At 43.3% G+C, this 59,203-nt stretch overlaps 2 protein-coding genes across 2 annotated transcripts; both read left to right on the top strand.

Moving 5' to 3' along the window:
- The first annotated feature begins 19,747 nt into the window (after positions 1-19,747).
- On the top strand, positions 19,748-23,817 carry LOC146569322 (uncharacterized). Its single transcript, XM_085281358.1, has 2 exons — positions 19,748-20,796; positions 23,763-23,817. Exons 1-2 carry the CDS (start codon positions 19,748-19,750, stop codon positions 23,815-23,817), a joined length of 1,104 nt encoding a protein of 367 aa, XP_085137484.1.
- A 4,585-nt stretch (positions 23,818-28,402) lies between these two features.
- On the top strand, positions 28,403-51,142 carry kcng4a (potassium voltage-gated channel, subfamily G, member 4a). Its single transcript, XM_085281510.1, has 4 exons — positions 28,403-28,722; positions 30,643-31,245; positions 31,350-31,991; positions 49,567-51,142. Exons 2-4 carry the CDS (start codon positions 31,138-31,140, stop codon positions 50,440-50,442), a joined length of 1,626 nt encoding a protein of 541 aa, XP_085137636.1. The 5' UTR covers positions 28,403-28,722; positions 30,643-31,137; the 3' UTR covers positions 50,443-51,142.
- The last annotated feature ends 8,061 nt before the right edge of the window (positions 51,143-59,203 follow it).

A 59,203-nucleotide genomic window follows, 5' to 3' on the forward strand; every position in this document is an offset into this window, starting at 1 on the left:
CTTTATTGTCCCTGATGGGAAATTGATTCGCAGTATGTCAAAACAAACAACAAACATACAACCAACACATCACGTACACTCATTAAAAAAATTCTATAATATAATATAAGCCTGATAAAACAACCTAGATATTCCATCGAAAAAAGTGCAATGTGCGATGGCAACAACACTTACAATTTAGTGTTGTTAATTAAGATAATAGCACTAGGTACAAACGACAATTTGTGTCGCTTTGTCTTCACTGCAGTCATTTTATAACGACGACCTGATGGAAGCAGTTGAAAATCGTTAGAGAGAGGATGATCTGAGCACAACAGGACAGAAGTTGCCTTCCTCAGCACCTGCCTGTTATAAAAGTCCACAAGCTGGACCTGAGACCTCCCTGAAATCTTGCCCGCCACTTTAACCAGATTGTTAAGTCTGGTCTTATTATCCATGGACATACTACCGTACCAAGCAATGATACAGAAAGTTAAAACAGATTCAATAAAACTTTTATAAAAGAGAGTCATCATTTCAGATGAAACATTAAAACCTCTCAACCTCCTTAAAAAGTACAGTCTTTGTTGGGCCTTTTTCACTGTAGCAGCAAGATGTGACTCAAAGGACAGAGAGGCACACTTATCTTTACTGGTAAATTATACTGGGTTTTTACAAAAGCTGGGAAAACGGAGTAACTACTGCTCTGCTGAGTGGTCTTTCAATCTGAGCTGGTTGAGCCACAGGAAAGTGAAATAAACCAGAATTATCCTTCACGCTTAGTTAACGTTGTATAGAAATTTCACCAGTGGCAAAAAGAATTTATCATTATTTGCCATATTTCAGATATAAACATGAATATCTGGCAGTGGCAGAGTTTATGAAACTGTAATAGATTGAATGATTTTCTGCCCTTAATATAAAGAAGGACTCATACTGGAACCACTTGTTAACTAAATTTATTGATAAAATTATTGTTTCTCTATTTGGACGGACTTCAAAGGCTGTGTGAAGTTTTTAAACTTTTCAAAAATTTATTAACATCAATACAAAATAGAAATTATATTAAATTCAGTTATCACAATAAAAAAAGAACGTATTTCTATATTTTACATTTGTGCACACAGTTTGGTATACAGCGCTGTCACAAACCTTTTCCCTCCTTGCTGATTTCTTTTTTCAGTATTTTTTTTTTAGTCGTATTTTGAATTTTTATTTTCTTTTTTGCATATTTGTCACGCTGTTTCAGATCAAAACTAACTCGTGTAAATATGAAATAGAGTTGTTGAAATATAATTTTATTTATTAGGATCTACCTCAGCTCAGTGTTCATGGTTCAACAATAAGGACAACAGTGGGCTAAAATGGCATCCATGTGAGAGTCCCAAGGCAAAAACCACTGCTGACCAAAAAGTGCACAAAGACTCATCTGACATGTGCAAAACAAACAAAAAAAACCAAAACCCAAAACATCTTAATGATCCCCAAGACTTTTGGGAAAATATTCTGTGGACTAAGAAGACCAAAGATGAAGGAGGGAGGCTGGTTTCATGTTTTCATCTGGCATAAAACTAATGCAGAACACCACACCAACAGTCAGACACGGCGGTGGTAGGGTGATGGTTTGGGGCTTCTTTCCGGTTCAGAATCCGGGTGGCCATGAAATTTGCTCTCTCAACTGCACTCAAGATATGAAGCAGAACAATGACCGTAACTCACCAGCAAGTCCACCTCTGAATGTCTTTAAAAACCAAAATCTGTCATGTTGAGGCTGTGTGCAGGCAGGAACGCTGGACCCAGAGTGCAGACTCCGGAGACAAAAACAGCTTTAATGCTGAACTCAAAGTAACAAACTCAAAATACAATGAATAAACTCAGGCAGCAGAACACACAGCAAGAATGAGGGTAGATCGCAACACAGACAGATGAAAACACAGGGCTTAAGTACACAAAGGGAGCAATCAGTGAATGCGAGACAGGAGGGAAACACAGCAGGGACAAATCAGGCCTAGCGAGACAGGGGAAGCAAAACAGGAAACATAACACAGAGACGCTGACTTGACGAGGGGAGACAGCAACTATGGATCACAGACAGAAAACCAGAAGACTAAAACTGTAACAAAACCCACACAAAGAACCTCCACTTAGAATAATCCAATAACCTATAAAACAAAGAAAGCTAGAATCTAAAGAAATAAACTAAATCAAAGAACCAAAAACACAAAACACTGGGTCGACGCCCCAGGCACCCTAACAAGATGATGGTTTTGGAGTGGTCCACTAAATGCCTAGACTGATTGAAATTCTTTGGTGTGATGTTAAACAGGCCGTTTGTGCTCTTAAAGCAATTCTGCAAAGACGATTTGGCCAAAATTCCTCCACAGCAACGTGAAAAGCTTGTTGCCTGTTATCACAAAACACTGATTTGAGCTTATCAGTTTTAAACAGACTGATTCACATAAAGCATTTTTGTACTCAGTCACTCAAAGTGCTTTATTCAACATGCCTCATTCACAGGTTGATGTTTTCTATCTGACATTCGCCGTCCAATGAAAACATCAGAAAGCAATGTAAGGTTCAGTATCTTTGTCCAAGGATGTGTTACCATGCAGACTGGAGCAGCCAGGAATCAAACCACCAACCTGTCAGTGAGCAGATGACCTGCTCCACCTATTGTTATTTTGATTACTGACGATTCTTTTGTTGTCACGCAGGGTCGGGACTGTTTGGATCACCTTTTTGCCTTCATAATGAAATAAAACATTTTCTTTACCTGGGTTATCAATATCTAACATTGAAGGGGATGATCTGAAACATGTAAGACAAATATGCAAAAAATAGGAACTCAGGGACACAGCACTGTATATGCTGATAAGTATGTAGGAGATCAGGTCTTTTTACTTTTGTTCTTTCGCTGTATTTTTGGTTTAGTTTGTTATTTTTGCCTCATTTTAGACATTTATTGAATGTAGACAGCTTATCATGATGAGTGACAAATGTTGGGGCAGAAGCTTCTGAGTGGGAGGAGGGCAGGATTATATATAGTATAGACATAAATATGTATATATGTATATAATTCCCTCTTCAAAGTGAAAAGTTGTGAATCACACGCTGAAAGGAACTCCGCTGGCATTTGAACATGACGTTCAGCCAGCTTGTTTATTTCTTCATATAATATCCACAGAGAAAAATAAAAAGTCCACTGATTAAACTAGAGCAACATGATGCATTATTCTGCATTTGCATCTTTTGATTGTCTATGCGAACAATCAGAAACTGCAGATGTAAACCAGAAGGTTACAAATGAGCCAATTACTGCATCCTATAAAATTGAAGATATTGTTTACTTTGGAAAAGGAACAAGACCTCGTTTGTTTTGTAAATAAGGATAAAAGGAATAGAAATTATAGACATTTGTTGAAAAAATACCAGGACATCATTAAAAGTTGTTAAAATTCTCTTTTTCCTCTTCTTCTTTTCTTGCTTTCTGACTCTCGTTGTGAACAGTAGGTTCTCTGCTGAACCATCGAGTTTGCCCGTGGCACCGAGTTGCCTTCTTTGGAGTCTTGTGGCAGAACAGCTGCCTCCCTAGAATAGCTCTGCCCATCCATATGTTGATGCACTGTGCAGCATTTTTGTACCATTCAACAGTGAACAATAATCATAGGTTAATTATAATTAAATATGCCCTTGCTTGATGTGTGCACAGTGTAATTTGAGTAAATGAGAACAAAAGCAGTGAGTAAAAGGAAACCTGGAAAGACTGATTAAAGGAGCGTGAGCGACCTCGTGTACATTTGAGGGGACTGTTTTATCACTCGAGCTCTTCTTCTCACACATGCATGCACAGCTGTTTTCCTCATAAACTCTGCAGGCATTGAACATTGTTTCCTTGATGAGTTCCAGTGCCAGAGTTTGAAAGAGCAAACTTCAAACAGGCAAAATTACACGTATTGTTCCCACGCTCAAAAGCTGCTGTCATGCATGCAAAAAGAGGACGATCCCATTCTTACTCCCAGGGTGTCAAATGGTGACAGGTGTTGTGCATCAGGTTATGCAAATAGTAAGATAGGTCTACACATCTGAACTCTTGGTCAGGACCCTGATCTATGATGCTGGAGTCAACTTAGGACAAAGAACGAACACTTCACAAAGGCACTCAAAGAAAGCCAAAAGAAAGGCAAAACTCGGATCAATCGTTTCCACTCTCCTGTTTCCTGTCAAGGCTTTCTGTTTGGACCATTAATCGCAATCAATTTTAAAACAGGACTATATGTAAGGTATGATACATTATTGATGGCTGGGCCTCAAAACAAACATTTCACTCAAGCAGAAACCCACTGAGCTGAATGAGTTTTTGAATTATATTGATTGTTGTCCCAATTGGTGTTGAAGCTGCAGTTGATCGTACTGTTTGGTTGAAAGAGTCACAAAGAAAGGTGAGAGACGACTGAGAGGAAGACGTCTTTATTTTTCACCACCTTTGACTTGTGTTGTTATTCTGTTTGCGGCTGACGTGTCTGCCTCTGCCTGTTCCACTCTGCTCTTCTTAGATTAACTAGTGTTTCAGTTTCAGCTCAGAGCTAGAGTCATGAATGTATTGATGAGGACACGTGTGCATGTCCTTTTACTGGTGAACACACGCAAACACACTCTGAAGTCTCAAGGCCTCAGAAACTCACAAAGCGATCTGGTTTCATCAGGAATTTAGTGACTGCTGACTGAAGCGTCCCACAAATCTCAAATCCACAAACACAAGGTGTGCTTGGAAATATTGTGAGGCCTGATTCAAAGGTAGTTGTCCCCCTTAACGTCGTCATCTTGTGCACCTCTGGATCACCTTTACCTCTGTAAGCCTTTTTCACCACTTTCATGTGAACGTCTGCTGTTAAACCACCAACCTTACAGAGATCAATCTTGATGTCCTCACGGCTCAGGAAAGCGTAGAAGTAATGGGATGCGACCAAGAGCGAGGTCCTTGATTCCTTCAACATTCCCCACAGTCAGACTGTCAGTGCTTAAAGGAGGCAGACTTCCATCATGTATGTGTTTTGCATTTTTGATGGGCTCGGCTTAGCACCTTTGCACAAAGCTTAGCTTTAAAACTGTAAATCTTTACGTAAATTTCAGTTTAATTTATAACTTTAGAAACTTGTTTCTTACTGGGTTTTGCTGATACTGGTGCGTAATAATCAGCAGGTTAATAAGCAGCACTGTCCCAGGTATAATGTGGAACCTGAACAGTCGATAACATTATGGGAAGCACTCTCTCGTACTGGGAGAGTGGATCTCGTCAAAGAGAGAGGCCATTAAGATTACATTTCCTGTTGATCTTATCAAAGGATAAAAACAGAGGAACTATATTTTCACAACTCAGGGCACGTTATACCACAAAGCAAAGTGAAATAATAATGGCGACAAAACACACTGACTGCTTGTTAACCTTTATATTCCAATTCAATTCAGTTTTATTTATACAGCTCCAAATCACAACAACAGTCGCTTCAACGTGACGATAATTAAGGCATCTAAATTATTTTAGTTTTAGTCGATCATATGTACCAAATATCATTGTCGTAGCAGACGAAACCTAAAACTGACTAAATATAAAGTGTAAAAGACTGTTATGTTTTTACCAGTGACAGTTGCTCCACATAGCAAAGTTTCTTATTTTTCTATACAGCGCATCGTTTTTTATCCTCATGCATTAGTTTTTATTTAGATATCGTCTTTTTTTTAGGACGGAAGGAAAACAGTGAAAATGGCTGTTGTTGTTGTATAATTATAATGTGTTTTGAATAAAAGCTGCATTATAATATACAGAACTAGAGTGAAAGTCAATGTCGACAGGTCACGTGTTGGAGATCTTGTCAGAATTGGTGGAATTAGTGAAGACAGAAAAGTACCAGCCAGATGTTAATCTATCATGTAATGCCATCTGGAAAGTGTCTGATTAGCAATGGCTTAATTTCTCAGCATGACAGTGATCCCAGACACACTGCCACTGCAGTAAATGTACACCTGAATGGTCCCAGCATTGAAAAACACCGAATGTCCTTTAAGCAGCCTGGAGAACTGTTTTAGAAGACTCTTAAATAAATGACAAGTACTCTTACTTAAGGGGAAGATGGTCATGCCAGACATTGACTTTCAAGCTTGTTAGAAGCGTACAAACTGTGCTTTTGCCTTACAAACTGTTTTCCGATGTACCGTCTCACATTTCCAACTAATCATTGCACCAATGTCTTGCTTTCCCAACAAAAGATGAAGAAATGAGGAGCGGCACTGTGTGCTGATCCCTGCAGCCGTGTGCTGGTGTGAAGCTAAGACTGAATCCAAAAAATAATACAAACTTCAAACTTTCACCACCCCAGTTTTCATCACGCTACACAATTGACTGTATATATGACACAGATAGAAACTTCAATGCAAACGCACAATGTGGCACTGTAGACATTTGACCTTGTTATTGACACATTACACTGTTCAAATAAACACTCTACAATGTTGCTGTTTTTCTCTGTTTGTGTGGCTTAAGTTTCCAGCTAAGTCTATTTTTATCTGTAATAACTCGCCTATTTTTATTTATTCATTCTATTTATTGTTACTTTTATCCTTAGAGAAAGCCGAACTGAATTTCATTTTACTTTGTATAATGACAATAAAGGTCACTGATTCAAACAGGAGTGGGACAGCCTTGAAGATCTTCACAAAGTATATTTGCACAAAAGGCTCAAAAACACCTCAAAAGCTAAAGTCGAATCGTAGGATAATGACAGTAGCGCTAACTGAGACTCATCACTTTCATGATGATGCTGATGGTCTGTCTGGTGACTCACTCGCTTTATGTTTGTTGTGTCCACAGATGATGTAGGCGTTTAACACTATCAAATCAAAATGCTCAAGAAGTGTTAGAAACAGGCTTTTCAGTCACGGCAAAATACTGAATTTTGTGCATCCCATTAGAGCAAACGGGACAGAGAAGGCAGCAGCAGAGTACCACTGATAAGGCTGTAATAATAACACACACGCTGTTGTCACAGTGAGCCAGACTGCAGGCCAGCCACACTTAATGCATTTCCATCCAAATGAGTGAGACCTACAGTAAGAAGCTGGGGCCTGTGATAAGTCGCACATTAACCCAACATGAGCGTATGCTGTACTGTTGGACGCTGTGCTGTGATGGAGGTGTTCAATAACCCAAACTCGTCTGAGTCCTCACCTTCTACCAGCACCTTCTCGGCACTCTGTCTTCTCTTTTTCTCCTCTCTGTCACGGAGACTGATTTCACTTGTCTGTATTTCCTCACCTTTCCAAACCCAGGTGCAGTTAGTTTAAAATATGACTTCTCAAGCTGTGTTATAAAATGCTGACATGTTTAGAGGGGACACTCTGATTAACAATGAGGGCAGCTAATGCTCACACACCATGCTGCCCAGAATAAACAGAGAAAAGTGCAAACACATGACTGGAAAGACAGCGGCACGCACTGCAGCCAAAGGCAAACATGGCCAAACATGACAGAAGAATGTTTATGTAACATTTCACACCATATGTCTGCTTATTAGATTAGAGATAAGCTTGCAGTATCATGGACTTGCAACCTGTCCAGATGTGATAGGATCTAACCCCTCCACCACCACAGTTGGATAAGCAGTTAAGAAATGCATGGTTGGTGATATGATTTTAATGATAATCAAAAGCTGAAAAGTTATGGTTGAACATGTACTTTTCACCTTACTATTAACTTTAAAAGCTGCATAATAAATTAAGGTGTTAGTTACTATTCTGAGTCTGTGATAACATTGAGTCTGCAAGCTCTCACGACAGGCCTGATCCATGCTTCTCCAAAATTTTGTCTGAACCATTAAAGCACAAATGCACACAATAAATCAAGTACAATAAAATAATAACCCTATTATAATCAGAATTTATCAGAGTGCAATGATTTGTCTTCCTTCTCTCACCCCAACCAATCACAGCAGATGGTCCCGCCCCTCCCTAGCCTGGTTGTGTCGGAGGTTTCTTCCTGTTAAAAGGGAGTTTTTCCTTCCCACTGTTGTCAAAGTGCTGCTCATAGGGGGTCATATGATTGTTGGGTTTCTCTCTTTTTTGTTTGTGTTACGGCCCTAGCCTCTCTCTCTCTCCTGAGGGTGCCTGTGTGGGCGTGTCCCACTACCTGCCCTGCCTGAGATGCCACCTTTCCCTCCTGTACAGCTGACTCCCATCAGCAATTAAGGGTATTTAAGCCCAGAGCAGGGGGAGCTCTGGGCCAGAGTGCCATTTTGTGTGGGTCCAACTAGTGAGCTGAGTGTCTTGTGGTGTTTCCAGCTAGTGAGCTGCGCTTTCCTTTTGACTTTTTGCCTTACTGACCGACGCCTGAGTTTTGTTTGTTTGTTTTAGTTGAATTACTTCAATAAAACTGTTTTATTTAACTGTTTTGCCTCCCTGCCTAGCCGCCCCCCCCCCCCCCCCAGGGGAACGTAACATTTGCTTTATTGTAGGGTCTACCTTACAATATAAAGCACCTTGAGGTGATTGTTGTTGTTATTTGGCGCTGTATGAATAAAATTGAATTGCAAATAAATCTGTATTTTATTTATAATACAACATAGAAAACACATCACTTATTTAAACAAAGAAAATGTGCCATTTTAAGAAAAACAGGTCATTTTGAACTTTCTTGTCTGATACAACATTCTAGCTGTTTAACAGTTTGTTGTATTTTTGTCTCATTATTTTCTGCAGGTGAAAGGTCAGGATCAGAGTCAAGCCTCTTCAGTGCAGTATGACGATTAGCATGGTGTTGCTGAGCCATGCAAAAAGACCTGATGTATGTGTTGCTCTAAAACAGGGGTGTCAAACTCAAATACACAGTGGGCCAAAATTCAAAACTGGATCAAAGTGGCGGGCTAACATTAATATTCATTGAAAAAAAATCTTCCTCCAAATATAACAAGGAATCTTTTCTTATGGACTCAAGTTTTGCTGAAAAACTGAGTATGGAACAAGCAAAGCTTAATACTAAACAATATATATAACTTATATAAACATATATATAACTTAATATTGCACACATGCAAAATCGAAATTCCAATTAAATAACACATCAGTGGAATTCATTTCTTAAATAAAAATTGTATTTGCAGCCAAAACACCAACAGAGCATTCTGGGAATTGTAGTATTAGCAGTACATGAACTGTATAATACCAGCAGGTGATGTATGTGTTGCTCTAAAACCTGCGTATACCTTCCAGTATTTCCAGATGTACAAACTGCCAGTTCTGTAGGCACCTCCATACCATCAGACATACAGGCTTCTGAGACCTGATAACTAAACAGATGATCTCTCTCCTCTTTAATCCAGAGGACGTGGATCCAGGCTTTCCAAAACTAATTTCAGATTGTGATTTATCTGACCGCAGAACAGTTTCCACTTTGCCTCAGTCCAATTTAAATGAGCTTTGGCCCAGAAGAGACAGTGGCATCTGGATCGTTTTCACAAATGGCTTCTTCTTCTTTGCATGACGGAGCTTTAACCTGCATTTGTGGATGGCATGGTGACACAGACCATGACTCCTGAACGTGTCCCTGAGCCCGTGAAGTGATTTCCACAAGAGAATCATGCTTGTTTGTAATGCAGTGCCACATAATACCCAATCACGTTGCTGAACTTCCAGTGAACCTCATTAGTATTAAAATGTTCTTCACCTAACTGTGTTTCTGATAACAAAGTTACATGAGTCATGTGGGTATTCTTACATGCAAAGCCCAAACTAAATGTAACAGGATTGTAACCAAGCAAACAGAAAATATGATCTTCACTGGTGCACGAACCAGTTCTTCAATATACTGAAGATTTTGTTGTTACAAAGGAGAAGAACTGAGTAGAAAAGCAACTATTCTTTGCTAGATTTTTCAACTTGTAAGTGCCTCCTAGTTTGCAAAGAAAAGTATATATTGTAAAAGCTGGAACCTACTACCTCCCTCAAAGCCAACCCCTGTTTCAAAGGTTATCAGCCTGTTAAATCGCTGTTATCAGTTACTGTCGCTGTCGTAATACCAGCAAGCAGCCCTCTCCATATGCTCCCTGGGTATCCTGAGCCTGCTATTTTATGGTGGTGGTACTGTGTTGCTGAACCAAAATTAAGAGCTCACTTCAAGTTTTTTCCACTTTAAAAGGGCAAAATAATCCCCTGTATCTGGAGCCGTCTCTAGTGGCAGTGGCATAAATCATCAGATGACCTTCTCGAGGAAAACTTCTGGCCTTTTTTTTATGTCAGTTAGACATGCCTCTTTTAGGGTTGTGTTCAGGCAGACCCTGTTCACAGAGCAGCAGCAACACCTCCAGTAAGCTAATAGGTAACCAGAGAGAAATGTGATTTAGCAGGTGTTTGCACATATGTCATATCCTGGCTGTGCAGTATGCCCGACTCACAGGCACGACTGAAACTCAAAAATACAGCTTTATTGCTGGTGTGCAGGTGTTTCAAAATGATACTAAACTAAACTGGAATTCTGGAACCTAAACATACAACAAACACACGGGGAGAAACTATTAACGCTGATTCTTTGATCCCCATGATAGAACAGAGAAAACCCGACTCAGAGTGGTCAAAACATTTATAATTCTTTATTCAATCATCTTCCGGGAGAGAGAGCCCTGCACAGCCCAAAGCCTGTTACAGAAACTCTAACATTAGAAGCTCAACATGAGTCTCATATAGGTGTTATTTCTGTACTTCAGACGTCACACACAGTTTCAGTTTCGATACAAACAGCTCCTTATATGTCAGTAGCTTCCTCTTTTTCTGTTTAGCTTCCTGTACAGCTTGCAATAACTTCCCCTTTCTGAGGTCTGTTGCCAGGGCAACCTGTCACCCTTAACCTAGTCTTGTCTCCTCTGAGCTCAGTTTTTAAAGGCCTCTCATATTAAAATTAGAGATGGACCGATCCGATATTACGTATCGGTATCGGTCCGATACTGACCTAAATTACTGGATCGGATATCGGAGAAAAATAAAAAATGTAATCCGATCCATTAAATATCACGAAAGCACCTCACAAAACTTGCAACACGCCGTAACTCACCTCAGAACGTTAGCACGTCGGAGCAGTATGCATCACGTGATAGAGCGGCTGTGGCATGCGGGACCTGTCGGTGGTCTGGATAGCATTTGGAGCTTCGCTAGCAACCCGGCATTTCATCTCCGACAAAGTTATCCCCGAGAGAAGTAAAGCAAGTGTGTAAGTCCATCTCTGAATGTTTGTAAAGCATTCCTGCGTTAAGCTTAACAAGCGACTGCGTCTTCTTGCTGCTACTTCAATCATGAAACTGCTTAACGATCAGCTGATCGGCTTTTCTGTTGCGAGTCCGTGTCTCTGGTTTGTTTTTGGCCCACTTTGCACCAGAAAGAGGAAACCAGCGGCTGAACAACAGCAGCACGTTTAAGCTTGATAAGCTGTTGTTACAATTTCTTTAATATTACTTTGTACACCAGGATCCTTTTCTATGTAGCTGACGCTGGTAACTGTGCAGGGGCGGATCTAGCAAAGTTTAGCCAGGGGGGCCGATAGGGCATTAACTGGGAAAAGGGGGCACAAAGACATACTTTTCTTTCTTATTCTCATTTAAAATGTCGAGCTTTTAATAAATAATTATCTGACACCCAAAGTTTTAATTTGATGCAAAATGAATAGAAGTCATTTACTGTATATAGTGACTATTAAGTCTAATATATATACCCTAGTAAGCTATAGTACTTTTTCCTTTGGGAGGGTACCATCTGTGCAGTCTGCAATTTTGTTGAAGAAAGATGTTGAATCTATTTAATATTTCTTGAAAAATAATTGATTTCTGTGCATTTTTTTTCACACTGCATCAAATTAAGGTTGATTACGTCGATTAAGCATCATGAGGTGGAGCGTGAGGGGTGGTTCCCTATTTTTTATTTATTTATTTTTGTTGTTGCTGGGAGTTGGAACCCTATTAGTTAGGTTGCTTAATATTTACGCTAAGTACTCTTTAAAATACCAGAATAGGGAGGATGGTGTAGGTTTAAGTTTATTAGATTGATCAGTATTGCTGAACTATGAAATATTTTTTTTTGCATATAGGTATAACAGAATAGCTTTAGTGTAGTTGTTGTTTTAAACTTGAGTATGAACTTATACAAAATGCAGCAAGATATTTAAAAAACAGTTTTGTTGATTAAAAAACACTATATCGGATTCATATCGGTATCGGCAGATATCCAAATTTATGATATCGGTATCGGTATCGGACATAAAAAAGTGGTATCGTGCCATCACTGGGCACATCACTGTGAAAGAACAACTCTGCAGCAGAGACATTGAGCTGTTAGCCGTTAGCATGCGTCCGTACTACCTGCCCCGGGAATTCTCGCATGTTATCGCAATAACAGCGTATGTCCCCCCCTCGGCCAACGCGGATGCAGCCTGTGACACTCTCCACTCAGTGGTCAGCAGACTGCAAACACAATCTCCGAGAGCCCTTCTCATAATATCAGGGGACTTCAATCATGCCTCTTTGGACTCCACACTGCCCACCTTCACCCAGTATGTGACCTGCTCAACCAGAGACAATAAAACACTGGACTTACTGTATGCCAATGCTGAAGAGGCATACAGTTCATCACCTCTCCCTCCACTGGGCAAATCTGACCACAACCTGGTGCACCTTGTCCCTGTGTATGAGCCCTTAGTGCACAGGGAGCCACCAGCCACCCGCACAGTGCAGAGATGGTCAGAGGAGAGCGAGGAGGCTCTTAAGGACTGTTTTGAGTCGACTGTGTGGGAGGTGATCTGTGACGACCATGGAGAGGACATCGACAGCCTTACTACATGCATTACTGACTATATTAATTTCTGTGTGGATAACACCGTACCTACCAGGACTGTACGGTGTTTCTCCAACAACAAACCTTGGATTACCCCAGAAATTAAAGCTGTCCTCAAGCAGAAGAGGAGGGCCTTCAAATCCAGAGACAAAGAGGAGTTGAAAAGGGTGCAGAGAGAGTTGAGGGGACTGATAAGGAATGGGAAGGACAGCTACAGGCAGAAGATGGAGAACCAGCTTCAGCAAAACAACGTTGGTGAAGTCTGGAGAGGCCTCAGAACCATCTCAGGCCACAAACAGCAGAACTCTCTGCCTGGGAGGGATGTGAGATGGGCAAATGAACTGAATCATTTCTTCAACAGATTTGATTCAACCATGAGGCAGTCTGCAACATCGGCTGCAGACTCACCCACCCCCACTGCTGCTGTTCCACCTCAGACACTTCACACCTCCTCTATTCACCCTGCTCACTCCCCCCCACCCCCAACAACAGCATCCAATACACACTCAACACAAGGCTCCAGCCTGTCTCTCTCAACCACCCAGGTTAGGAGGGAACTGAGGAGGATTAATGGCAAGAAGGCAGCGGGCCCAGATGGCATCAGCTCGAGGGTCGTCAGGTCCTGCGCGGACCAACTGTGTGGGGTGATGGAGCACCTCTTCAACCTGAGCCTGAGGTTGGGAAGAGTCCCACAGCTCTGGAAAACCTCCTGTGTTGTACCAGTGCCAAAGACTTCACGCCCCAAGGACCTCAACAGCTACAGGCCGGTGGCTCTGACATCCCACCTGATGAAGACCCTGGAGCGGTTGGTCCTGGCTCAGCTTCGGCGCCTAACAAGCTCATCACTGGACCCACTTCAGTTTGCCTACCAGCCTGGCATTGGCGCGGATGATGCCGTCATTCACCTCCTACATCGTTCCCTCGCTCACCTGGAGACCGCTGGAAGCACTGTGAGAATCATGTTCTTTGATTTCTCCAGTGCCTTCAACACTATTCTTCCCTCGGTTCTGAAGGACAAGCTGGAGAACTCTGGAGTGGACCATCACCTCACTACCTGGATTTTGGACTACCTCACCGACCGACCACAGTATGTGAGGACTCAGGGCTGTGTGTCGGACAGGGTCGTCTGCAGTACGGGGGCCCCACAGGGAACGGTTCTGGCTCCGTTCCTCTTCACCATCTACACTGCAGACTTCTCCCACAATTCCACCCAGTGCTTCCTGCAGAAGTTCTCTGATGACTCTGCAATAGTCGGCCTCATCACTGATGGGGACGACAAGGAGTACAGAGGACTGACTCATAACTTTGTGGACTGGTGCCAGCTGAACTACCTCCAGATCAACGCCAGTAAAACCAAGGAGCTGGTGGTAGACTTCCGCAGGCACAAGCATTCTCCACTGCAACCACTGAACATCCAGGGTATGGACATTGAGGCTGTGGACAGCTACAGGTACCTTGGTGTTCATCTGAACAACAGACTGGACTGGACTCATAACTCAGACGCCCTCTACAGGAAAGGGCAGAGCAGGCTGTACCTGCTGCGGAGACTCAGGTCGTTTGGGGTGGAGGGCCCACTCCTGAAGACCTTCTATGACTCTGTTGTGGCTTCTGCTATCTTTTATGGCGTGGTCTGCTGGGGCGGCAGCATCTCTGCTGGGGACAGGAAGAGACTGAACAGGGTGATCCGAAGGGCCAGCTCTGTTCTAGGATGCCCTCTGGACCCAGTGGAGGTGGTGAGTGACAGGAGAACGGCGGCTAAGCTGTCATCACTGTTGGACAACATCTCCCACCCCATGCAGCAGACTGTGACAGCACTGAGCAGCTCCTTCAGTGGGAGACTGCGGCACCCACGGTGTGGGACGGAGAGATTTCGCAGGTCTTTCCTCCACACTGCTGTCAGACTCCATAATAAAGACTTTAACTGAACAAACACACACATCCATACATATGCAATAATACTAAGTGCAATAATCTTTTCTGGCATCGTTGTATTTTTACTCAGTTGTATATAGTATTCGTATTCTATTTTTATCTTATTGTATATTTTTATTCTATTTTATTCTACTGTATATAGTATATTATTTTATTCTATTCTGTACAGCTGTGTACTGTATTTATTCTTATTGTATTCTAATTTTTGCGTCATAACTTTTGCACTGTCCACTTCCTGCTGTGACAAAACAAATTTCCCACGTGTGGGACTAATAAAGGTTATCTTATCTTATCTTAATTAAAATACATAAAACAATATAATCAGAAAATAAGCATTAAAATATATATATATTTCTTAACAATACACAGCAGGAATGAGAGAGAACGCGACAGTGGGCTGAGGGAAACAGGCTTAAATACACAATACAATGACGAGGGAACAGGAAACATGGGAAACAGAGCTGAGACAAATGAACAAAACGAGACAGAGGAAGAAAAACTAAACACACTGAACATGAACCACAAGACTGTCAAAATAAAACAGGAACATAAAGACACAAACTCCCAACATGGCACAGGAACATACAACAGAACAACAAAAAGAAGGAAAAAAGGGAGCGCAGGAGGTAGACATGATGGGCTGGGGAAACATGGGAATGAACAAATGGAAGGGAAACAAGACACAAAGACCCACACAAACTCAGACACACGGAGGGGACACAGAGGACAAAGACACAACGGGAACCTAAATGTATAAGAAACTAACATGGAAGAAACTCAGGACTAACTACATGAGCCTTAAATAATTGGAGATGATTTAATTGGAAACTAAATGTAACAGGATTGTAACCAAGAATTGTATGTTTATCGCAGTTTCAGGAGCGGGGCCACGCCTCCAAACGCACTCCTTCCAGTTCTCATCTATACATGTTCCCGCAGTTCTACAAGCTGTTCATTCGCGTTCACGTGCCCCACTCTCCCTCCCCTTTTCAGTTCTTTAACTTCTTCACTTCTATTTCGTACACGAGGATCTGCCAGGCCCGGGAACCGCCACCAGTCCCCTTCGAGGCCTTCCCCAAACCGCAGCTCAATGCATGACCAAGCCCTTCACCTTTACCACTAAAAACCTAACCAAACCTAAAATGAGAGCGTGGGCCCAGCGAGTTAATAAACATAATAAAAAATGTCACCAAAGCACCAGAGACTGAAAATGCTGCATCAAAAGGACCCAGAACCATGACAGCAGCTGTTTGTCAAAGAAACCTCTTCTTCAGGTTGTTTAACTAGACTCTCTGTTCATGGTGCTTGAGTCACAATGTCAAACAAAATTATTTACATACAATATTTTAAAATGAACACTTTATTTCCTGTAGTTGTTTAAAAAGTTGTCTGCTTTTTGTAGACACAACACTGGTTTGTTCTCTGAGTTAGTTGCCTTTAGGTGTCTAAATGAAAACAATGGAAGACCTTCAGAAAACTGTGAGAACTTTTGCTGATGACCACTAAAGTCCGACTCCCTGACAGAGGGAAGGGGTGGCTCAAGACTTTTGCACAGTTTTATGTTTATTGAGTCTATTCTGTATAGTTCAGCTTGATATGAATTCATTTGACATCCATATTTTTTCTTCCACTTTATTAAATCATGAATGTAAATAGTAGCTGCATAATGACGTCAGAGATATGCAGATTGGTGCATGACAATTATGCCCACGCTGTCGGGTATGATGTCCTCAGAATATGTAATATGTAATGGTGTTATAGGCTGAAGCAAGAAACAAGGAACATGAAAAGTAACTTTTGCACGAGCATCCGATCCCTGCAGCCATGTGTGGATTTATTTTCAGGGATGTGTGAATCCGTGCACCACTGCCAGAGTTTGAAAATCCATTCAAGAGTCGCGCTGACCTCAGAAATGAAGCAAGAAACTAGCAAGAAGCCCATGTTTTCTACTATTTTTTTGTGTGTGTGTGTGTGTGTGTGTGTGTGTGTGTGTGTGTGTGTGCGCGTACATTGAGAAGCTTTCTTGCTTCTTCATACTCCTCAAGTAGCAACTTCATAATACTGATGAACACAGAAAGAATCTAATGTGTGGGAATGTTAAAGGCACGACATGAGTTGTGAAACCAACTAACTCCATCTCTCAAAGAATCAGTATCTATTTAATTAACATAATTAATTAGCCAGGTAATAACCTGGCTAGATTAGGTTCTTCTTCTTCTTGCCAGAGATGCTATCACTGTATTAAGAGCTCTGTTTTGATCCCAGGTTACTGTGTATTGTGTTTCCTGTAACAAGATATAAGAGGGAAGAATACCCACGTAAAAGCTTGAGAGTGTAATGAGAGTCGCTGTGTTTCCAACCATCCAGATACTGTTTCGTTGGTTACCTTTTAGAAAGGAAACTTCAGGGATGAACTCATGGGGGGTGGAAAAACACCGCTGGCGACCTCTGACCAAAGCTCTGATGAAACAGGCTACACCTCAGTAACTTCTCTCAGATAACTCTTGCAAACTTTATGTGGCAATTATTTATTTTGCAGGTTACACCGTCATTAAGGACATAAAAACTAGACTCCCCGAGTGCTTTTACTTGATTTGTTATCATCTCTAAAATCTGGAATGTAGCAGTGGGAATATATGAGCCAAGATTGAGGAACAGGTCAAAAGTAATTTCGAAGCTTTGCCTTTTTTAGCTGAGAAATCGCTCCAGAATGAGATCATTCATCTCTCTGGGCCAAGAACAGCAACATCTCTGCATTTTTACATCTCCTCTTTTGGGTGATGGCAGCTTCTTGCATCTCTGGGCTCTTACAATATGCAGAAGCAAAGCTTTCAGCCAGCAGCTGAGACACAAATTGAGTGTTGAGTGTTTTTCCAGTGGTTGCTTGATAGTTTTGGAGCAGTCTTTTTAAAGATAGCTTCCCTGTGAAAAGAAGGGAAGAAAAGATGAGGGTGGAGGTTTCCAATGGGTTGCTTATTTTAAATCCTCAGGCTCTCACCTTGGCGAGGTCAGTGCTGATTACGCAAAAACTACTACTACCAAAATTCATTCAAAAGTTGGCAGAGTAACAAAGTGCCCTTTCAACTTTGCTTAGTGATTGTAATTGAAATAAGCCCCTCAGAGGGCCCTGCAGTTAACCTGAATATTAACTACTTGACCTACCTTAATATTCCTCCAATGCTGACTTTAATTACTTAAAAGTAAATTAGTGATGTGGGCTGGATCCAGAAGAAGACAGACCAAACTGGAATCTTTAACTGGATGTGATTGAAGTGGGATGAAAAGAAGAAATTTAAATTAATGTCAGGGATGGACACACGGCGAACACAGAGACAGCGGTGAGCTTTGCCTACCACGCGGTCCGCTGTATAGGATTTTCTTTTATGCTGAATAGGATTTGGAAGTCAGTAGGGAGCCTTGTTGATAAGCTATGAACCTGTTTTGAATATAAATGATCCCGAGAAGCGAACACAACGCTGGCTCATTTCGAGTGATTTCGCCCACTGGAGGGTGTGCAGGTCTGAATATTTTTACATTAGGAATATGCATTTGAATTCTGCGAATCCGCCTTCACTTATTATTAACGAGGCTGAAGTTAGTAATGATTACAGTATTAATGATGAGTCCAGCTTAATCTAATCTAAAGACAACGATGACCAGACCCTGAAATCGGGGATTTCATCTAATGTCATGTTTTTTTCTTTCGAGCACTCTGACTCTATGAAACACAGCTCTTCTCCACCCACTCTGTGTGTGTGTGTCTGTGTGTGTGTTTAATATATAAACAAGAATTACACGAACAAACATGCATGTTGTTGATACACCTTGGTTTTTATGCCAAAAATAACGTCATCTGTCAGTTGTGCTCTGGGATGTTTGGAGGTTCTTTGATAAAACACTGTGTGAAATAAATATGTTATTGCTGCTCTCAAATATTACAATTAAAGACCAACAATGTTAAAAGGCTATAAGAATAAAATCACATGTTTTCTTGTTGTGGGTCGGACACCAATAGTCTTACAAGCTGCAAACCACGCGTGGTGCAATGTCAGAGCTAATAAGGTCAATGGGCCTAAACGCTGTTAAAGAGTGTTCTGCTGTTGCTGTGATTCCTCATGTCTCCATCTTCAAATATACACGAGCCTGCTTGTTATTTTTTCTTTGTTGTGGTTTCTTTTTCTTTTTGCCTGAGAGTGTCATGGTCCTGGGCCATGTGGGCCCAGTATTCTTAGTTTCCATGTATTTTTGTATTTCGTTCCTTATTTAGACCGTGTTTTCTGAGTTGCCCTGTTGTGTTGTTCCCTAAGTGTTTTCCCTTCATGGCTTTTACCCCCTGTGTGCCCCTCTGTGTATCTGTGAGCCCTCGTCTCTCCTTATGTTTTATTCCATGTTTCCCCTGCCCTTTATGTCTAAGTTCTCCCCGTGCTCTCTCCCCCCTGTGTGCCCTCTATATATTTATGAGCCCTCGTCTCCCTTTGTGGTTGTTTCATGTTTCCCCAGCCTGTTATGTCTGTGTTTTCCCCGTGCTCTCTCTCCTCCTGTCTGAACCTCTGTGCCTGTACCCGTCAGTGTTATGTTCACTCCGCCCTGTCTCGTTATGGTTATCTGTGTCACCTGTGTTCCCCGTGTGTTCCCACTTTCCTCGTTAACCCTCTGTGTATTTCTGTCTGCGTCTTCCTCTGTTCGGCGTCGCGTTCTCCCTCATGCCGTGTGTGGTTCTCCCCGTGTCTTCCAGTATATGTTACTTTAGCTTTTCCCAGTTTAGTGTAGTTTTGTATTGCTTTTTGTATCATCGTTATTGTTTATCACTTATCAGCAATAAAGCTGCATTTTGAGTTTATCCCCCGTGTGTGTGAGTCTGCAATTTGGGTCCTCATCCTGCCTGCCACGCGGCCGAAACATGACAGAAGAACGCGACCACGATATGGACCCAGCAGTTCACAACCCCTCCGCGGACCTCCAGTACGATCTGACCATGTCAGACCCAGCGGACAGTTCGGACGAGATTGGGGAGGAGCTGCAACGGCTCTGCCGGCTCATGACGCGCATCTGTGGGTGCACGGACCCCAGAGTGGTGTCCACCGGGTTGGCGGCCATTGACGCAATCCTTCAGCAAGCGCCACAGCTCCGGCGGTTTCCCCAGCTTTTTGAGGCGTTCGACTCTCTGGCCCCCCTGAAGGAGGAGCTTCGCGCTCGCACGCTGGCCCAGAGGGTGTTAGACGCCGCCTCCGCACCTACGACTCCGACCCGCAAACGGTTGTCGTTGCCGCTGCCTCGCGAGCCGGAGGCAGTCAGAGTAGGGACTCTGAGGCTCACCGCTGCACCGCCATCAACTCACAGTTCGTCTCCGCCACTGTCAAGCTACTTAGCCCAGCGCACCGAGATGGTGGAGGCCACAGATTTCGACGATGATGAGCGACAGCAGGTATTGCTAGCTTTACGGGAGGACGAGCTTCGTTGGAAGCCCTGGCTCATTTCAGAGGAGGAACTCACACCTGTTGCACCGCCTCGGTCCAGCCGCTCGCCCTCCCCACACTGCTCAGACTTTACTTCGCCTGCCTCTTTTCTGGCAAGGATGTGGGCGGACGACGAGGAGATCGCCGCCACACCACCCTCTGCTTCGGTGGCTCCAGCATCCATCGTACACACTTCCAGAAAGAACCGGCGTCAGCGCCGCCGTCGCGCACTGCTACGTCCTGTCTCGCCCTCCACGAAGCGTCCCGCGGACGCTGTGGGGGTCCTGGACGTCGATCACGAGGGGCAGCAGCACGCCGCAGGCGCACAGCTAGTGGAAGAGTTCGGGAGGGAGCCGTGGCTCGCTCCTGATCATGACGAGCGCTCTTTCCGGGGGACTCGACTGGCTCTTGGGGGTCCCCGGAGTTGCCAGGGACTTCCACCGCTCACCCCGCCCGCTTCCACGGATAGAAAGAAGCGGCACTCTCGCCGCCGGCACCCTGAGCCTGCCATTTCTCGGACAGTTTTTTCTGAGCCTGCTCCTTTTCCTGCTCGTGTTTCTCCTCCCAGGTCAGTTCAGTCTCCGTTAGCTCCCTCGCAGCCACCCTCAGTTCAGTCTCAGTTAGCTCCCTCGCAGCCACCCTCAGTTCAGTTAGCTCCCTCGCAGCCACGCTCAGTTCAGTTAGCTCCCTCGCAGCCACGTTCAGCTCAGTTTCCAGAGCCACCTGTTTCAGTTCAGGCCCCAGTAGCTCCAGTGCCGCCTGTTTCAGTTCAGGCCCCAGTAGCTCCAGTGCCGCCTGTTTCAGTTCAGGCCCCAGTAGCTCCAGTGCCGCCTGTTTCAGTTCAGGCCCCAGTAGCTCCAGTGCCGCCTGTTTCAGTTCAGGCCCCAGTAGCTCCAGAGCCACCTGTTTCAGTTCAGGCCCCAGTAGCTCCAGTGCCGCCTGTAGCGCAGGCTCCAGTAGCTCCTGTAGCCCAGTCCCCGATAGCAGTATGGTCCGCTGGTCAGCTCAACATTCAGCCAGGGGTCTCAGGTCTCTCTGGCTCTACTTCAGCTCCTGCTGGAAGCTCGGATGAGCTCATCCAGGACTCCGCGGCTCCCACGCCGCCATCTACCTCATCCGCTGGGGGTTCCAGTGACCCGGCCAGCACCTCCCTGTCTCCGCTGGAGGGTCCGAGAGGCCCGTTCAGCCTCCTGTCTCCGCTGGAGGGTCCGAGGGGCCCGTTCAGCCTCCTGTCTCCGCTGGAGGGTCCGAGGGGCCCGTTCAGCCTCCTGTCTCCGCTGGAGGGTCCGAGGGGCCCGTTCAGCCTCCTGTCTCCGCTGGAGGGTCCGAGGGGCCCGTTCAGCCTCACGCCGCATCAGCTGGAGGGCCCGAGGAGCCTGTCCAGCCGCCATCTGCGACCGCCTCGTCATCACCTGGCCCGGCTACATCCGCCTGTGCTTCTGCTACGCCTGGCCCGGCCTCAGCCTCTGCAACCTCGCCTGGCCCGGCCTCCGAGCCTTCGTCTGCCGCAGCCTCCTCTTCAGAGCCTTCGTCTGCCGCAGCCTCCTCTTCAGAGCCTTCGTCTGCTCCAGCATCCTCATCAGCTGCTTCGTCTGGTCCAGCATCCTCATCAGCTGCTTCGTCTGGTCCAGCATCCTCATCAGCTGCCTCGTCTGGTCCAGCATCCTCATCAGCTGCCTCGTCTGGTCCAGCATCCTCATCAGCTGCCTCGTCTGGTCCAGCATCCTCATCAGCTGCCTCGTCTGGTCCAGCATCCTCATCAGCTGCCTCGTCTGGTCCAGCCTCCGAGCCTTCGCCTGGTCCAGCCTCCGAGTCTTCTGCTTCGTCTGCCGCAGCTTCGGCCTGTGCTTCGTCTGCCGCAGCTTCGGCCTGTGCTTCGTCTGCCGCAGCTTCGGCCTGTGCTTCGTCTGCCGCAGCTCCGGCCTGTGCTTCGTCTGGTCCTGTGCCCACCGGGCCATGGCCGGCGCGCCTGACGCTGGAGAGCCGCCGCTGCCTTCCGCGCGGCCGGCCCCCTGAACTGCTCCGTCGTCTCCTCCGCCGCCGCCGCTGCCTTCCGCGCGGCCGGCCCCCTGAACTGCTCCGTTGTCTCCTCCGCCGCCGCCGCTGCTTTCCGCGCGGCCGGCCCCCTGAACTGCTCCGTCGTCTCCTCCGCCGCCGCCGCTGCCTTCCGCGCGGCCGGCCCCCTGAACTGCTCCGTCGTCTCCTTCGCCGCCGCCGCTGCCTTCCGCACGGCCGGCCTCCGGACCAGCTCTGCCACCTGTGCCACCCGCCTGGTCGGCCCCCCGACCGTGTGACCCGTGAACTCTTGTGCCTGTGGGCTCTGGGTCGGCCCCCTGAACTTTATTTTGACTATGGTCATGTGCTCCTGTGTTTTCTGTTGTTTGTTTTGTTTCCCGTTCTGGTCCCTCCGTCCTGGTCCCCCGCCTCCCGCCCTGGGTGGGTTGTTTTCTGTTTTTGTTTTTGTTTCTCGGGTTTGGGCTGTCGGGAGCCAGCCCTTTAGGGGGGGGTGATGTCATGGTCCTGGGCCATGTGGGCCCAGTATTCTTAGTTTCCATGTATTTTTGTATTTCGTTCCTTATTTAGACCGTGTTTTCTGAGTTGCCCTGTTGTGTTGTTCCCTAAGTGTTTTCCCTTCATGGCTTTTACCCCCTGTGTGCCCCTCTGTGTATCTGTGAGCCCTCGTCTCTCCTTATGTTTTATTCCATGTTTCCCCTGCCCTTTATGTCTAAGTTCTCCCCGTGCTCTCTCCCCCCTGTGTGCCCTCTATATATTTATGAGCCCTCGTCTCCCTTTGTGGTTGTTTCATGTTTCCCCAGCCTGTTATGTCTGTGTTTTCCCCGTGCTCTCTCTCCTCCTGTCTGAACCTCTGTGCCTATACCCGTCAGTGTTATGTTCACTCCGCCCTGTCTCGTTATGGTTATCTGTGTCACCTGTGTTCCCCGTGTGTTCCCACTTTCCTCGTTAACCCTCTGTGTATTTCTGTCTGCGTCTTCCTCTGTTCGGCGTCGCGTTCTCCCTCATGCCGTGTGTGGTTCTCCCCGTGTCTTCCAGTATATGTTACTTTAGCTTTTCCCAGTTTAGTGTAGTTTTGTATTGCTTTTTGTATCATCGTTATTGTTTATCACTTATCAGCAATAAAGCTGCATTTTGAGTTTATCCCCCGTGTGTGTGAGTCTGCAATTTGGGTCCTCATCCTGCCTGCCACGCGGCCGAAACATGACAGAGAGTGTACAAGACAAGTGCAAACCAAAGGATTTGTTTTTGCTCTTAAATTTTTGGTCCACAGTGACAGTTTCAGGCAAAACATGGTGGATCAAACGCTGCGTATATGTTTAATTCATAGGAAAAGAAACCAACAAGATTATCTTTGTATCACACAAACTCAGATGTTAGAGACACTAATTGAAATGGACCTTATGTAAATGCTGTCTACCTACATCAGCCATAGGTTTCATCAGCCGGTCCTTTCCTTGCCCTCTTGCAAACATATTTTGCATTGTCAGTGCTTTACCTCTGTTTTCTGAATTTCACTAGCAGGGACCACTCCCTTGGCAACGATGAGCAACGAGGGATGAGGAAGTGTGATTAGTGCTGCGGTTTGGGGAAGGCCTTGAAGGGGACTGGAAACGGCTCTCGGGCCGGGCAGAACCCCCAAAGACAGCATCCCCTGCAGGAGCAAAGACTGGGCATAACAGAGGTTTTGGAGAATGTTGTGAATGTATACCAGGTAGGCTTGTGATGACCATCGACCCAGGAGCTCGATTAAGTGGTCAGGGATTCCTTTGCGGGAGGCAGAAGTCGCAACGCCGGTGAGGAAGGGAAGGCCAGGGAAGTGATTTGGAGGAATCCCGGAAGACGAGGGCGCTTGGCGAAAGTTTGAGAGGAGCCATGTCCTGATTGGGGCGTGGCCAGATTCGGTGATGAACAGAGGATCTGAAGGTAAGGTGTGCTGAGATTTTCTGAGGTCGAGGTAAAGGGTTAGTGATTCGGAGGGTCTTATTTTGAAGTAGTATGTAGGCGTGGTGCTGCCCGATTGATTGGTTTGCTTCGTTTGAGGATGAAAATAAAGCGGTCTTCGGAGGCTGGGTGGATAACACTCATGCATGGGTGAAGAGTCGGATGGAACTTTGAGGATGAGGAGTTAAAATTCGGAACAGCGTACGCCAAAGAAGGCGAGTAGGAACGTGGCCTCCAGTGTGCACGCCAGGAAGTAATTGCTATGCTTCAGCTGGAGGGTAGAGATGCAGCGATGTTGTAGATCTGAAGTTGGGATTGATGCCGCTGAAGTACGTCTTTATGGAGGGAATTTTGATGCTCATGAGATATGAAGCTGGATACTGTTGCGATGTCAAGTGACGGAAAGGGCAGGTTGAAGTTGTGATGTGATGAATAGAACGTGTTCCGAGCGGTCCAATAGGAGAACAATGTGCTTGCTGCAAGGCTATTTTATGATCGCTCTCTGGGAGATGCTGATGAGTTCTGCGATGCTGGGGTTTAGATCTCGAAAGACGTGGCTGAAAATGGAGGACCTGGGGTCGGAGCTGCCTCTGCGTAGGGCGCCAAGGCTCTGAATGTCTTCGGCCGTAGTAGCCCCCAAAGCCGGCAGAAGGGGCGGCATCTGTGAAGAGCAGGACGTCGTCGGGGTGGGGCAGCTGATCGTTGGAGAATGGTAAATGGTAAATGGCCTGTATTTATATAGCGCTTTACTAGTCCCTAAGGACCCCAAAGCGCTTTACATATCCAGTCATCCACCCATTCACACACACATTCACACACTGGTGATGGCAAGCTACATTGTAGCCACAGCCACCCTGGGGCGCACTGACAGAGGCGAGGCTGCCGGACACTGGCGCCACCGGGCCCTCTGACCACCACCAGTAGGCAACGGGTGAAGTGTCTTGCCCAAGGACACAACGACCGAGACTGTCCAAGCCGGGGCTCGAACCGGCAACCTTCCGATTACAAGGCGAACGCCCAACTCTTGAGCCACGATCGCCCCACGATGCCGTTCTAGTTAACGAGCAGAAGTTGCCAGAGATGCGATTCGGCCCTGGGAGAGCTATGCAGCATGGCGGAGTCGAGGAGTGGCTTTGGTTTGGATGTAGCGGGTGAAAGCAAGTGAGGGTTAAGTTTAAGCGTCCCAACGGGAAGAGCAGCCGTTGTTTGAAGCAAGAGAGAGCGAGGAGGAAGTTTTGGAGGACAAGGGTGATGCGATTGAGCTTTTTGATGGGCAGGACAGCCTGGAAACGTTCAGTGTCGAGGGTTATCCCGAGGAACTCCGGGGATGTTAAAGGTCCCGCGTTTTCTCTTCCGACTAAGGAGCGCTGAGTTCGGAGAAGACTGACCTCGGAGAGGATAATCCGTGAGCTGGTGGTGACGTGGGAGGGGGTATGACTGGGAGCCATCAAGGGGTGAAGCACCTATTTATTTATTTTTTAAATGAGGCAACTTCTAGTGCTGGAATGTGGATGGGGGGGAGGCTGGTGGGGTTGAGGGGGCATTCGGGGCGGGAATGGCCGCCGCCACAAAAGGAGCAGCAGTGAATATAGCGGCATTGAGGCAAGGAACAGCTGGACTCGTAGAAGTCGTGGCAAATGGTGCGGCCTCCGAGGTGCGTGATGGGCCTGCCCCGCCTGTCTGAACCGTGAGGCGAAGGCATGCTGGGGTGGAGATTGTGGGCTTAGAGGTTCTGGTACGGGAGCTGGGGTCAAGCGGGAGAGAACAGAGGGACGGCATGAGGGCTGAATCGTTTTGGGCTGAGACTATGCAGGTGGAAGTGGGACATGACAGGGTGCCACACAACTTGCAGGAGAGAGAAGACGGGCGGCGAAGATGGCAGTAGATTTCCTGATTGGGACTGCCCCGGAAGGTGTCTTGGTTAAATTGCCGAAGGCGAGCAGCTGCCTGAGAAGCAAACTGAATGAGGTACTGGCAGAATACGCTGCCGCCAAATCGTAACGCGAGGTTGCGATTTATAGGCTGAGGCCAGAGGGGGCGTGAAGGAGAAGTGGTCCCGCTCCTGAAATTCAGATGACATCTCCACCAAATGGCTTCCTTCATGCTTCTCCTTTATTTAATCATTTTGAGACTATTTTTACTCTCAGTTCTCTTAGCCCCCCCTCACTGGTCTTTATCCTGTGTGCATAGAGGCATTCTGTCTTTTCCCACCTTCAGTTAACCTGATCAAAACTCGGTAGAACTGAGATCAAACAAATATCAGCGGGGGAAGTTGGTTGGAGAATCACCGAGAGAAGAAAGAGAAGAAAGACTGTAAAATCAGAGCAGAGACAGAGAACAGAGACAGCTTTTAGGGTGGAAATGTTTGACAACTCCATCGTGTGGGACCTCCAGGTAGCCATCAGTGTGAAAGCATCTGTTCAAACATTTATTTATTTATTTTTGAAATAGCCCAGTGACTCATTGCTTCTCTCCTGCACGCACCTCATGCCGTTGCTGATCAGACCCCTGGATGCTGGCTGCAGCGATCTCATCTCAACCCTGCTTGCCTGTGAAGGATTAAAGTCTTAATCCGCCAGACTGAAGCTTGCTATTAGTACCAGCAGGGCTGTGGTATTCATTGTGTTTTCTCATGCATGTGTGCATGTCTGTGTTAGCACTGCGGCGTTTGTGAGACGGATGGTGGACAGCTGCAGGTGTGTGTGTGTGAGAGATTAAAAAAATAACAGTGACCTGAGGGAAGAATGAGTTGATACAAGGGGGTAGTGCAGCAGATAAAGATGTTAGCTGGTTTAATGTTAGAGGCTTGGGTGTTCCCTGTCTACCACCTGTGCTAAAATTGAGACTGAAAACACTCCATGTGTCCATGTGGGTGTGCGAGTGATTCTCTCTCTCTGTCTTCACGTGTGTGATAAAGCAAAAGAAAGTGACACACAGCATTAAAAGGTTATATTGCATTACAGTCACAGTGCGGTGCCTAATCTGTTCAGCTGTGCAGGAATAAAAACAACCAAAACAGAAAACACAGAACTATTAGCCCAGCATGTGTGATCAGTGTCATGTTGCATACACTAACCAGCCCTCCTGTGCTGTAGGTTAATGAGTAGTGATGGAGGGATTAAATAAGCTGAATGTCTCTCACACACACACAGAGCACCACCTGCCTACCTCGTCAGTTTCCATCTCTTGCCTCACTAATGTGTTGTCTGCTCTGTTAGATGGCATAAAGGACTGGCCAAAGTGTTTGCTTGTTTTAGCAGCTCCCTCAGGCACACACAACCCAATGAGCTGCTTCTCAAGGACAAACTTTGAGGCTGGAGATGCAAACAAGCCTGATGATATTTTATTCTCTGAACTCTCACCTTGTCTGAATTATACTGCATGAGTTTTGTTGGAACAGTTACACTTTTCAAAGGCAGTTTTAAACTCTCACATCTATTTATGTACTTGTGACGCAGTCCAAAGTTTGTCCAGCTGTTCAGTGTTACTAAGATTTATTACTGTCCTTCCCACCGGCGAGTTTTCCTCTTTTATGTGTGGCTTTAAATAGTAATTCAAACATCTGGTTCAACCTACAATGACTCTTCTTTTTTACATAGCCCATATCTTCCAGTAGTAAACAGCAGTAAACTATAGGAAGCAATAAGACCATCAGTTATTGAATTATAAGATTAGTTCAAGTAAAATATTTATAAAAAATCAATTTCACTCTGACAGCACCTTCTTCGTCGACCGTCCAATTTGCAGCGCAAACAGGCTCACCTCATCAGAACAGCACAGAGATGTTTGTGTTTTTTGATAAATCAGGTAACGTGAAATATTCTGTCTTGCTGTGTTTTCTTTAAAGCCACTAGTTTGGTCTTATTTACACATAAAACACAAGCTGACTGCAAAATTTGAGTCTGAATTGGAGCTCGAGTTCAGATGTGTTGGTGAAGGTAATTCCGGGGAGAACCGCGCCCCCTGTTGCGCGTGAAGCGGTCAGGGTAGGAAGCATGGAGGATAGCATCTCCTCAGTGTCCTTGAATTACACACTGTGTAAAAGGTAGCGGACAACAAAAGCCACCCGATGCCCGCATTTCTGCTGAAATGCCCCCTTTGTGTATTCTGGAACTTGCACACAGTCGCCTTTTCCCGGTCACTTGTGTACCTGCTGTCACCTTTACGCACACTTGAACTTGGGTAAGCTATCCACGGTCTTCTCTGTTGCGCACCACAGCGCCGACTCCCTCCTCCCGTGCTCTTCCTCCTCCTCCTCCTCCTCCTGCAGCACCGCTCCGTGAGCTGTAACGGGACACTTTCAGTGCTCCAAACCTTTACTCGCTTCCCATCAACGGTATGTTCAGACTGTCTGCGCGCCTTCCATCGGAGTGGATGACGCCGGAAAGGCGTCCCTGTGATTGTGACATGTGGTGGCTGGTGATGACCGCTGACTCCCTGACGTGGCGTTGAATGATCGGAGGAATTGAGAGGCGACATTGAGGGATTTTACTCAAAATCGATCCGGCCGTCTGAAATGAGCGCGGGGCTGAGGACGGTAAGGTGTGCTCATAAGTTGTATCGACGTCTGCAGGGGTTTTGTTTGTAGTTTTTATATTTGTCTGAAGTTGTAATGAAATACAAGTCTCTTTTTATCTCGCCAACACTGTAACACAGAGGAGGACAAATGATCACACTTTGTGTTTGAGAGTTTTATTTGGAACTAAGTGTATCCAAAATATGAAGTTGTTTCGAATCAATTGTAAGATTACGGTCTTTAAAATGTCCTTCAAACCACATTTGACTTTCGGGGTCGTATTATTATTATTATTATTATTATTATTATTATTATTATTATTATTATTATTATTATTTTCTTTTCTGCAAAAATCCTCCAAACGAGAGTTGGTTATATGATCGTAATTACGCGACAGATTTAACCGAGTTTAATTGGATATCTATTCGAGATAAGGGCGTAAAAATGTTTCCCAGTGTGTGCTTTTGCAAGTTGGGGAGAGAGAGACAGAGAGAGAGATTTTCCTGCTGAACATAAAGCATCCCTGCCTCTCCAGCAGCTCCTGACAAACGCAGTCACTGTTGACTGACTATGAATATAACATAAGCTCCCTGAATGAATGCTGCATGCAGCACAGCCACTTAATAGAAAACTCCCAGAGTCAAGAATCTAAAAAACAAAACAGAATTGTACGTATTCTCATTTTAATACAACTTTAACTTTTAGTCAGTTTCATAAGTTAATTGGAGGATTCCTAAATGTCACAATGTTCAATAAAACTCCGCTTACTGAATTCTAAAGAAAATGCACAACAATAGGAATTTCATTTTAACTGACTGACCATCTAACCTATTGGATTTGTGTCTATTGTTGCACCAAAATTAGCTGATAGTAACAGTGTAAACGCTTCCTTCAATTAACTTTACAGTAGGAAAAAAGAGGGAACTTCCATTAGGACTACAGATCAGTTAACTACAGTTTATCATTCTCTCCTCTTCCTGTGCGGTGGAAATGAAATACCAGCACCTTGACAGAACTGATTTATTGGTTCCTCAATAACAGGATCTTATCCTCCTGCATCTGAAGCACCGAAGCACTTGGGTACGATCCAGTTCGTCCAAGTGTCATTCACACATTCAATAAGCCTGTATGTACTTTACATGAATACTAAGCAGAACAATGACAATACTGCAGTGTTAGTGTTGGTGGTCCTGGGTAGAAAACTGTGAAATTTAAATTAGGATTATCTAAACTGTTGGGACATTTGAAGAAATGTCACTGTAGCATTTTATTCACACCAAAAGCTGCCAAGAGAAAAGTGGAGGACAGCCAAATATAAGGCAGCTGTATTGTTAGTAACAGGATACAAAAACAAACTACAGAGGATTATCTGAGTGTTTGTTGAATTCAATTAAATGTCAAATAACACAATAAGAGGGCTCACATTGAAATCAGAGTATTAACTATAACTCTTTAAAGCTCTGACACAACTCACCATTCTGGGCAACTTTAACAGCTAACAGTGCCAGTAAGTTTCAGGGAAGTTGTTTTGCCAACGGCAAACATTTTGGACCTTGCGCTGTGCAACAGACACTGAAGCACACGGCCAGTAACGTACTCTGAGTGTGAATCATACTGTGAACCTGAACGTTCTTTTCTTCTGTTAGTCTTTCATTTTTAACAGATCATTTTTCTCTCAATGTGAACATGAGCAAAAAATTCCTCGCCTATGCATTCAGCAACGGGCCATTTATAGCAGTACAGCAAGTGTGACTGTCTTCTTTCTCATTGAAAAGAAGTGAAAGAGGAGGGAGGAGCTTCTAGCACTGCAGTCTCCTTTAGGTTTCTCAGTCTTGGGTCTGTCCTCAGTCTTTCCTATTCTTGCTCTGTGTTGTCGTATATGCCTTAATCTCAGTCCATCCTTGCTTCGTTCTAACAGTTCTCTCTCTGTCTCTCTTTCAGTTGCCTGCATGATGCCACCACGGGTTTAGACCCTCCCTAATCCTGTTGTGGTGACACAGAGGATCTTCCTCAGTTCCCCAAACACCCCAGCACTGCAAATTTGGCTCCTTACCTCATGCAGCTCATTCTCTGCAGCTATCAGCCAGTGATCAGTCCTCTTATTCAGGCTTGCCTTTGCTAGACTGGCTTCAGAACAGGATTACCCACTGATTTGATGTTGAAGTCTGGTACACAGACTCAGTCTGCTGTGGACCTCTTACCTCATGACGCTCTGTTGGTTGGGGACCAAAAAAAGGAAAACAGCACTGCACCTTTTCTTTCTTCTGTTTTCCTACGGTAGCAGGAAAACTTTTTCAGATCTGTAAATCAGAAAAACTGATGTTTATTGAGACTGAAAAGTTTCAGAGGGCACTGTCTGCAGACTCTCTCTGTATTTGCTATCTGGTCTGAGCTGTCCACTCTCCAATCGAAGCACAGTGCTCTGTGAATGCTGCCATGCCCATCATCAGCAATGCCAACCATGACTTCAGCAATCTGTCCGTCAGTGATGACAGCAGTCTCGACCACATATTCACTGAGATCCCAGAGACTGAGACTATCAAGGTATGAACACAATTGCTGGTAAATTTAATGGTTAGGGAAGATTTATATTAAACAAGTTCTCAAATCGTATAACAATGATCACCGTTTCATTCTTCGTGCTATAGGGTGTGTACTACCAAAGAGCTCAGTTCATCCGTCGGCCAGAGGACCTCTTGTCCATCGACCATGCTTCCTTGGCAGTGATCAATGTCGGGGGAAACCGCTACACCTTCCCCTGGAGCACACTGGAGCAATTTCCCCTCACACGACTTGGCCGCCTCTGTGGCTGCAGGTCACCTGAGGACATCGCCAGCATCTGTGACGACTACGATGAAGCCCGCAAGGAGTTCTTCTTCGACCGCTCACCATCCGCCTTTAGGGTTATCCTCAACTTCTTGGCTGCAGGGAAACTCCGACTGCTACGAGAGATGTGCATCCTCTCCCTGCACGATGAGCTGACCTACTGGGGCGTGGAGATGGCGTACATGGAGCGCTGCTGCAAGAGGAAGATGTACACGCGCATCGAGGAAGTGCACGAGAAAGAGAGGCGTCAGCAGGAGCGCAGGCAGAAAAACGCCATGCAGCGGGAGACAGTGGAGGAAACACAATACAGAAAAGTGATGAACTGGCTAAGAGATATGGTAGAAAACCCACAGTCAGGCTTACCTGGGAAGATCTTTGCCTGCCTGTCGGTGATCATGGTTGCCGTGACTGTTGTCAGTTTATGTATCAGCACGATGCCAGACCTCAGAGAGGAAGAGGACAGGGTGAGTGGCCAACAGTGCTGATTGTGACCATTTTGATTTAGGTTCAGTCATAGTCTTTGGGTTTTAGTCATGATGTAGGCATCTAAATTCTTTTAGTTTTAGTGTAGTTTTAGTCAACTAAATATGGTAAGAGTACAGTACACCAGATCTAAAGTTGAATCAGCTGACAAAAATGGAAAGTGTAAAGGTTTCTTGTGTTTTTCCTTGACATTGAATGTGAAATGTGCCCATATTTCCACTCTTCCTCCCATGCATCGATATTTTATCACGTTGTCGTGAGACAGGGAGCATGGATGCTAGTTCCTGTCTCCTGCAGAACTTAATTAGTTCTGATTGGATCTCGTCTCTCCAGAATATTTTCATCTCATTTTTATTCACTCACAAAAGGGTCAGTACATTTCAGCCTGTTATTTTTGGTCGTTGAGGAAAATGACTGGCCAGTGAAATCAACACCGGTGACCAAGCGTGTGTTGGCCTGCTGCAAGCGTAGCTATTAGCAGCAGAAGATTCAGAAACCAAGTCAGATTAGTACAAAAGAGCCATAAATGACAATTTTGTAGAGAGAGTCCTAAAGCGATTTATCATGTGAGTGATCGTGACTGCTTAGAATGAAGGCTCATCAAGACATAATCACTAGCACTTCCTTTATTTCCTGGAAACTAACATTAAATGTGTTTAATGGAGATATTTGGTTAATAAACATTTTGCCATTGCTGCAGCTCAGGTGTGGAGATTAGTGGTGGTGATAGATTCCATTATAAAGTCCAGATGATCCCCAAACCCAGGCTATACGCTGGCCCTTTGCAAGTCGGGGTCTGTGCACACATAATTGCATGTTTATGAATAATTGCTTTTAACTGTTTTTATATCACTCCACTCTGGATTGAAGGACAACAAAAAACAAGAGCGAGAACATCTTAGACAAATGCTGATGTTGCAAAAGTGAAAATTCTAAACTATAAAACTCGCTGTCATCTTATCCTCCTCAATATTCTGGGGGGACGCTGCAGTGTCGGTGTGTGATCTGTCTACCCGTAGCAGCACAGAATAATTAAGCCGGAGCTGCTCACTGAGGCCTGTCCAGTATCTGAATAATGAAATGAGCGTACTGTATGTGACAACGTAGACGGACTCACACACGCGTGCATCAACAGACACGCTGTAAAAAACACATATATGCACTACCACTGCACACAGAATAGCCCATCCACTGAAACTGATACAGCGCTCTCTGAATTATGCACACATTTACTCTTTTGTCTCATGTTGGCTCATGACTAACGTCTGACAGCAGCATGTCCCCCATTCAGGACTTGATCATTTTTCATACGCCGGGTGTCCTTGAAGTAGACCTGTCAGGCTCGTTCCCAGCTCCACATTCTTATTCTAGAGCAGCTCAGTACAATTCACAACTGGGCAGCTGTGGCTCAGGTGGTAGGGCAGGTTGCCTACCAATTAGAAGGACAGTGCATCGATCTCTGGCTCTTCCAGCCCACATCCAAAGTATCCTTGGGCAAGTTGGTGAAATCAGAGTTGCCCCCTGTGTTAGAAAGTTCTTAGGCAAAGTTCTGCATGGATGTATGTGTGACTGGGTGAATGAGACTTGTAATAGAAAGCTCCACTATGGCACTACATGAGTACCAGTCCAATTACAGTTCAAAATAATCCCTGCATATCAGGTTCAGGTGTACAATAAAGCAACTTTAACCGAGTATCAGGCTCAAGACAGTACATATGTACGTATGTATGTAAGTTGACACACCTGTTCAATGGAAACTCCTCAAGAAGTGTACAGCAGCATCTCTGTATTGATTTTGATACGAGCAGTCACAGGCAGCCAAAAGATCGAGTGCAGGGAGGGGGTGGTGTTACTGGAGAAGGCCGACAGCAGAATACTTGATGAGTTGTAAAGGCTGAAGAGAGGATTTTGAGAGTCCTGCCAAGAGGAGTCCAGTAGTTGGTGAGAGTCATAGGAACACAGATGGACAAGAGCTTTGGCTCGGGAGTGGATCGAGTCTCCTGGTCTGCTGCTATGCATTCGATATGGACCTTTTAGAGCATGTGATAGATCAAACCTATTACTATTGTCCTAAGTGGAAATATGCAGTGGCTTCAGTTGCTGCTGTAGCTTTATTTTCTATGCAGTGATGACAGTGAAAGGTCCAGCAGAAACGAATGAGAAATGCAGCAGGATTTAAAAGCAAGCAGAGATTGAATAGCATAACATTTCTGATGTGTAGTATTACAGTAGCATTTTTATGTAAATGGTAAATGAAGTTTTCCTGCTTGATATTCACCTCAGGTAAGCACAGCTGCACTGACGGAGACATTGAAAGGCTGCACGCAGCCTTCCCTCATACACACGCACTTGCAATTACCACGCCGTATTGATTCCTGGTGTAACAGTGTTTCCAGCCAGTGCAAAGTTTTGTGAAACTCTTTCTAGGAGTTAGTGTAACTAGGAGTGTTTGTCTCGATGCCCTGAGGCAGCAGTGTGGGTTATCAGGTCATCTGAGATTTGTATGATTGTGTCTGACATCTCACACCTTTGGGAGGATGTTGTGGGACGTAAGGACATTTAGGTGTATGCGTTCACTCAGGCATGTGTTTGCATGTCTGCGCTCATTCCTAGAAAGAGGATGGCAGTTCCATCTACAAGTAAACAAATCCATCTGCCGCTTTCATGTTTTTCCCTCTGCATGCTCCGGAGGTTCAGACTATTCAGCTGCATTGAACTCCATCTGCAGCGTCCAGCTAGCAAGCAGCGGCAGGGTTCCTGTCATCTTTAATTCACGTAGTCCTGCCGTTTGTCTCTCTGTTCTGTTATGTGCCGGAGTGGGCTGAAATTCCCTCGTCCACTCATAATTCATCCACCTTCTCTGCCTGTTTCTGTTTGGCTAAGGCATGTGAAGGAGAGATAGCGTAAAGTAAAGATGGATTGTGGACTAGGTGGCTGAATAGAGTGAAGGAGAAAAGGAGAGACAGAGAAAGAATGTGCTTTAGGGAGATAAGAGAGGAAGTTTCTGGTAGAAAAAACCCGGCAAGAAACATTACTTAATTTTTCTCCTCTGATTGCTCCCCTTTGTCCGTGTAATGTGTTTCTCTCTGTCCTCAGCTGATCTCGTCTATCAAGCAGTATACCACTAGGAGCTAACAGCTCAGCTCCAGTCCCACTGATAACCACTCTTTCATCCTTCTGTCTCCTGCTGTGGGTGTGCATGTATCTCTGCTTTGTATTATGTAAAAACTTTCAATGTGATTCTGAAATCAATGTCATTTCTGCAGGATGTTTGTAATTGTGACACTTTTACAGAAAGCACAAAAACGCAAGTGGATGCAAGAAACCTTCATATGATTCAACAATGCATCTTTGATCATGTCGAAAAACACCGAACAAGAGTTGAGCTTCATGCCTCGTATACAAATGATGCCAACAGCAGCTTTTGGACTAAAGATAATAAATTGATCTTTTATCAAAGAACATATTGTAGGCAGTGTTGGGAAGATTAGTTTTAAAATGTATTCCACTACAGATTACAGATTACATGCCCCAAAATGTATTTTGCAACGTATTCTGTTACGTTACTCGATGAGAGTAACGTATTCTGAATACTTTGGATTACTTAATATATTATCGTGCTTTTTACAACTACATGAATGTCCTATTGCTGTGTGATTTATTACGATTACTGAAGGTCCGCGGCGCCGAACCGTAGTAAAGGGAGCTCTGACTAATACGTAGAGTTTGTGTTGGGCTCGTAGCCGAAAACTAGCTTTACTTTGTTGTCTGGGTCAAGTTTTAGACAGAGAGAGGCGTTGAAAGGCTGCTTCAATGGAACTTATTGTTTCGGAGGAAAACAGGAACACGGTGTACAGTCGAGTCTTAATAGCTTACTTACAACTGGGCTCGTCAGGCACTCTTCTTGGCTGAAGTGGTTATTATTATATTTACATGCTTCCAGCTCCCGTTTCTGCTCGGTGACAGCTCGTACTTTTCCACTCTCCTTTTTCTCCCTCGCTCACAGACACATAACGAGTATGGCAGTCCATTCTCCCTGCAGCACAGACTACACTGCCCATCAGGCTGTAGCATTCTGCCTATTAGCTTAGCACAACAACAACAACAAAAAGGCGCTCGCTCACCAGGAAACACACAAAGAGAGCGTCACCCTGTAACCATGGCAACCGTAACGCTGCCGCCTGGAACAACAGAATAAACAAAACCCAAACAGTCCTGACCCGCGACAATATGAAACAGGAAAGTACCGCCGTGTAATCCATTTATTTCAACAAAGTAACTGTATTCTGAATACCACCTTTTTAAACGGTAACTGTAACGGAATACAGTTACTCATATTTTGTATTTTAAATATGTAACGGCGGCACATGTAGATGAACACTTATTGTAGGTGTGATTTGAAGCACTGCTCCCCGTGCAGCTGGTATTTTTTGATTGCTCTGTGGAGGTCTTCCTTTCGACCTTGTGAGCTTGCTCTTGTGTGTTGGCAACGTCACCGTGGACCTTAAACTTGCACAGAGAGACAGAGAAACAGCCTGAACTGTGATGACTGCTCTTGTTGCCACTCCTCAAACCCTAATTACCAGATCTGAGTCCTTATGACTTTCTCCTCTCCCAAAGGGTCAGTGCTGTAACACATCAGAGGAGATCCAAGCCTGTCATAAATGCACAAGTGCTTGTACCCGAACATGGAGCGATCTAAAAATAGCATTTGCACCATAAGAGTTGCAAAGTTATGGTAAATGGCCTGTATTTATATAGTGCTTTACTAGTCCCTAAGGACCCCAAAGCGCTTTACACATCCAGTCACCCACACACTGGTGATGGCAGCTACATTGTAGCCACAGCTGCTCTGGGGCGCACTGACAGAGGTGAGGCTGCCGGACACTGGCGCCACCGGGCCCTCTGACCACCACCAGTAGGCAACGGGTGAAGTGTCTTGCCCAAGGACACAACAACCAAGACTGTCCAAGCCGGGGCTCGAACCGGCAACCTTCCGACTACAAGGCGAACTCCCAACTCTTGAGCCACGATCGCCCTTCCCCAAGGAGACTCTTTGAAGGGCAGATCATCCAAATTTAAATGAAATATCTTTTTGTCAGTTTCAGAATTTTATAATTTTGCATATTTTGCCAAGGAGTAACAAGAAGTGTTATAACATTAATACCAAACTAGGTCTTTCTCTGTTATATAACTTGTGCACATTACACAATTAACACGTTTTTTTTAAGTCTTTAACAAAGAAAATCAAAAGGATTCATATGAAGATGATCATTCAAAGATTAAAAAAATTACTATCAATATATGATTAGTGATTAGTCAGCCACCTAATATCTATATTAGTAAGTGGTCCTGGATTATAATACATTTTCTTTGACCCATTTCTTTTCTTGGCCCATTAAAGTCTAAAGATGCTTGTGTGTGAAATACCTTATAGTAAGTTGAAATGAAAGTGATTTGTTTAATACATCAAAGGCTCCTGTACCTACCTAATAGTACCCAAGATCCATACTATTTCAGGGCTGTTATTAGACTAAGCATGTAATAGTGTTCCTGAGATCACTTATAGTAACATAACTGTGGTTCCTGGGATATTAAAAGTAGAATGAGAGGCAGAGTTTTCAGGCCCCTCTTCTGTGGAACCAGCTCTCAGTTTGGCTTGGAGAGACAGACCCCAAACTTTTACTATTAAAACTGAAAACGTTTTGAGAAAGGTTACAGTTAGGGCTGAAGCAGGTGACTCTGAACCCTCCCTTAGTTATGCCGCTATAGGCCTAAGTTTGGGGGGTTCCCAAGATTCACTGAGCATTTCTTCTGCACTTACCTACTTTTGATCTCTTCATGTTTATTTATTTGTATTTTTGCATTTAATCATTTGTTACTGTTAATCTCTGGCTCACCTGGTTCTGCTGGAGGTTTCTTCCTGTTAAAACGGTGTTTTTCTTCCCCACTGTCACCAGGTGTTTGCTCATAGGGGACATCTGATGGTTGGGTTTTCTCTGTATTGTTGTAGAGTCTTTACCTAACGATGTAAAGCACCTAGAGGTCACTGTTGTAATGGTTTAGTGCAATATAAATGCAATGAGTTGAAGTGAACTGTCAGTGACTCTTTAAAGTGAGACTGGGCTACCAAACTGCTAATGGCTCTCCAAATGAACTTACTGTACGCACAGATGGATACCAGTGTTTATTTACAGAAAGTATTTCAAACTATAGTATAGATTTAGTTAAATAAAGTTCATGGGATGTTTGATGCAGTGCTCTTGCTCAAACGTTGACAGAACTAAAAAGTTGTAGCATCATCTCACTAACTAGCTATTCACAAAAGATCTGTCGCTGCTGTCGAGAGGCTGAAAGGACAAAATAATCATTTCCTCTGATTATCACTCTCAGGTAATCCTGTTTGAGATTATAATCAAGTGTAGATTGAGAAAAAACTCGATTCATGTTATTTTTTAGGTGATATTTTTGGTGTTATTTATTCTAATAAATAACAAAGTAACAAAACTCATCTGTACCTTATGGCTCGCAGCTACAGGATGCTGTGATGTTGCCTTTACTTCTTGCTTGTGTCTTTACTTTTACTGTTTTGGATTAACCTTCACGTTCTGGTTGTGGCCCCCTAATGTAATCCCTCTGGAGTGGAAGCACTTTCTTCCATCAGTGTCACATATTGAGCTAAAAGACACGACGATCTCAGTGAATCGCTCGTTATTTTTGACGCTTGCTTATTCATGAAAACGTTTTTAGACACCAGTAATCTTCTTGAGTCAAATCTATGGTAGCAACACTCAGAAAGAGCAGCAGGTCTCAGTATATATCGATAACCTTCTTGAAATTACATGTTATTGCTCAAATGTCACAAATGAAACAAAGACGCACTTTATTTGTGCTTTCAAAGTAAAACCTGTCTGTATTCATTTTCATCCGTCTATCACAGAAATACGTTCCTGTCATTAAGTGTTGCTTGGAATTAAGTCTGTTTGATGGAGCATTTTCAGACAGCCTCGACAGATCTGCTCTCCTTTGCCTAATTCAGATGCTTTCTGGCCTGGGGAGTCATTTTATGTTCTTAATGCCATAAATTGGAGTGGGATTTGCTGTTCAATAGTTACGTCCCAGGACATCAATCACAAATATCTTGAGACTGAGGGACAGACTATGTGGCTCAAGCGCCACACTGAGCGTTCTGATTCATCCACATCTTCTCAAACAGAGACTGGTCAATAGTCCCACTGAGTTACAGAGCTGGGCTGTTGATTGCGGACGAGAAGGATTTCTTATTTTATTAGGAGATACAAAACTGACACAATGAGTCTTGTGATGTCTGAAGGAAGATAAAGTATCACTTTATGTATTTGAGAGAAGAAGGTAATAGAGGAGTAAGAGACGAGTGGTAAATATTAAAACATCTGCATTCCAATTTCTGTTTTCTCAAAGGAGCTGTTCAGTATTTAGAGGCTGTCTCAGACAAAGTGGTAAATAAGAAAGAGGAGACACACATGTGTGCGCACACATTCTCGGCACAGCAAACCTAACTCATTTCATATTATTTTGCTAGCATTTTTAGCCCCCCCACCCCTCCCCGCCTGCCGGTGAGCGTCATACGAAGCACACGTCCTTGACACTGACTGTGCATTTGCAGCACAGTCAAAAATCTATTTTTAGACATCAATTCTTAATAGCATAGCATGTTGCATTTGATATGCTGAACTCTAAGGTCATTAAGATAAAGTTAGTTTATGTAATGGTGTGTAATCACTCTTGGAGTCCATTAAATGACCTTCTATTCATGTCATCTTCAACAGAGCCTCAGTGATGGAATAATAACCTAAAAGCAATTACTGTCAGTAATCCTTCCACATCTAAATTATGGGCAGCACTGAAAATCATTCATTAATAATACGATCACATAGCTGCCTTTAAGAATGGCATCTCATGTTTGACAGGTGATGGGTCAACCCAGTATCACAGCAAAACGTGTAATAGACACGCGAGTCCACCGTGTCCTTTTCACGCTTTGCCTCTCCAAATCTGAAATGGACACGCATGCAGAAATTGCATTACCAGCAGGGGGAGATGATATACTTAAAGTTAGTGTTTTAATTCCAGGATCCTTAATCGTTAGAATCGAGTAAGCTAGGTGGCTAATATGTATAATGTCTGTTTAATGCATGATTATTTTCATGTTGGCTTGATACTGCAGATTACCGAAACTTACTGCAACGTCTGCATCTGTGAAATGGACACAGTGGACCGGTGTGTTGTGATATGAATGGGTACATATTGTAGCGCTGACCTGCTATGGAACAGGTAGCATCTCATGTAATCTATGAGACAGGTTTACATATAATATAGTAAATAAAACAATAGAAATAAGAAACGATTGGCCAGGAAAGAGTATAACATTTACTGGTTGTCAGAGATCCAAGCGTCTGAAACCAAAAACACGCTTTTGCCTGAGTCTGGATCCTTATCTGGCATTTTATGTCCAGCTTCACTGAAAACCAGTATTGGCTGTGATTACATCTCAGAAGAATTACTGGCCTCCTGCTTCTGTGCTAAATTCCATTATGTGAATCAACAAAGACATTTTTTGTCTGTGAGGGGGGAGTTGTGATTTGGAGACCAACATTTTTGACTATCTGGACTCGGAAGCATGAATGAATTCCCCCTGCAGCTCAGAGCAGCAGTGACAGCGATCTGATAAGTTTTGTGTGAGCATAATGTAACTAAAGGCTCCCCCTGCATGTAATTTAGCTTAAGATGATTTACTCGCACACCTGAGATGTGAAACATAATGTAATAGATGCACAGAATTAACACGAAGGCTAGTGTGCATGTGTGTGCACACGTGTGTGTGTGTGTGTACTCTCTCTGTCATTGGCCAAATTCAGAAGACAAAGCACTGTCATCAGTCATAAGCTTGTTTGTGTGTTTAACAACAGAGGCACAAAATTAAGCATGCGTGCTTTGTGTGTGATGATTCCCCCCCTTCATTAAATTCACACAAAGAGAGCATAAATAGGTGCTGGTGTGTAAAGTTGGTTGCCTCAGCAGGATGCGAGTCTGCCAGTTACTCAGGGTTACTATACTTAAGTAACTAAGTAAGACTTTAGAGAAGCAGGTGGCTGCAGATTAGAGGGAATGAAATAGAGGCCGGAGAAGTAGGAAAAAGAGGTGGCTAAGTCGGCGGTTTGTGTACACGCACTGTCCTTTTAAAATGGCAGACATTAGATCTTTTCTAAACTGGCAGACCTTCAGACCACAAGAAGGTCTGCAGTTACAGTACATGCTAATAATCAGATTCCACTGCAGCTGGAATAATTGTAGCAACACTTTGAGTTAGCATGCATATGCATTTCCTTGTTTGTTTCCCCGGGCATGTATGTACTCTGAACGTATCAGTTCCAAGCAGATTCCACGCCTGTTACGGCCTATCTGCTTATGAGCTGCATTCCCTCCGTCGGATGTGCCGCATGGCTGCCAAGTGGGATTATTGAGAGAACAGCAAAGCATGAGGTGTTTATCCTGTCCATGCCAGAGTGGGATCGCACAGCATAGATAAGTACAGCAAAGCACGGGAGCCATTCCTCAACCTTTGTCTCCTGTAACACATTTTAAATTCAAATTCTGCTTTTTAATTCAAAGTGTCTCACCCGATGTTGCCAGTTTATGAATTTTAAAATCACTTGATGCTTTTGTGATGACCTTTAAAAAGAAATGAAAGACATGCAACAAAGATGCATCACACACACTTCCATAAATGTCAAGTAGCCTTCACATTCGTGCTGTGCTCAAAAGGTGAACGAGAACAAATATAGAACATACTGGACATGAACTTCCTCCTATAAATTAATATTTTGACATCTACAAGTTAAAATGCATTTGAGAGTTGCATCATATGAATCTCTGTAAACTGTATACATACTTATAGCAACAGGTAAAGATGCACAGAGTCCCTGAGTGTGATCTGGTAATACAAATATTAAGAGCAAGCTGCATAAAAAAACAAGCTGACTATTCAAAGATTAAAGTGGTAATTAGAGAAAGAGTATTTTCCCCGTTTCATATGTTCCAAATATCTAATATCTGCCATGAGCCCGCCTCCATCTTTGCTTTCTATTTTAAATTTTTGTCCGGTGCATTTTCTTCTGAATTTGCCTGCTTTTGTCTAAATGCAGCAAAAGCTGATTAATGAAAATGCAAAATATTTGCTTGTGTTTTGTCTGTTTAAAAGAATTTGTCAGCTTTTCTTCAGCTGCAGTGTGTTGAGCTTTCAAACTATTGAGCTAGAAAATTAGTCTGAAAATATTTAGTAATTTTCACAGATCATTTCAATATAAAAAGCTAAAAATCTATTTATTAGCAGAGTCTCAAATATGACTTTAAATCTTGTGAATAGAAGCTTATTTTCCCAAATACAAAAACACAATAATGACCTTAAATGCTTCAAATTTCTTTCCCCTGAGTGATTTTGCTTCATTTGAGTTTTCAATAATTCGGTTTTAAAGTGATTTGGCAACTTGGTATCACCTTCTTTACAACAGTATTTTAAATGGTTTGTAAATAACAGGACATAGCACAGCCTACAACTGTAAGCAAAAGGAAGTTGGTCTTAAACGTGCAGCACAGTGTTTGTGCTTTATGGCCAAATATCTCCACTTAGTTCCCGTCTGTGTAAAGAACATCTCTGTGGTTTGATCAGATGGAACCTCTGCTATAGTTCTATATATTGTCTTTAGAGAGGAGAAGCCTTCTCCTGACAACCCTTCCAAACAAGCAGTACTTGTTCATTCTTTTTCTAATTGCACTGTCGCGAATGTTAACTTTTAGCATGCTAACTGGGCCTGTAGAGTCTGAGATGTGGCTCTTGGGTTTTTATTATTTTTTTGCACACTCTGACCTTGAATGACATTTTGTTGAGACACATTTATTGCCAACATGTAGTTTTCATAAAGGTGTTTACACGCACTGATGATTAATTAACCAAGGGCATTTGATCAGCAGCACCTGGCTGCTACTTCCCCTTAGCTGTCACAGGACTGCACAGAGCCCTTTGAATTCTTTCTTTTTTCCCATAACTGTAGGTAAAGGTTCTTTTTGCTTGACCTTATCTAGAACATGATTTTTGGTGAGTGTTTGATAGGATTTACCAGACCTACAGATATGATGATCATATTTGCGCATGCTAATGAAGCCACAATATTGTGAAACTGCACATGTGTGCATAACTCATATCAGCAGGTAGAGTGTTTGCCCCATAATCGGAAGGTCGGGGGTTCAAATCCATCGAACGACTACCCTGAGGCAACCCTCAGCAAGGTACCGTCCCTACACACTGCTCCCCTGATGCTGGATCGGTGGCTGCCCACTGCTTCACTGAGTGAATGCGTTAAATGCAGAGAGTAATTTCCCCACAGGGGATTAATAAGGTATACAAGGAAAAAAAAAAACTACCCACATGTCTACGATGCCAAGATGGCTGCCAAATGGTAAGACTTAATTCCACGAACGAAAGCTCAGCATAATTAACAGATGCACTGCAAACAACCTTGTAACTGAGAAAACAGCTCTACTTATGCATGTAGAAAGTAATTTGTGATGTGGGACAGCTGTGGAGGCAGGAAGCACATTGGCACAGTTATGCGGTTGTGTAACAGGAGCCCACACAGCTGACACCTGGTGGACAGGTGTGGAATAACACCGGTGAGGGAAAACTCCCCAGAAAAACCAGCCGGCCCAAAAGATCAATTAAAAGTAGACAGAGTAGGATGTGGTAGAAAACCAGTTGTGACAGTGACACACAAACAAGCAGCAGATGCTTAATTTCCTGAGGTTACATACATGACATTTGCCAACTCCCTTTTCACAAGACAGCTCAGTCGTGTCGTAACAGCAGTCACTCTTTGTGTCACGCTGCATTCCCCCACACACTCAGAGTGAGCCGGTGCACACTGCAGCCAATAGTTTGCTTTTTTCTTTTCAGCTCCACGTTCTGACGAGACATTTTTATAATTTTCTTACAGATAAAAAATAAAACGCTTGCACAAAATGTTTTTGTGATCATAAAAGTTGATGTTCGTCTACTGAAGGCGTGTGTGTGTCTGTGTGCGCCCGATGTGCCTATAGTTTGATGGGACACTAAACAATTTAAAATACTGGATGAGGAACTGACATCACATTAAATTGCTTTTATAGCAGTTTGCACTGAAACTGGAGGCTACAGACAGACTTTACTAGTGTGTGTCTGTTTGTGTGCATGCAGGCATGAAAGAGAGAGTCTAACAAGCAAAAACCTTTGTTAAAATTTGTCATCTCTGCATTTGTGGATGTTTGTGTGTCCATGTGCTGCACGGACAGACAGACAGAGAGAGAATAGAGATGCAGAGTTGCAAATGGTCCCCATGGTTCAGATGTCACCTCTTCTTTTCCTCATCAACTTTGCTTGTAATCCCTTTCTCCTCTCTCCCTCTGCACCACTTAGCCACCCACTTTCCTTTCATCTATTCTTCTTTTTTCTCTCCCGTATCTCTCCGAGCCACCTTCTCACTTTCATTTTTCTCTATTGGGGTTTTCATGCATGAACAATCTCTTGGTCTTTATCAGTGATGGATAACTCTGAAGGCTTTACAGCTACTTCATATGAAGATAAAACCGTGCAACTCTATGCTGACACAAATGTCCGTGGTAAGGTGCTCAGTGTAAGGAGTCGTACTCTATAGAGAATAGCTCGCTGTTTGAGGCTCTTATTTATTACAATATATCTCAAGGATTCTTGTAATTCAGTGGGTGCATATAGTCCACACGGCATATTCTACCCAGTGTGCATGCGTGCGTGTCCATATGACTAGTGAACACATTGCTCGATGTTGGCAGTTCCAGGTTAAGGACAGCTGCGTGTCTTTTGTGGTTGTCCTCGCTGTCCATCCACACACTCCTTTATTCAGCTTTTCTTTAGAGCGTTCAAAGTGAGGGCAAGGTCAGTAAAGCAGCATAGAGGAAAAGTGTTTAGTGGTGCAAAGTTTGTTCAAGGTCTGCTGCACAGTAAAGCTGACTGATGGGCAGAATCTTTGCTTTTGCTCCCATTTCCAACTGTACCTCTTGATATGCAGGACTGCAGAATCATCGTGGGAGAAGGAGCCCCAAGAGATGTAGAAGAAAGAGGAATGAAGAGTTATAAGGACATACTGTGAAGGAGTCAGAGAATGAACCACAGTTTATAATCATGCAGTGGTTAGAAAAGCAAACATTCCTGAGTTGCTGTAGCAGCATGACAGTTGCGAAGAGTTGTCCTAATTATCTTTTGAACACAGTGAAAATGTGCAGCTTTATTTGATCCACACGTGAAAAAAAACATTCATAATTCAGAGATATAGAAGCTTTCTCTTGTCCAACAATAGAGACACACATTTACACTTCAAACCCACGGTACACGGAGCGACCCCACAGCCAGTAGCTGTCTGACTGCACAGGGTAGATGCTAAGCTGCCAACATTAATATAAAGCTCAACTGATGCTGACACAACAGTAACAGTATGATGGCGATGAACCAGTGCGGGGGTCAGAACGAGAAAAACACCATCACGAGCTGATTGAATGTTTCTGACCGTCTGCTTAACCATGAACACAAACACCGTGTAGCACATTGCAAGTCGTCAAAATTACGCAGTTAAAGCCAGATGTTTATTTAGAGAGACGACAGAAAAACCGTCATGCAGAAAAGCAGCTATGCTGAAGGGTCAGCAGACATTAGCTTGGATCACTTTGTATAGGTTCAATCAATTTTCCTGTTGACTCCTGGGGGAGCATAGGTCCGCAACAACACCATGCCAACGGACTCTGTTCTGGGCTGCTCTCTTTAGCTTGTATAGGTTGTAATGCTGTGATAGTTTTATGCTTATATATATTAATATTGTAGCATCTGGCTTCTCCTTGTTATTGCCGTATTCAAAACAAGGACAATTGTCAAGGTCACACAGACATTTTCAGCTGAAACCTTTTTCTCCACACTGTGTTCACATTGTAATACCAAAATAATGTATTACATAGCAAGTGTAGTATCTCAAGTTGCCTAAGATGCATACTTTACGTTTTCAAAATAGTGTCATCATACATAAGTATTAAACATTTTAGTTAATACTTAAACTGTAAGGTGTGGATGTGATCACATATAATGAGCTCTGGCTGAGTGCAGGGCTGCTTTTAGGGCACTTCAGCCAAAATATAATGATCAATATTGTCATGCATGTGTTTATTTTGTAAAACACACATCTAGTGCAAAATAGCAACTCAGTTCAGATCAGCTCGACCTTTGGGTAGAATTTTTTTGCGTCATACATATTGTTCATTTTGTCATTGAGTTCTTTTTATTCATTTACTTCGAGTTGATTTATGCCCCACATATCTGCGGGATTCTGTAGAAATACCATTTTTATCTCCGAAATATAAGGAAAGCTGCAATAATACTAATACTAATAATAATAATAATGTATTTTCCTCTTTGCTCATTTTAAATGTCCTTGCCATGAGAATGCCTCAGTGTTCGTTGCCCCCACTGCAGTCTTTGTCTTAATTTGACATTGGGATGTGTTAATGCAGATGATAAAACGAGACCCCCTATGAGACAGCTGTGGGGTGAATGGTGTCTGTGCTGAAATGTGCTGTTGCTGGCATTAGTTCCACAGAGTCATTCGGAGGAGATAAGGTCAGGGAGATAGTTAGTATTGTGGGAGGTTATTGTGTGCACAATTGTGTCTGTAGTTGAAAGGCAGAGAAACAGAAGTAGAAGGCTTGGAGCTCTAACAAATGGTCTATTCTGCAGAGAGCGAGAGCACAAAGCTGCGATAGGCCTGAGAAAGAAAGAGCCGCGAGGAGAGGATGGTGCTTGTGTCAGACAGAACATCTACACTGTGACAGAAAGTGCCTTAAAGATTCATGCAGGGAGACCACAGAGTTAGACATCAGACAGAAAAAACACGATGAATGTCCTGAAACTGAGAAATTTAAAGGTTTATATTCAGTTAATATTTAGGTAATGATTTGCTGTGGTGTGTCTTTTCCTTTAGTTCAACAAAAATATCAAGCAATGAGTCCTTCAGACCTCTGGAGAAATCATATATAGCCATCGTGGTTCTACTTTTAACTGTGCGGGCTGCAGCTTTATTGAATACATTTTAACATGAGATGTTAAATACATCATAAATTCTCAGAAACATTATGATGCAATGACCAGCTTAAGAGCGATGTCGCTGTCGACTCAAAGGCCAAAATAAAACAAAGAGTTTTTGTGATTTTGCTGAGAAACCAAAAGAAAGCTGTAAGCCATCATGTTGCCTGCTGCATGTGGAAACTAGGATGTCTTGGCTAACATATTAACCACACTGATGTTAATGATACACTAAATGTGTTTCTGCCCTGCTCCTCCTTCTAGGAACCATTAAAGGTTCATGTTTATCACGATTGTCGGGACTAAAGTTTATTCATCTGTTTTTGAATCATGTTCAGCAACTTTTACATCATTTCTTTCCTAGAAATCCTCACATTTAGAAAGCCGTTTGGTGCAATTAGCAAATATCAAAAGCTAAACTGAGACAGTGACTGAAATCTTTAATTACTAGTCTAAAATTGGAAAACAAAAGACTGATCGATTTTAATCGATGTCTTCAGTTAACAGAGAGCTTTTTTTACTTCTTATAGTCACATAGAGACTTTAAGCCACCTGGGAGACATGAAGCCTCATACATATTGTTTTAGGCTTACAGTTTCATCACAGTGGGGGTCAGTTCCTACCATAAGATAGCAAAGAGGTCAGGCTTAATTTTATTTCCATGCAGCAAGTGAAAGATGTGGAATCTTGGGTTTGAATATTTTACTGGGTGTAAACACCATAAAACTCAGCGAAGCCTTGAAAGAAGCTGATGCTGCATTATGCTACAGTATGCAAGTCGTACTGGATGTAAATCTAAAGCAACATGAAGTTACTTAATGAATATTTGTCCATTAAAAATAATGATCAAAAGAACTACATCTGCCATGAAAGGCCTTATATATAAAACATTAACACAATACAATCAAATAAAATTAATCCTTTTCAAAAGCATTTAAACAGTTAATATTAAGACCTGTTCAAATGTAGATTGTAGAGCATAAAACCTAAAAAGTGTCTCACCAAGACAAATTTGTCCTGAACTTTGAAGAACTAAGATTCATGCCAGAGAGCTGAGAGACTGTCCTCCTTTATAGACTGGATAAACACTGCTATTATCACTGCTAGCATCACTGCATGATGCAACCTGCACAAAGGAACATCTTTGAAAGTCACAATATCTTAGCACACATATTCCTGCACCAGCATTACAAAATATGCAGAGCCACTCTGCAGGAATGAAGCAAAAAGGCAAAACATCACAGTGGGATTAAAAAGAGTGAAAAAGGCAGAGAGGACACAAGTGATAATGCAACACGAAGTAAACAGATGTATGTGTGTATGACGGATACAACGCATAGAGAAACTTCACTTAGTGGAACGCTGAATGAATGAATGAATGAATGAATGAATGCAGGCTTTAATGCAGAAGGAGAGCAGTGTGAGGGGCGAGCACAGAATGAAGAATGAGAGGGGAGGGAGTTCGAAGAGGGCGATACAGGAGGAAAGAAGAATAAATGATGAGAAGGTGGAGATGGAGGCAGAGGGATGAAGGAGAGGCTTGCAGGAGGATAAAAAAGTTGTGAGATAGAAGGGAAATGAATGAGACAGTGCAGATAAAAGCAGAGAGTGAGCAATGGGAAACGTGGGGAGAAATGGGGGGGAGGCTGATGAAAGGAGTGTCACAGAGAAGACATAAACAGTGTCTGTCTTAATAATGCGGTCTCACATTCAGCCTGTGTAAAAACCAAATAACTCATAACATTATGAAAAACTGATGATTCCCCATCATCGGGGCGCAAAGTCTCCTCTTCACAGAGGGGATACTTTAGCATATTTCTCACTTACTACAGTCAGAAACCGACAACAAAGTGTTGCCTGAAGAAACTGCGCTTCTAAGAGAAACATTGTAGCAAATACTCAGAACAACATATATTCAAAGTCACATGACAAAGAGCTGTCCTGGCTGCGAGGAATATATCTGCGTGATGGCACAAGTGTGTGAAAACGAGGGTCAGTCAGCAGCAGTGTCATGTACACACACACACCCCACTCCCACTATTCTTTTAGAGGAGTTTTTTATTATTGCATTGCTCTTCGTTGACACTGTCGTTGGAGGGCACACAAGTTTGATTGCGTTTTGTCGCCACTCCCATGGAGGATTAATCCTTGAGGTCTTCCCAAATGCAATAATTGATCGATCACGTCACTTTATAACCCACCAGTGCAGCTGCAGTAGCTTTAGTATGCTGACCGAATGTAACTTATGATTAATTAATGAATACCAAAGACGATTATCTGACCTCTGAATCTTCTCCCTGTGCTTTTCTCACCATCTGTCTTACTCCCTGTCAATTCTCGCTTCTCTTATCCTCGATTTCTCTGCCTTGCCTTCTCTTCCACCTCAGGGCGAGTGTTCATCTAAGTGCTACAACATGTTCATCATAGAGACGGTGTGTGTGGCCTGGTTCTCCCTGGAGTTCATCTTGCGGTTCATTCAAGCTCAGAGCAAGCTGGACTTTCTCCGCGGGCCGCTCAACATCATCGACGCTATGGCCATCCTGCCCTACTACGTTTCCTTGGTGGTGACAGAGAAAGACCCAGCGCTGGAACACGAGAGGCCGGGAGGAGGTAAGGGCTACCTGGACAAGCTAGGCCTGGTTTTGAGGATCCTGCGAGCGCTGAGAATTCTCTACGTGATGAGGCTGGCTCGCCACTCTCTCGGCCTGCAGACGCTGGGGCTGACGGTGCGACGCAGCACCCGGGAGTTTGGCCTTCTGTTGCTTTTTCTCTGCGTCGCTGTCACCCTCTTCTCCCCGCTGGTGCACTTGGCTGAGAGCGAGCTCACAGGTACCCATGACTTCACCAGCATTCCCGCCTCCTACTGGTGGGCCATTATCTCCATGACGACAGTGGGATATGGCGATATGGTGCCCAGATCCATTCCGGGACAGGTGGTAGCACTGAGCAGCATCCTCAGTGGCATTCTCATCATGGCCTTCCCTGCTACTTCCATCTTCCACATGTTCTCCCGCTCCTACCAAGAGCTCAAGATGGAGCATGACCGATTGTTCAAAGAGGAGTGCGTGGCTGCCGCTGCAGCTGCTGCTGCCAGTGGGGAGCCACAGGAGGCGGGAGGTGAAGGAGGCGGTGAGAACTCGGCTCCACCTAAAATGCATCTAGACAATGATAATGTGCACTCGCTGGAATCTCTGGCTCTGTTAGGGAAAGGTGGCGAAGCTGCTGGAAATAATAATCACAGCCTTCCGGCAGCAGCTTTCTGAGCTGCATTTGCACAGACTGACCTCTAAGATGTGACTGTGCAGTATACGATGAAAGTACTGTTTCCAAAAGGCCTCACTATCTACACAGCTCTGAGGGCATCTGCATTGTTTGGATAAAAAGAGATTAAGCAAACATTACGCATTTCTTTTGCTCTTCAAGGATTTCATAAGGAGTAAAAGTGTCCGCGCTGAGAGACACACAACCCTTTAAATCGGATGATTTTGTCCGACCAGAAAGCCTCTGCAGCAATATTAGTAAACGGCTGCGTCCATAAACATGCAATATTCAATCCAAAGTTGCTTTTCCTCCCACTGTGAAAATACTGACTGCAACTTTTAGTTTCATTCTCATTACTTTTTAATCTGTTGCCTACAGTATGACCTCAGTGTGTTTCGTACTGTATACTAGCTTGAAGCCATGCTATAGCAAATTGATTGTCTCATATATGATACGATTCATCTCTCTTGTGTATATTTCTATGCTTGGACTGAAATGGTTTCTCCATTCTCAAATATAAACTCCAGGTAAACGATTAAGAAATTGCATAATTATTCCAAATGTTTCTAAATCAGTGACAAAAGAAAAAAAGGTGTTTTTATTTGAATGAAGACGAGCGTGAGTGAGAGAGAGTGAGCACTAAAACCATGAAATGTACTTTGCAACGCTCCAAATAAAAGCTCTCCTAGTAATCTGAGAGAAATCCGTTTTCTGGTCTGTATTTTTTTTCCTTGGTGCGATGGTCTAATCTCTGCTCATCTGGGATGCTCAATCAGAGTCCTACTGCTGAACATTTACTCTGAGAAGAAGAAACAGAAACAGCTGCCGCTGCCAGACAGAGAAGTATTCTGTGAATTCTGTGGCAATCCGCTTCTTACATCACCTTCTCGTTTTCATGCGCACAATTACAGCACTGTGGAAGAGCGTCTCTCTAATGTCTAATCTAATGTTTTTAAGACAGCGGTCTCTGGTTATTGTTGATCTTCGTGTCTGGAACAAATCTGTCCTCATCTACTCTGTTTAATCCCGCTGTGGCCTTTGGACCTCTCAGAGTTCTTTTACTGAGAAGAGTTGCCTGCAGCACCGTGGGGTCCAAGAAGGTTGTGGAGGCACGCAGGGACATGACAGATGTGGATGTAATCTAGATTAAAGTTGGGATTAAAACCCCCACAGGGAAACGGGTTACTGCCTGAAACTCAACTTCATCCAGTTGCTTCAAATAAGATTTATCTTTTTTTTTCTCTATTAATTCAGTGGCAATTTCTTTTGCTTTATTGTGGTTTTCATGCCTTAGAATTAAGATTTACATGCACATGATGAAATATAATGTATTTTACAAAGTTTTTTATCCATCTGTATACTCAGTAGGTAAAGACACATTGATATTATAAACAGTATATAATGGGGTTTTGCAACACTGATCATAACTCGTATGGACCATTATTCTAAAAGCAGCTACGGGGGATCAAGTATTCTCATATGTCTGTGTAGCTCATCGTCACAAATCATTACTGATGCTCAAAAGTAAAGTTCAGTCCAAAAAGTCACTTACACGTCAAAGACAAGAAAGATGAATGTTTGATAAAGACCTTTTCAAGGACTTTCGCTTTTGAGCGGCACTTTTTAAACGACTAAAACATTTTATTCTAACTTGAAAATGTTCTAATATTTTCTCTTTGCAGAAAGTTGCATTAAAAAAGTAATATCATTTAGGATGTTGGAGCCAGCAGGGTGTTTGCTAAATAAAGCTAAGCCCTTTAATTTTTTGTACAGGAATCAGCCCATTGTTTTATGAAGGTTGTGTGGGGTCAACCCTCAAAAAATATCTTTGTGTTTTACATTTTTATTTGACCTTTCCAGTCAACACATCAGCGTTTTTGCATTAATAAGGCAAATATATGTAGAAGAAGACACGCAGACACGGAGGCGAGAAGGCCATGAAAAAAAAAGTATATTTAGACAGTCTGTGTAGAACAAAAAACGACTGTTACTTAGCTAGCCGGTGGTCACGTGCAGGTGTTTAATGCAGTTTCAAATCATCATGGTAAGCTAAGCTAATTACATCCTGGCTCTGTCTCCATACAAACATAACAGCAGCAATAATCCTCTTACCTAACTCACATGGTTAGATAAGAAAATAAGAACGAGCATCCAGTGCATTTTCCAAAAAGGACAGTGCTCAGCGCAATTATCTGCTCACACTGTATCATTCTTATGTATCAATCTTAACAGGTTTTGATTAGCATTGGTAACAATAACAAAAATGTCTCAATTATATAATTTTGGACAAAGCAATGCTACGAGTTATTCAAATAAAGAAATCACACAGGAGGGATCAGAGGAAGACATTTGTTAAGTTTTAAGTAAGTTTTCTATATAAAGACCTATTGGCCATGCTTGTAGCCAGAATTATGTAATGTAGTGAGGGACTGACACACCAGAGGGGAACACAGCTGAACCTAATTAGACACGACGAGACACAGACCTTCAAAGTAAAACAGGAAACTCACAAACTGTTTTACAAACACAAACTCAGAGGCATGAACAGAGCACAGAAGGGAGAACACTAAAACCTTAAGAACTAATACAAAATAAGAATCAACACAAAACACAAGATGATATCAAAATGAAACACAAAACTCTGGGTCACCGATCCAGGACCATGACACTTTCTCTCTTTCTTGCACGGATAAACTGTCTCTCACACGCCTACTTATTTTTTCATCCATGGTTTTAGGGGGAGTATTTCTTGCTCATTGACAGTCGAAAGGTCGCTGCATGCATTCATTGTTCCATGATGTGGGCGCTGAGGAACCCTTTGACAATGTGATAAGAAAGGCTGAACAAATAAAGGTGTTTGGATGGAGGTGAGGATTGGGACTCAGCATACAGCAGATGGAGCATCTGTCATGTATGTCGCTTCTAGCTCTGTGGCATTAAAGAAATCTCAGCAGACGCTTATTACAGTTTTGGGGAAGGAAGAGAAGAAGAAGAAAGCTTGATGGTATAAGTCTGTCATGATGGTAGCTCAGGTAGGCCCCAAAGTCAGGCTTTGCCATTATCCAGAGACATCAGCTGCCCTCACTGCCAGTCAACATCTACTAATGCTTGGCACTACTGTTTAAGCTGATTTATCCTGCACACAGTTCTGTGCATCTGCAAGTTACTTTGCAACCCACCCTAACCTCACCTCTTTTTTCACAACCCTAATCAAGGTCATTTCTGTTTTCATTCATTCTTTCTGTTTTCTGGGTCTTCTCTCAGCTGGTCTCATGCCCTGCAGCATTCGGTGTATGTGGATGGGTATGGAGCTGTGTTACCCTTGCCTTATGCATTTTATATGTGGATGTGACGAATTGAAGATCCCCAAAACAGTCACACCACCAAATACGTATAAGTCACTGCAGATGGAAGCAGTCCCAATACAAAGTAAGATATTCTCCCTGGTGGTTAATACACGTGAAGTTACATTTACCAATATGGTAAATCATCCACCCTGGCAGAAACTTTTAAAGAGCAGCTCAGCAGATTATCTGTGTGGTATGTGTTGTTTTTTTTTAAAAAAGGTTAATATTTGGTGTCACCATTTTTCCATTAACTTTTTTAAAGATGATAAATAAACATACAATGCTTGAAAAATTTATGAGACCACCACTCATTGTGAGGTTTATGCCACAGATGCCCTAAATTAATGCTACTTATCATTACCAAAATCATTTTTATGTTTTTTTATGGTTCACATTGTACAAACTCTATAATCAAATTGTATCCAACAACTTTCAAATGTACTGTTTTAAAAGATAAGCTGAAAAAATGGCAAAGCAAATGATTCATTTTATACCAAATTACGCTTATTTAACTGCAGAAGAATTGGGGTTGGTGGTTGATTTTAATTGGTGATTAATTTCTGACTGATCAGAGAAGTCTTTCCTGGCTTTGGGTTTAAGAACATGAATTTTGTAATTTGCTTAAAAGATAATGATGTAATTTTCTCAAATATACTTAAATTACTGATGTTGTCTTGTTTTATGACGTGTCTGTGAAGGTCCTCAGTCATCCAGGTCATCGTAGTCAAAGGAGCTTGCAAAGAAAAGCGTCTGGACTTCTTTAAGTTGCTTGAAGACGTTTCACCTCTCATCCGAGAAGCTTCTTCAGTTCTAAGGTCAAATGGTGGAGAGTCCCAGATTTAAACCTAGTGGGAGTTTCCCCCCACAGAGGGACAAAAGGACCCCCTGATGATCCTCTAATCGCCTGAGCCAAGGTGTGAAACTGGGTGTGGGTCCCAATCAGCCAGAGTTTCGGGTGTGTTCATTGTGAAACCTGGCCCCACCTTATCATGCGAATTCCTGAGGTCAGATGGCCCAGGATGTGAGTGGGCGTTAAGGCGTCTGGGAAGGATCTCAAAACTGGATTATAGATGGCAGAGAGTTGGTGTCGTAAACCCCGCCTCTGTTCAATGATGGTCGCTCACAGTGGACATAGATGCTTCTTTCACTCCTCTTTCAAACCATCTGTCCTCTCTGTCCAAAATGTGAACATTGGCATCCTCAAAGAGTGTCCTTTATCCTTAAGATGCAGATGGACTGCTGAGTCTTGTCCTGTGGAGATGGCTCTTCTGTGTTGTGCCATGCGCTTGTGAAGTGGCTGTTTGGTCTCTCCGATGTAGAGGTCTGAGCATTCCTCGCTGCACTGTACAGCATACACCACATTGTTAAGTTTGTGTTTTGGCGTTTTGTCTTTCGGGTGAACCAGTTTCTGTCTGAGCGTGTTGCTGGGTCTGAAATACACTGGGATGTCATGCTTGGAGAAATGCTTGTTTTATGACATATAGTCAAGCACTGTATATTGACATATGATACAATATTCCTTATAAATTACATATACATATGCATGTATCATAGCACTTTACCTCAGTTAATGAACTGAGTGATCATGTTGAGACTTATCAGATTTTTGTCTGGTGTCATGCTGGGGGGAGACCCACCAGTCTTCAACAACCCAAACTCCCAAAGACCCAAGAGCCACGTAAGGAGGAGAAGTAGCTGTTTAATATTCAAAGCCAGCTTTGCTTTCATCCTACATTTGTACTGATGACAGCTAAGGCTACAGTTAACTGGTGTTAGCTTGTCGGAGGTGCTGTAATTTTCATAGTGAAGCTAACACTTGAATTTCAGTTGTTCCACAGCCATGAATTATTACAGGTTCAAGACAGCAGTGAGAAAAGGGTATCGTATGTGCTTGTAGGGACACGTGAAGTGAGCTGCTTGTTTTAATCCTTGGAGCAGTCCTTGTGAGTAGATGTGCAGATTTTGATTTTAGAAGTATGATTATTTTTAACATTTTTTGTTCTGGAATAAATAAAGTTGAGAAATATTTCATACTACAGGTATTACTGGTTGTAATAAGGTCAAATTGCAAAATTGTAGGATTTTCACCTTTCCTTTTCTTTTTTTGTAGCAGTTTTACTTCAGGGAGGCTGCTGCTAATGTGGCGAGAGGGTGATTCTTGTACTGCAGAGATGTTCAGGCCGGTGGTGCAACTGAAGTTGCTTTGCAGCGTCATCTGTATGACATCTTTTTTTCAACACAACCAATTTGTAAATCTCAAACATTTTCCTATATAGCAAATTTTACCTTGATGTGAGATTATGCACTGATTCTGTGATGCTGGGAAATCCCCCCACTGAGCATTTCTCTTCTTTGTTACAAGAAAGAATTTTCTTAATTCCCTCCATGTCATGAGATAGGATAAGCTGGTGTTTGATTTTCCACCATAGGCATCATAGTTGATGCACACCATAAGATATATGGTAAGATATGGATCCAATTAAACTGCACAGGCACAGACTATCAGCACAGAAATCCCTACAGAGGACATATCCCACCATCTAGATAGAGAGCACTTGGCTCAGACCGCAAATGTAGATTTTAATCAGCCGAATGAGTCTTTCTCGTGTCCCAGTGTGTTTTCTCACTCTAATTTAAAGGAATAAAATGGAAAAGGGAAGAAAATGCATTCTGCCATTAATGTTCGACTGTAGGGACACTGAACCAGTTTGTTCCAAACAAAACCAAAAAAACATGAATCTCAAGAAAAAGACAAACACAAGCTGATGTTGATGGGTTTCTATGTGATTTAATATTTGAATATTTGTTAGTGGGAAATCAGAGGATTTGTGTAGATTTGATAAAAATATAAAAGACAGAAAAAGGAGAGACAGAGGAACATCAGAGAGAGGGAGTGGACAGAGAAAACAAGAGTCTCTGTAAGTGTCTTCTTATCTAAAGCCAAGCACATTTTTCTGCTCCATAGTGAAATGAATTATGTGCCCTTTATTACGTGGCAGCTTGACTTGATGGTCCACTGCCCTTTAATACCTTATAATAACAGAGGACTCACACAAACACGCTCACATAAAGACAGTGAACTTGGTAAAAGATTAACACAAACATGCTAAAAAATGTCCTGGAAAGCTCAGGAGGAGGGAAGCTCAAGTAGTTACAGTGAGGCTCGTAATAAAAAAAGTCCTTCAGAGCTTCACAGTCTTCGCAAGATTTGCAGCAGATTTTATTCACTGAAGTATTTTACCATCCTCTGCAAAGGCGACGTTTAGTGTCTGTAAACATTCATGCTCTAACAATAACCCTGATTAACTCTGCTTACCCAGGACCTGCAAGCCAGCACAGAGGGACAGAAAGGGGAAATCAGCCGGCCAGACCAGCATCAAACTGAATATAATACAGTCGTTAAACATTCCTTTTCAGCTGTGTTGAACTCAAAGATTACCTGAGGCTAACCAGATAACTGTTTACAAAAACCAAACCTCCTGTTACCTGTGGATACAAATTAAAAGGGAAGAGGAGAAACAACAATGCAAGTAGGTAACATGCATACAAACAAAGGCTTCTGTACAATGAGGCCACCAACACATAATCCACATCTTTGATGTATAAACCCGGTTCATTTAGGATGCTGTGTAAAAATTGAATTCAGTGATTTGCAAATCTCATGAAATTATATTTTATTTATAACAGAAAACAGAAAACATCTCAAATGTTTAAACAGAGAAAATTCACCATTTGAAGTTATCTTTAATATTATGGCAGTAACACATATCAAAAACGTTAGAACTAGGGCTGCCACAAACGATTATTTTGATAGTCAACTAGTCACCAATTATTTTTGTGATTAGTCGATTAGAAACTACATCATTCGGATTGTCTACATTCAAAGGAACTACTTCCTCTTCCGCCTTCATACTTATGTGCGAAATACGCTGTATTAATGTCTGGCAGCCGCTGGCGCGTGAACTCACAACAATGGCTGAGCATAATTGTGCGGACTTATTTTACCTCCACAAACAGCTGAGACGTGGTTCACGATACATGTGGCAAAAAAGTGAGGTGTTGTGGCCATACTTGCCAACCTTGAGACCTCAGAATTAGGGAGATATTCAAAAGGGCTGTTGGGGGGGGGGTGATAAATACATTTTACAGTGTTTATTTATCGGATAAAATACGTTAAATGTCACCGTTATTATTGGCCAGTGTTCTGGGAATCCATCCTACCTGGAAAAACATCCTACCCAATGTACCCGGCTTGGAAACAGCGGGGGTGTCCAAATTCAGAGGCTGCTTCCACCTGAGGACCCGGCCTTTCTAAAGAAAGCCGGGTAGTACGTCACGAGCTCCCTCGGTGGAGTGAAATGTTGCCGTCTGCTCCTTGCTGTCTAAAATATAACCGGGCGCTGACTTAAACTCTCGACCGTCTCACACTTCTGTTTAATCAGTTTTCTGTTTGATGTTTATTCAGCTGTGTGAAAACCCTCGAGGAACCCACCCGAGGGATTAATAAAATAAAATAAAATCTAATCACTTTAATCTCAGCCAAACCGATTTACTCACGAATAAATAAAACACTGAAGAAGCCAAACAAGAACATTTTTAAGTTATCAAAGTGACTTAAATATCATGTTTAACCCGAGTAGTGAAAGCCCGCGGGGGTTTGAAGACGATGTGTCGGCTCAGATATTTGAAGTTCACACAGCTACATTCTCACCTGAAAATATGTTAAAAGTTTTTTTGCGACACAGAAAGAGAAATAAGAGTAATATTAAAACTAAGTAGCTGCCGTCATTGTTGGAAACTGGAATTCGCTGGGCCGCGCTATGAATTCTGCGATATGGTTTTTCAATTTTGTTGTCCGGGTGGAAAATCGGAGAAATTCGGGAGAATGGTGGCTCCGGGAGATTTTCGGGAGGGGCACTGAAATTTGGGATTCTCCCGGAAAAATCAGGAGGGTTGGCATGTATGGTTGTGGCAACATCACTAACCTTGTCACCTCAGAGTAAATCATATCACAGAATATGACGAGTGTTGAGACGAACTGAAGAGGAGGAGAGGGACAGGTGCTGCTAGGGCGAGACAGACGTCTCTCACAGGCAGGCAAGGTGGTCAAATAGCACAACTTCAGTTTTTTTATTTCTATATGATGAACTCTGCATTATTAAGTGATAAGAACAAGTAATCTGATGTCCTGTAATCATTATGATGCTATAATTTGAGATACAATAAATAAAATACGTTTTTGTACAAAGTATCGGATCAGTATCGTCGATACCACCCTGAATATTACTTGGTATCAGATCGGAAAGGAAATCAGTGGTATCGCACATCACTACTGAGCAGGGCCACGCTATGAATTCTGGGATAGGTTGAGCCACGAAGTATTCACCCGACCCATCCTTCAAATCTGGGGAAATGA

The sequence above is a fragment of the Mchenga conophoros genome, linkage group LG7, assembly GCF_057382185.1.
Source record: "Mchenga conophoros isolate Kocher_MC1m ecotype Shallow Benthic linkage group LG7, M_conophoros_male_GT1.1, whole genome shotgun sequence".
Taxonomy (NCBI): Eukaryota; Metazoa; Chordata; class Actinopteri; order Cichliformes; family Cichlidae; genus Mchenga; species Mchenga conophoros.

What these genes read in the sequence shown, in the direction of transcription:
- LOC146569322 (XM_085281358.1), top strand. Translation starts at nt 19,748, where the DNA reads ATGTCAGACCCAGCGGACAGTTCGGACGAGATTGGGGAGGAGCTGCAA. An exon ending in GCTCGTGTTTCTCCTCCCAG is followed by an intron (nt 20,797 to 23,762) that starts GTCAGTTCAGTC and finishes GAATTTCACTAG; the next exon opens with CAGGGACCACTCCCTTGGCA.
- kcng4a (XM_085281510.1), top strand. Translation starts at nt 31,138, where the DNA reads ATGCCCATCATCAGCAATGCCAACCATGACTTCAGCAATCTGTCCGTC. An exon ending in CAGAGACTGAGACTATCAAG is followed by an intron (nt 31,246 to 31,349) that starts GTATGAACACAA and finishes TTCGTGCTATAG; the next exon opens with GGTGTGTACTACCAAAGAGC. An exon ending in TCAGAGAGGAAGAGGACAGG is followed by an intron (nt 31,992 to 49,566) that starts GTGAGTGGCCAA and finishes CTTCCACCTCAG; the next exon opens with GGCGAGTGTTCATCTAAGTG.